The 71,494-nt window shown below is 43.7% G+C and overlaps 3 protein-coding genes across 3 annotated transcripts; all 3 read right to left on the bottom strand.

Moving 5' to 3' along the window:
- Window positions 1-5,645: 5,645 nt before the first annotated feature.
- On the bottom strand, window positions 5,646-10,692 carry LOC127300830 (ABC transporter A family member 7). Its single transcript, XM_051331013.2, has 18 exons — window positions 10,597-10,692; window positions 10,144-10,516; window positions 9,947-10,056; window positions 9,712-9,853; window positions 9,443-9,562; window positions 9,192-9,316; window positions 8,887-9,045; window positions 8,648-8,810; window positions 8,378-8,503; window positions 8,213-8,296; window positions 7,760-8,115; window positions 7,479-7,679; window positions 7,060-7,169; window positions 6,879-6,963; window positions 6,574-6,702; window positions 6,365-6,470; window positions 6,187-6,275; window positions 5,646-6,052 (listed from the first exon to the last, which is right to left on the bottom strand). The coding sequence occupies exons 1-18, from the start codon at window positions 10,690-10,692 to the stop codon at window positions 5,753-5,755; spliced, it is 2,874 nt and encodes a 957-aa protein (XP_051186973.1). The 3' UTR covers window positions 5,646-5,752.
- A 1,670-nt stretch (window positions 10,693-12,362) lies between these two features.
- Window positions 12,363-17,583, bottom strand: LOC139829662 (ABC transporter A family member 7-like). The gene is made up of 18 exons (XM_051331008.2): window positions 17,410-17,583; window positions 16,921-17,305; window positions 16,763-16,845; window positions 16,500-16,644; window positions 15,761-15,886; window positions 15,560-15,684; window positions 15,312-15,470; window positions 15,071-15,233; window positions 14,856-14,981; window positions 14,684-14,767; window positions 14,241-14,605; window positions 13,935-14,135; window positions 13,731-13,840; window positions 13,568-13,652; window positions 13,275-13,403; window positions 13,086-13,191; window positions 12,920-13,008; window positions 12,363-12,819 (listed from the first exon to the last, which is right to left on the bottom strand). The coding sequence occupies exons 1-18, from the start codon at window positions 17,491-17,493 to the stop codon at window positions 12,520-12,522; spliced, it is 2,865 nt and encodes a 954-aa protein (XP_051186968.1). The 5' UTR covers window positions 17,494-17,583; the 3' UTR covers window positions 12,363-12,519.
- Window positions 17,584-49,857: 32,274 nt separating this feature from the next.
- On the bottom strand, window positions 49,858-55,102 carry LOC127300829 (ABC transporter A family member 7). The gene is made up of 18 exons (XM_051331011.2): window positions 54,935-55,102; window positions 54,433-54,817; window positions 54,269-54,351; window positions 54,019-54,163; window positions 53,314-53,436; window positions 53,113-53,237; window positions 52,864-53,022; window positions 52,623-52,785; window positions 52,415-52,540; window positions 52,244-52,327; window positions 51,803-52,167; window positions 51,496-51,696; window positions 51,296-51,405; window positions 51,117-51,201; window positions 50,823-50,951; window positions 50,632-50,737; window positions 50,466-50,554; window positions 49,858-50,365 (listed from the first exon to the last, which is right to left on the bottom strand). Exons 1-18 carry the CDS (start codon window positions 55,016-55,018, stop codon window positions 50,066-50,068), a joined length of 2,862 nt encoding a protein of 953 aa, XP_051186971.1. The 5' UTR covers window positions 55,019-55,102; the 3' UTR covers window positions 49,858-50,065.
- Window positions 55,103-71,494: the final 16,392 nt, after the last annotated feature.

Below are 71,494 nucleotides of genomic sequence, written 5' to 3'. Positions count from 1 at the left end.
TTCATCATGATGACAGAAAACACACCTTGAACTTCCGTGCCAATTCCGCTTAACAAGATTATCTTTAGTAAGAATAACTCCTCGACGAAGGTACCATCCAATTTTTTTTAATTTTTAATGGTATCTTCATCTTCCAAATTTTCTTATTATTATCAACTGGTGTATCAGAATGAAGGATCGCATTGTATAACGATTTGACTGAGAAAGTACCATCTACATGAAGATTCCATCTAAATTCATCCGGTTCAGGCGATAGTTGAATATCTCCCAGCCGGTGAATTAGATCATTCCATGCCAATAGCCTTTGTCCAAGCAAAACCCGTCTGAACGTCACGTTCGGGGGTGAGGTAGCCATTACAGTGGCAATGGTATCACCTTTGCGACGAACAATACTATACAAAGCAGGATACTGTTCACATAAGGGAGCATTGTCTAACCAAACATCTTCCCAGAAACGTATCTGTTCTCCATTCTTAATCGAGAAAGTACCATGGCGAAAGAAAACATTCTTTGTTGCCATGAGACCAGCCCAGAAATGAGAATCCCCAGGTTTCCAAACCAATTGGGATAACGTCTTCGAGCCAATATACTTTCTCCGAAGGATAGTTTGCCATATCCCATCCTCGGTAAGAAGCTTAAAAAGCCATTTACCAGCAGAGCTGAATTCTTAACCTCTAGGTCGTGAACTCCAAGTCCGCCTTGATCTTTGGGACTACAAACTATACTCCATTTCACCAATCGGTATTTCTTCTTCTCGCTATCCCCTTGCCAAAAGAATCTGGATCGATAATAATCGAGTTTATGCAGAATTCCTTTCGGCAGAAGAAAGAATGATAACATATACAGTACCATATTTGTGAGTACCGAATTAATAAGTACCAGTCTTCCTCCCAGGGACAGCAATTTACCTTTCCAACTACTAAGGCAAGACAATTTTCCATTCAGCCATCGTAAGTCTCCGATAATGAATCGGAATACCCAAATAGCGAATAGGAAATTGGTCTTGCCCACAACCAAACAACTCTATATATAGAGTCATTTCATTTTGGGCATCACCGAAACAAAAAAATTCACTTTTATGGAAATTGATTTTCAATCCCGACAACTGCTCGAAAGCTGCCAAAATTAATTTCAGATTGCGAGCTTTTTCGAGATCATGATCCATAAAAAGAAATTGTATCATCGCCGTATTGAAGGATAGATAAACCCCCATCAACCAGATGTGGGATCACACCTTCAATTTGACCATCAGACTTGGCTCGCTCTATGAGTATCGCCAACATATCCGCTACAATGTTAAACAACATCGGTGATAGCGGATCCCCTTGGCGTAACCCTTTTCGTGTTTGAAAATAGTGGCCGGTGTCATCATTAACCCGAATTGCCACACTACCTCCATACACAAAACTATAAATTAGAGCCCGCCACTCTGGAGAAAAACCTTTCATCCTGAGTGTCTGTTGTAAGAAAGACCACTTTACTTTATCATACGCCTTTTCAAAATCTAATTTTAAAATAACCCCATTTAATTTCTTAGTATGCATCTCATGAACCGTCTCATGTAAAACCGCCACCCCATCAAGGATGTTCCTTCCTTGCATGAACGCGGTTTGTGATGGCTGGACGACATGATCCGCAACCGTATTAAGTCTAATGGTGGCCACTTTCGTGAAAATCTTGAAACTGACGTTTAAAAGGCAAATAGATCTATATTGTTGGATCCTTTCTGCCTCATTAACCTTCGGTAACAAAATTACTTTACCAAAATTTAGACGAAATAATTCTAGTTGTCCTGTGTGTAAAGCACTGAACAAATCTAGAAGGTCCGATTTGATTGTGTCCCAGAAAGTTTGATAAACAAGCGGGTATATTATCTATGGGCGTATGGCATATGAATGACGACGTGGGTATATTATCCCACATACAAGCGGGAGTACCGTATCCCGTTCAACAAAATATGACAAAAGCCTAAGCCAGAGGCCTGATCTACCGCGTCGTCACTCCTCACCAAACACTAAAGGTCTTTTCGTAGCAGCATGAAACGATCATTGAAATCATCCAGCTTTGATGAAAAGGACGGCCACAGAGACCCCATCATCATCATCATCATCATCAGCTAGCGGAACGATGTCTTCCGTGAAAGGGAGGAAAACCAAATAAGGTAGAGAGCTGCAGGCCTAGATCCACGGTGGCCGGTGAGCGAACTTGCCCGAAATGGCTGCAAGCGGCATCGATGCGTGATCTATCTCCTGCGCGTCCCCAGTTTCGCAGAAGCTTCCTTGGGTTCCATGGGCGGTGGAAGTTTTTCCTGAAGCAGAGGGGCAGGGCGAAACCTCCACGATCACCTGTATCGCGAGCGACCGCGTCAGGAAGGAGTCGGTTCCGTTTCAGTTTTGATGGAACTCGACCGAGTAGGCCGCGTTTCTACCAGAATAGAGTAGCGTGGTGAGCTCGGGACCCTTTGTTATGGTCACGGAATCCAAACATACTACGTGAACCGGTGCCGTGTCGCAACGACCTCGGCCAAGTTTATTAGTGGTGGTGCTATCGATCTTTTCCTTCCCTTTCCTTTTCTCTGCGACTTGCGAGATGACTACTAGTAACGCGGTAGATCGACGTGATTGACAAGACAATCCATTTCTACGTTGACCCAAGCTACAAACAGTGTAGGTGTCGAACATTGCATATGCATTCATATGGCGGAGGTGTCGAACAATGCATATATGCATCTTATACTATATCTTTGGCACATGAGTACCAGTGCTCCCGATTTTTTAAAATCATATTTTTTAGATTTCAAAAAATTGAAATTAAATACCTATATACATATAAATATTTCAAAGGTACGGTAGAAATTTTGGAGAAAAATATGTTATATTTTCAGCTATACAAAAAGACAAATTTCTGACAAATATCTATAGTATAGTATACGTAGGCACAAACTTTTTTTTTTCTGTAGCTCAAAATACAATGCAATTTCTACATAAACCTTGCACGAATATTCAGGACATGTGTATGTATTCATAGAATAAATATGATGATTTTTTTAAAACACATATGTATAGTTTTTAAATATTTTGAAAACTGGGAGCGCTAGTGCTCATGTGCACCAAATCTGCTTCCAACTTTTGACATTAAGCTTCTTATTTTATTTTTTTTTTGTAGAAAGGAAAAGAATCTAAGACGCGTTTTGACCCAAGTTTTTTCATTTCCATGTTGGTCACTATATGCATTTATATGGTGGAGGTGTCCAACAGTGCATATGCATCTATACTATAGTTCAGACCTTTTTCCCCGAAAATTGTACCTACCCATTAATAATCACAAACAATGTACAAATAGCTCCCACATGTACTAGCTAGGACCATCTAGCGATGACCACAAACACTAGCACGAGTCGAAGGCACGCCGACGTCTTGCTCCTCCATCACCAGACCCAGACAAAGCTTGTCGTAGTAGAATTTGATGTAGTAGATATACTAGAAGTTGTCATGATAAGGCCCCAAAGAACTAGGGCACCAGAGCAGCAACCATCCCCAATAATGACAACCGTAAATCGGAAGAGGCTGACATAAAACCACACGAATGAACACAAGCACTGATCAGACACCGACCGGATCCTAGAAGATCCGTCGGACACAAGACTCCATGCACCCTCCGCCAGCGCTAGATGCATCACCACCGAAGCGAGGATGGGATGGGGATGACCTTATTCTGACCTTAGGGCGTAGTAGCCGCATCACCATCCCGAAAAAGACACTGAAAAACAACCTAAAAGGAACGGAAACTTCCCACCGGTGAGGGGCCATGGTCCACCACAACTTGAGGCCCCAAGGCCACTGGAGGTGGAGCGGACCAGCAACATCTCCAGCGAGGAGAAGGGAACCATAGATGGGTTTTGTGACCGCGGCCTCCTCATCGCCTCTACTGCATTGTATAGTTCAGACTTTTGAAATTAACCTTCTCATAGAAAGATTTTTATTTCGCAAAAAGGGAAACAATTGAAGCTTCTTTTATTTCCAACGGCTATTTCTGTTCACTTGTATGCGACCAATCTTTTTTTTAAGACAAGTATGCGACCAATCAAATAGTGGCACAACTTAACAACCCAATACTGATGCCCCTAAAATTAACTTCCCCTAAAATTAACCGCGTCAAGGATACTACTTATTTTTCTCTTTAATTTACCGTAGCCTCCTAATTCAATGTGACTTCTATGTTGACCTAATGTGTGTAGGACCGATGTCATACTGCCGCACACCGCACCATCAAGAATGACCTAATTATCATGTTTGCCTTAGCGAGACCGTTCACTTGATACTCCCTGAGCGCAAAATATGTATTCTTTTGAAATGAAATTCTACTCCATGATGGATCATCACCAATTTAGTGTTGTAGATATTTGTAAGTTTTCAATATTGATTGTTAAATTTATAATGGGTTAGATGCCATATACTGTAACTAGGCGCCATGAGTGGGCAAAACATAGTGTTCTACTCCTTCGTTCCTATAAATAAAGCATACATTCAACCGAGAATATATCCGAATTCAATAGAGAAATAGATCAGTGGAAGAAAGTTTTGTCTTTGCCAAGAAACATTTCACAGGAATCATGTTTCACTATCTTAGCATGGTTGAATATCTGGAAACAAATGAGTGGTTTGATCTTTGAGCACAAGAAACCATCCTTTATTGGGTGGAAGGTTGGGTTTGTCCATAATATCACCTTACTTAAGCATAGGGTGAAGAGCGCCGTGGAATATCTTTGTCATCACAGATTGATAATCTCTTGTAAATTCCTCATTTTCTTTTCTTTTCTTTTCTTGCTCATGTACATAGTGTGTATTTTTTGTGAAAAGTAATAAAGGGCTATGAAGCTTCAAAAAAAAAAAAAGATTGATTGTATAGTGCATATAGACATTCTTAGAATCGTATGGCAAAACACTTTCTAATGATATCAATTGTATATCAAAGTTTCTTATGCTCGCGGCTTAATTATTGGTCTAGATTTCTTTTGAAAAACATGTGCACCTTATCTATGTGAGAGCTAAACTGGGTCATGGCCTGCACCCTTGAGGAGGACATTTTATTAGGCTTGGTATAGCCTAATCCACTATCAGGCCAATCTGTTGAGCCCTCCCAACATTTTTTTTTCCGCCAATGTCTTACTTTACCCTTAGTATATAATTTTTTTGACACAAGAATCGCGAAGATACATTTTATCCCCGGTATACATAATAACTATCTATGGTGAGGGTCTAATACCGTGTAAATTTTTGGAGGGCAACCAAAATATTTGTCCATTCAAATTTAGGAGGAGTTCATCAAATATTTGATTAAGTTTCAGTTTGTTCAAATTAATAAGGATTTTCCAAAATTTGGGTCCATTTCACAGAGACTGATTATTTTTTGCAATACAAAATTTGGGTCAGCGAATACACAATTGTACCGTAGCCCAGTGACCTAGATGAACATTGTGCCGTATTTAATGACCATATGTGTCGTATTCCTAAGGTCGATGACCGTACCGATTTCGCTCTCAAGTTCCGGTGCCATGGATGGATGCATTTTACTCAAATTCAAACGTTCCTTGCGGTAGCAGAATTCAGCTCAATCATCTTAGTTTATTTCCAATCCAATACAATAAGCGAATCTGTACACTTCTGAAATCTCCATCCTAGTAAAAAAAGATGCAGAATTCACCATTTAGTTCAAATCTCAATCTAAATCTATGCCGGCGCCGGTGCCGGCGCTAGGAGAGGACGTCGAAGGCGCGGGCGTCCTTGGCGACCCTGATAAAGACGTCCTCCAGCGTGGTGTCGGTCACTCCCCACCCCTGCACGGGGAACCTGCTCCTCGCCGCCGCCACCGCGCCAAACACGCCCTCCAACCTCACCTCCCGCTTCCGCAGCTCAAACTTCTGCGTCCCCGACATGCCGTAGATCTTGGTGGCGCTAGGGGACAGCTCGGTGATCAGTCGCGCTACCTCCTCCTCGTGCTCCACCGCCGTCGTGATCGTCAGGACCCGGGTGCCGCCATATCTTGCCTTCAACTGCAACATTATTCAGATTTTGCATTGCCGATATATGAGTCACATCTTCTGACTGCATTACTAGTCCGAACCTTTCCAGGTGGGAACTTTACTCTACCAGCATTGTTGTTAATTCTAGTGACTAGTGTACATACCTCATTGGGTGTTCCAAGACAGTGGAAGTTTCCACTGACGAAGATTCCGACGCGATCGCATAGCTCTTCGGCCTCTTCCATCGAATGCGCTGGAATATCACAGGTATAATAATTTAGGTTTTTTATATGCAGATTCTTTTAGCATCCTCTTGATGATGTTTAGTGCGGAATCGCCTACTTGTGAGAATGATGGTGCATTCCTTCTTTGCTCGCTTGATAACGTTCCACAGATCATTCCTGGATGTCGTGTCCAATCCGGTGCTCGGTTCATCCATGTAGACCACCTGATTCATCACAACCAAAACCAGGCCAGTTATTGCATGCTGAATTATCTCCAAGATCAGTTCTATGGAAGGGAATGGCGAAGTCATCATGGGAATTACTTACTTTGGGATTGCCTATGAGGGAGATGGCTACACTGAGCCTTCTTTTCATGCCACCGCTGTACTTGTTCACAGATTTGTCGCTGAAACCGCAGTCGAAAAGGTTTACGCTCTTCAGGGATTTGTCGACTGCCTGGATCAAGAGACATCTGATGATGAAATTAAATGAATTTCTAGTCATGGATAAAACAACAGTTGTACATTTAGTCGTATCAGATAGCTTGCAACAAGTCTCTCTGTAAAGTTGATATTGCAAAGTGGTGAATCGATTACTAAAGGAAGAGTATTTACTAGTTGGTTTTAAAATACCTTCACTAGAGCAGCACCTGTGAGGTTCTTCATTCGGCCATAGAACAGTAGATGCTCTCTTCCTGTCAGAGTCCCCCAAAGCAAACTGCATATATTGTACAAGAAAGTTTGGTTGGCTTCGCAACACTGACTAAAACCACCTTCAGAAGAAAAGTGCTAGACTGGTCATTCGTGATCTTACTCGTGCTGCGGACATACACCGATGTTTTCGTATATTTCAGTCATATCTTTTCTCAAATCCATTCCATGTATGTAAGCAGTACCATAACTTGGCCTCACAAGCCCAATCATCTGCATGTATAATAGCCATAACCAGTGTCAAATGTTTTTGTTCTTCCACACGATTGTATTGACAGAAAATTGAAGTACTAATGATTCATGAGATAACACAAAGAAGTACTTTCATGAAATTCGGAGCTTTGCTTCATTGTATCAAAAAAGAATCAGTGAGAAGTTGAACTGTTAATAGCCTCTAGCTATGATCATGAGATATCAGTGAGAAGTTGAAGTGCTAATACTAGCATCTAACACATGATCACTCTGTCTAAATTTAAGTTAGTATGACAAGAGAAGGATCTCAGACATTTAACTGTCACTCACCATGTTGATGAAGGAGGTCTTCCCTGCCCCATTGGGACCAAGCATTCCAAAACACTGCCCTTTGCGTAAAGCAAGTGATAACCCTCTGACAGCAGGCTTGTCAGGGTTCCCGTTCTTTCCACGATACACTTTCTTCAGATTGTGGCAGATGATCATACTCCTAGTGTCCATTTCCATTAGTAATTGTTTCACCAATTTGCGCTGAAAGTCAAATTTTGAAGAATAATTCAGAATTTTCTGCCTACAGAATCATTCAGATATATCCTATATGCTTGACAAACCTCAAGGAAAACATCATGCTTGATCATATCAGCGAAGATTTTCGTAGAACTCAGCTGCTTCGCTTTATCTGGTCTCCGTGTTGGCGATGAGTGCTTCGTTGACAGAATTCCGAAGAGAAATAGAGGATGCCATGCAGGTCTATGATCCAACAAAAATGCCAAAGGCAGCATAAGTATCCATTCTACAGACATCAGAACCAAAACTTCTTTCATCCCATTGACCGGGTCGTTCAAGTCCCCCCATTGCATTCCAGGCTTCCCCTTCTGGCTACCTGAAGCTGCATACTCTGCTAACTCATAAAATCCTCGGTAGAGGGAGAACCCAGGAACAAGCTCCATTACTACAAGCCAAAGCCCTAAACAAGTAAAACAATATACTTGTCACTGAGAATGGAACGAAATCAGTCGCATAATTGCAAAGTTTCGGAGAACATACTGCAGTAGAATCCTTACTTGGGAAAGTAGCATCCTCAATGAACAACTTCAGAAGCGCTTCTCCGAGAAGGCTAGAGCCAAAGACGTAAATGTAACTAATTACTGTAAAACATAAACGTTTTATCCAGATTAGGATATCGGCGAGCCACATATTTGTGGAAATAGAAGGATTGATTTACTGACCACTAGCAGTATTGACAGATGAGAAGAAAGACGCAAGAAGAATGGCAAAAACGATCTGCAGATTGATGTAGATGAAAAAGAACAAAAACTGTATGCCGTAACTATTTGATCTGAATATCTCAAGACCTGCAAAACAAGTAAGAGTTCTCTGCATTTAGAAGCTTATTTGCACACACTGTATTTTGATAATCTCTGGGTCGATTGACACACACAACCATTATTTGCACCCATTGAAACTTTAAGTTCGGTAAATTGGAGTTAACATACTACCTATAAATGATCCGAAAAGCACAAAGAGTATCATGTAAGCTGCTGAAAGGGCCAAGAAGTAGAAATAAGATATCAGCCAATATGGTCCATCCTTTAGTCCATGCATTTTCATCATCAGTCTTAGCTTCTGCTGCTTCTCGTAAACAAGACATGTCAATATTACCTGGAAAAACAATTTAAAAGAGTTCAGTGAAGACTAACATATAAATTTGATACGCAGGCAAGGAGAGTCAACTCACTGGAAGAAGGAGCTGAACTGTCCATGTGAAGAACAGTGCCGCAAGAAGAGTGGTAAGGTCCAGCCTGATTCTGATTGCAGCTTTGGGCATCTCTTTCAAAAATTCAAGGCGCATTTCTGCGCTCACTCCTTGACGGACCTTTAGATATGCAGTGGATGCCTAGAGTACACATGCATGTTAATACCATCAAAAAAGCATGAATATGATTTGTCACTTCAAATACATGTTTTTTTTTTTGGGCTTAGGCCATTTCCTCATTCCCAAAGTAAGTTATATACTGAAAATTAGCAGGCAAGTGTAAATACCATATTAACCAACCGTGCAACGCGCAAAACTGTCATGGAATGGTGTCCATTATCCCTGCTGAAAGTGGAGTTGTACGAAACGTCTACTTGGAAGCGGCTCTTGCTTGTATCAAGAAAGTCATAACCTGCACAGTTGTATTGCAAAGTAAGAATTAATTTTGCAAATAGAAGAAGTATAGCTGAGCAAAAAGATAAATAAATCAGAATTCAGATGAGTTTTTTTTTTAAAAAAGAAAGTCAGATGAGGCTACCAGCGAGGAATTCATTTGATCTTCTCCTCTTATTTGCACCCTTATAACCCTTGAAGAAATGGCGGTTTATCACGGATGAATTCTGGCACCACAAAGGAAAACCTTGAACACACTCCACGTCTGTTCCATTTCACAAATAAGATGTATATATGAGGTCATTAATTGCACAAAGAATCTGCATCAAGCGAGACAGCAAAAAACACCGCGTGCTGCAACATCATGTGCGACATTGTACAGCAAACTAAGCACAGAAGAACAGTTGATCTTACCAACATCGATGGGCACTCCGTCGGAACTTGTTGATACGTTGCGTGGAGGCCAGGAACACTTGGACTGGATGACATACAAGGTCTCGTTGGGGACAAGGCCGGGCTCCACGAAGAGCACATGAGCGGGCAATGTGCTTGAACCCTGGAATTGAGGATGCACGTACATGTAAAGATACAAGCTAAGAGCGCAAAACTAGTGGCTAAAACATTAAACGTCATGGATCAAACAACTCACAGGGACAACTTTGGAGAGCTCATCACGACACTCTGAAGAATTCATAGCTCCAGACGACATGTGGAGATAGTCTGAAGCAGTGATCTCCGGGAACAGCCCCCTTCCAAGGCCTGCGAAAATGTTGGTTGGGTGAGGTCAAGCAGCTACACGGCAGAAAGCATAGTGAGTTATTCGCTGGTGGTGGAGTGTATATATACTTTGGGAGAGGCCGCGGTTTTGGCCGGTGAGGAGCACGGCGACTGGGCCGCACGGCGCCGACGTGTTTGCGCTGCTGCACGGCGCGGTCGGGAGGCCGCGCAGGGAGGCTGGGACGGCGGGCACCTGCACGAGCGCCGGCCACCTGGGCGGCGCGGGCACCTCGCAGCTGATCGCCTGCGCGGGCGTGGAGTACTGGACGCCGCACTCCGTCCTCTGGCAGGCGCCCGTGGGGCCGGCGAGGACGCAGGCGCAGCCGCACTGGAACGGGGGCCTGCCGAGCTCGCGGTCGACCATGGTCTGGATGGCGACGAGCAGCACGCAGAGGAGCACCGGGAAGACTGCGATCCCGGCGTTGGTCTTGCAGTTCCTCCTCTGCAGCATGCATTTCCAGCGTTCTTGAGCAAGAGAGTGAAAGGCGTGTTGGTTCGTTCCGATCAAGAGAGAATGGTCACCTGGAAGGAGAGGTTCTTGAGGAGGAGGGCGTGGACCTGCCTGCAGAACCTGGCGAGGCCACGCATGCGGCCACCCGACGTCGTCGCAGGCACCATGGCTTGCCTTCTTAGACAGACAGAGATCGATCGAGATTATTAACGCCGGAGTGAGAAGGAAGCAAACCAAAGATCTCCCAGCATTTCGCAGCACTTCTTCCTGTGATATCTACTTATATTGCAGATGGAGGCCGGACAAGGGCCTAGGTCGGTGTGGCACTGGCACCTCGTCGGGCGCGCAGGAAGTCCGGCGTGACCATTACGCGTGCTGCTCCCTAGATCCACGGAGGAGTGTGCTCCTCGTAGAGCTTGGATCCATGGATCCTGCACGCGCTTCTGGCTAACTTGCGACGAACTCAACGCTGCACGCCGCCCACCTTAACTCCGGCCGGGTGTTACGCTCGCGTCGCACATACACCGGAGCAGTAACCGAAGAGCGAGGCCGTTACGCAAGGAGGATGCAAGCTAGCTCTCAACATGTCTCCCTAGGGACACATGTCGTCTATATATGCCGGCCGGAACTATATAATACTAGCATCCAACTTTGAAAAGCTCAGTTGGGAGTTATCTAGTGTCTGAACATGAACTGTCGCTCGTTCTGAGATAGTGTCAACTAGACAGTGAACAACGGCCGGATCAACGTACGGAAAGCATCGCGTTCACCGTCGCTTTTGGCATGGAAAAAGGCTCGGAATAGATGGAGTGACAGTGGCCTGCGCGCTCCAATAGAGAACTGATCCTGGAGTGCTGATTTGTGATGATAGCTGATATACTTCTCCTCACGAGTGACGTCGCTCTACTCGTCATCCCTGAATGAACGACAGAATGTGGCTTAGCGCGCACAACATACATGGTTGGTTTCTTTGCTGTCTGAAAAACATTAACAACACAAGGCGGTCCCTTGGAGTTGCCCCAGCGTTGCGCCATGTACCTTGTCGTGGATGAAATGAAAGGGATAAGACTACGTAGCATGGTCAAACTCCTCCTCGGTGTTTTCGATCGGACTCGTGCCAAGGATCAAGCATCGAAATAGAAGCTACAAATATTTAGAGCAGCACCTTTTATTAGAAAATCAGAGTTTTAGACGTTGAAGGAACATGAAAGCACTTTGCTGTGTTCTACTGCAACGTGAGCCTAATCCACCCTGACCGAAGAAGTGACTGTTATGTTGGATCTCCAAGGAAAAATTCAGACCTCAAAATTTGAGATGCTTGTCTCTCAAGCAAACCAAGTGATTTGATTTCTAATCCCCATACATATATGATTAAGGCAGCTTATTCTTTGCTAACGGCAGCAATATAATTTCTTTGTGCATTACAAGGCACTAAAATCAAACCTGTCAAGCCTAGGGGCATCTCAAATCAAAAATAAATATAGTACACGGTCCGGACTTCAGCTGACCAAGAGATCTTGAAAAATGTCAACAGATACTGTAAATGTACAGAAAATGAGGCCTATTCCAAGAGAACGGTATTGCAGTTTCTTATTCTGCAATAGCATGACATCGTCTGCCCCATTAAAATGAACATCTGCTACCGAGGCAACATGATCAGCACATAAGTTTTTCAAAAAGAAGAATGGTATCCCTCTCAACCAAAAGCACTAGTGAAAAACACCCAATGATAAAAACATGACTATTTCAGTTCAAACGGTTATTGAGTTTAGGGTAAAAAAGTATTTCCTTTTTTGCTAAATTTTGAAATATGAACATCGTACATTCTATTTGCCAAGTTTACAAGTTAAATTTGAGTTACTCAGCTTTACAATACTAAATTTACACCTCAACAGCCATACTAAGCAAAAATACAGCGAAGTTCAAACAGGCATCATACACCATACATTAATTAACAAAGGAAAAAATAATCACCTATAAATCGGATATACTAGTTACGCGTTCTCATTGAATGCTTGTGCTCCCTTGGCAACCTTAATGAAGACATCCTCCAAGGTGGTGTCAGCGAGGCCCCAAGCATGTATGCTAAAACGGTTTTTTGCATTCTCAACTTCACGGAAAACGTCTGCTATCTTCACCTCCTGCTTTGGCAGCTCAAATTTCTGTGTTCCAGATATGTGATATATCCTGTTTGCACTTGGAGACAAACGGCGAACCAGCTGTTCAACCTCCTGTTCATGTTCCGAAGATGTTGTCATTGTGAACACGTAGGTTCCCCCATATCTTCCTTTCAGCTGCAGAACATTGCAGCGGAAATAATTGTAAGTGTTAGTAAAGTATGACAGCTACACAAAATGTAGTTATGTGCTTCATAGCGGTAAATAGGTAAGTTACCTCTTTTGCGTTTCCAATGCATTGGAAACCACCATCAACAAAAATACCGAGCCTATCACATAGTACCTCTGCCTCTTCCATTGAATGTGCTGTCAAAATACATACACGACGAATCAAAATGGAACTATCGAAGCAATAAAGACAGACTTTTAGAAAAGTTAAATACTTGTAAGAATAATGGCACGGTTCTTCTTTGCTTCCTTCACAACACTCCACAGGTTATTTCTTGATGCTGGATCTAGTCCAGTGCTTGGCTCGTCCATGAAAACAACCTAAATTATATATATGCAATTTTCAGTTGCAGGCTCCATTATATGTTGTGCAGCTGAGAACATAACAGGAACAAGATTAGTACTTTGGGGTCCCCAATTAAGGAGATCGCAACACTGAGCCTCCGTTTCATGCCCCCACTGTACTTCCCCACTTGCTTATCGCCGACACCGCCATTGAATAGGTTAACACTCTTCAGAGAGTCATCAGTTGCCTGACAGCACAACATATGTTTACAGTTCAAATATTGATGCATCATTCATATTATGATCAGAACCGTTACTGCATCACAGAACCATGAACATACAGAACCGCATTTCAGAATGCAATAAACAATAATATACATTGTTGCACAAATACAAAATTGCAGAATTGTACCTTCAGTAACTCAGCGCCTTTAAGATTCTTCAGTCTCCCATAAAACAAGAGATGCTCTCTTCCCGTCAATGTCTCCCAAAGTAAGCTAAATATCAAAAAGCATTAGCATCTCTGCAACGTACTGTGCCTGGAGAGGTATACAAACTTTGGATGAAGTCCTTACTCGTGTTGTGGGCAAACACCCATATTTGTATAGATATCTTTCATGTCAGTCCGTATATCCATTCCATGTACATAAGCAGTGCCAGATGTAGGTTGAATGAGCCCAATCATCTGCAGCGGGAAAATGGAAAATATATCAGTAACGACTAAATATATTGGCTACCTTTGCCAAAAAATGAACACACTATGTCTTGTCATTGTATACCATACTAATGAAGGATGTTTTCCCAGCCCCATTCGGGCCGAGCATTCCGAAACATTGGCCTTTTGGGAGGGCAAGAGATAACCCACGAACTGCAAGCTTGTCAGGGTTTCCATCTTTTCCATGGTAAACTTTCTTTATGTTATCACATAGAATAGCATGGTTTGCAGTGGGTTCCAGCAAAAGCTGCTCAACCACCTCTCTCTGAGCATAATAAGAAATGAATTATCAATAAAATGCATATATTGCAGAGCCTTCCCCTATAAAATGAACAGGCATCTTTAAGAAATACGCAAGGGATTAACCTACTTCTTGAGTAGCGTCGGGGTTCTCCATTTCAAGTATTACTTTAGATCCTATCCGCCCAAAGCTATGCCTCCGGAAAGATACAGCTCGTTTTTTAAAGCATTTCAACGAGCTTAGAAATCTTTTCCGGAGTCCACCACCCAATGATGAAACTTGATCCAAATAAAATGCCAATGGGAGTAGTATTGCCCATTCAACAACCATGATAATCAATACAGTACGCATTCCATTCTCCGAGTCACTCAAATTAGCCCACTTCATACCGTCAGTGCCCATTGCAGTTCCAGAGAATGCATATTGACCAAACTCGTATAACCCTCGGTAAAGTGAAAATCCAGGGATGATCTCCAAGACTACTATCCAACCCTCTGTGTATGGGGGAAAAATATCTTGTCATGCTTATGATGTAAAGAGAGTTGTCAAGCATAAATAAGAAAGAAACTTACTCGGGAAACCTTTATCCTGAATAAAGAAACGCAGAAGAAATGCCCCTAGTAAACCAGAACCAAATACATAGATGTAACCAACCACTGCAGCAGCATAATTCCAGATTAGTTAATCATAGAATATTATATGCACTGCCTTTTTTACTTTAGATATTAATTTTTTTAGACGAACCTGTGGCGATTTTGACAGAAGAAAAGAAGGACGCAGTAAAAAAAGCGAGTGCAATCTGCAGATTTATGTAGATGAAGTAGAAAACAATCTGAATGCTGTAGTCATTTGCTGTAAAGAAACGCAGACCTGTACAGGTAAAACCATTTTAAGGAGAGTAAATTGATGATAAAAAGTTGAAAACATGCAACTTCTTCATGATATTTCGAAATAATTACCTATCAAGGATCCAAATACGATGAATACAATCATATAGACAGCTGATAGAGCAAAGAAGTACGAATAAGTTATCATCCAGTACGGACGCTCCTTCAGACCATGCATCTTCATCATAATTTTCAGCTTCTGTTGCTTCTCATACACAAGATATGTTAGTATAACCTGCAAAAAGAATTGCACCAACTCATCATTTTATCCATTTGTGTTAACTTACTTACGAAAGTTGTGCCTCATACTCACTGGAAAGAGTAGTTCAACGATCCATGTGAAGAATAGTGCACCAAGAAGAGAAGACAGGTCAAATTTTAATTTTGTCCCAAGTTTGGGCATATCTTTAACAAATTCAAGCAGCATTTCCACTCCACTTCCTCTGAGAATTTTGATGTATGCGTTGGAAGCCTATATGAAAGGTAGTACACCTTGTTATAATAGTTGAAATACCAATGAAAATCACATAACAAAGTTGATCAGTAGTTCAATTCACATACCATGTTCACCAAGCGTGGCACTCGTAATAATCCAATTTCAGAAAATGCAGTATCATTGCTATAGGTAGAGTTGTACCAAATACTAATGCCAAGACTATTCATATTTGTGTTCAAGAAGTCGTAACCTGTGAAGAAAGGTGTTTTATACAGAGTATAAAAAGAATCAATGCTAACACTTCACGGAACTAGACCAGCAAGTACCTGCAGAAAATTCATTCGACTTGTCTGCTCCACCTGTTCTATCTTGTCTATAACCCTTAAATAGTTCATCATTGATAACTGATGCACTTTCACGCCATAACGACAAACCTTGAATGCAGTCTACATCTGGATGTTTTCAAAGAGCATTAGAAATTGAATTATTAGCAGGCGAGGAATACAAAGAAGTATGATTTTTTTTTGTCATATTGCTTGCTCTCTAAAACCAAATACTCTCCTATATCCAGATAAGAAGGTGTCAAAGATTTCTGTAACAAAAGGAAAACTACTTGCTAACATGTCTTAACTTAGTTCCTGGTATCTAAAAGCGATGGTTTAAATTCCAGCCGCCTGCCCACCCAGCTATATCAGCTTAGAGCCCTTTATGATATTTGAGGAGACCTGGTCTGTTCCTTCTTTTATAAATGTAAGCAGATGAATACAACAGTTAAACAACAAAGCTAATATTCCCTCCGTCCACAAAATGATGTCTTAACTTTGTCTAAATTTACATGTATCTACACACTAAAACACGTCTAGATACATGCATATTTTGATAAAGCTGAGACATTCTTTTGTGGACGGATTATATATGCTGTCAAGTGCTACTCTCGATTCAATTAAATCTTACAAGCATGATTACTAATCCTCTCCTTTGTTGAGCTCACGAAGTAGTAATCCATGTATGCAGCATGTCTTCGGTTAAAAATGAGAAATGTTAAGAAAGGAAAATGCTACTTACTGAGTTGAAGGGTTACTGGCCCAGCGTTGACTGGAATTGTTTGCGACAAATTGGACCTGCACTGATTTTGGACGATATATAAAGTATTTCCTGGTGTAAACGCTGGCTCTAAAAGCTGTCTAGCCGATGTCGGCGTGTCAGAGCCCTGAGACAAAGAGATCCAGCAAGAAGCTTCAGACATTTAACAAAAAACAAAAAAGCATCATATACGGCACAACTGTATAATCTAGGTGTGCAATCAGGCAGGCCCCAAAGAAACTTACAGGAACAATCCTGGAGAGTGCATTTAGGTAGTTGGTGAGATTCAAAGAGGAAGACAGAGCAGGGAACAGTTGAGCCGAAAGACCTGGCATCGAGAAGCATGAAACCTGAGTTACGAAGGAGAAATGGGCATATACATCCAAGATGAGAGATAACATACTTTCAGCGAGGGACCGATTGCTTCCGGTGATGAGGAAGACGGCGGGGCAAGACCCGTTGTCCCGGCACGTGGGTTCAGGCAAACCGTCGAGCGGCTGGGAGGCGGCCCTGACGGCCCGGAACTGAGGCTCCGGCACCTGCACCACGGCCGGCCAGCGCGGCGGGTTGGGGATGGGGCAGGTGGCGACCTGGTCGAGCGTGGAGTGCTGGATGCCGCACTCCGTCTTCCTGCAGGTCCCGTCGGCGGCCTGGTCGACGCAGGCGCAGCCGCAGCGGTACTTGGGCTTGTCGATCTCGCGGTCGATGAGGCCCTGCAGCGTGATGAGCAGCACGCAGAGGAGGATGGGGAAGAGGGTGATGCACACGTTCGTCTTCAGGTTCCTCTTCTGCAGCACGGCAGCACGGCAGACGAGGCAGCAAAGTCAAATGTCAATGCGCTTAATTACCAGGAAGTGTATCATCATCAGAGAAACAGAGCAAGAATGGCGACCTGGAAGCAGAGGTTCTTGCGGAGGAGGGCGTTGGCCTGCGTCGCGAAGCCGGCGGGCCCCCTCGAGCCGGCCGACGGGTCCATTGCCGGATTTGGAGAGGAGAAGAGGAGGCCGAAGTGCCGAGTCGCTGCTCTTTGGTGGTCTTCTCCGACTTTTTATAGCCTTCGGCGGCCTCCCTCTGTCTCTGTTGGCTCCCGCCAATTCTGCCTCACGCCGTCACCGTGTGGTCCTGCCGGCGGGGTGGGTGGCTCAGCTGCAGCGGGTCGGGGTGCAATTCTTTGGGATTACTAGGGGGTATATGTCATTACCGCTGGCTTCTTTTTTGAGATCCCAAAGTCAGTCACAACTCTCTCTCAAAAAAAAAGTCAGTCACAACTCACAAGTAAGGGCCCACTTGATTCCCTCAAAAAGTGGACCCACTTGATCCGTATAAATAATAATTGAGAAAATATTTTCTTGTACTCGGGATATTTGCTCCGGATCCCACCTCATCTGATCTGCTCATAATCCTATGTTTGTTTCATTGTAGCGAAAAATCCTCTCGCATTTTTTTATATAAAATTTAGTTCAGTATTGTAGCATCGCGCAATATTTTTTCGGCATTTAAAAAAGCATCAAAGCATTTCAAAAACACCAACTTAGCAAAACAAATATGAGTATGCAGCAAATCGTCAACGACCCTAACTGACACGGGGCTTGACTCCTTGGGTGGCTAGATGTTCACGGATTTGAGGGGAAAAGAGGAAGAACGTGAAAAACACAACGAAGAACAAAAGATACTTACTCGCTCCACATCTGGTGCAAATCGGTGTGCTCTCAGCGATCTAGTTCTATCTCATATCATTCCTGTCACTAGAGGGTATGAATACTACTAGGTACGAAGGGATGAGGTTACAAGGCTTAATAAGGACAAAAACAACACATAGGATTCCGGCGTGAGGGAGTCGACGTGATCGGATGGGCCGGCAGTGACCTGTTTGTGGACTAACCCTGATCGGAATGGTTCTGTTTTGTCTTCCGATAAGCAGTGGTGGAACGAGAACTTCAATCTTGTATATTCAAAGTGAAGTTGTACAGTATAATATATGTACTTTTATAGGCTTTTTAAATAATTCTTTGTATGATTACCACTTGCACTGCCAAAAAACTTTGTAGTCAATTGTATTTTTATATGTGGCTCCGCCACCGCTGTAAGGCCCGGTTCGGGAGTCTGTTGTGACCCGCCGAGTTGGTGCCAACGGCAGTCAGGGTCGGCGAGGCATTCGGTGCGGATCAGTGTAAGGGCCGGTTGCTGCCGACCCATTCAACATCCAGGGCCAGTGAACCTGGCTTGACGCCGGTGTATCGGACTATGCGTGTTCTTCTCTTCTTTTGTCTTCTCTTCCATGCTTCGACGATATCGGACTTGAGCATGCCCTTGTTGGTGATGCACATGATGTGGCGACGGTCGAAGGTCCGGCTGCATCACTAACCCAGTAGCATCGGCGACCACCGGATGGCCGCAACACCAAGCACCGTTGGTAAATGATGAGGACATCTCTATGATAGATACAACCAATACTCCTACAACCAAATCTCAGGTACATTCGTTACTAGGAATCCTTCCTGATATATATGAGAATATGATGCTGCCTAAATCAAATGTATTTATATTATTTAGGAATGGATCTAGCATGGACGCCAAGCATTGGATTAGGAACGTGCATGGAGATGGCAGCGGACACCGCAAGGATTCAGGATGGCGTTGCAAGCGAGGATTTCAGAACATTGAAGCCACCATAGTGAAGCAACGATGCTTGGATGAATTATACAAGTTACTCCATCATAAAATTCGTCCAAAGAGTTATTTGTGGTGCTGCGTCACCTTATTTAATCGGCCAGGCCCATGTATTTTCGGATTAGGTATTATAGGGGATTTTAAGAGGCCATATAAGTGGAGGAAGGCCCATTTAGGGGTGTTTTTGGCCAACCCTAGCTGGTTGGACGAAAATCCCTTCACTTCCCCCATATATATCCCTCTGTAGCCGTCATTAGAACTTGGATTTTGATTAGACTAAAAGTTAGCCATTGCTGCAACTCTCGTGTACTTTTTTTGAGGCCAACGCCCAGAACAAGACCGACTATTCGGAATCCCACCTCTTCAATAAAGCTTTTATCTATATCCGCAATAATTCTGATTGCATTATTAGTTCTTACTTGTTCTCGATTTCAGGTAGGAATTAAGACCCTCGCTGGTCAGGCTGATCGTGCATCCGCAAGATCAGTAACTCCCGGAGATTGTCCTAGCGATTGCATTGGCGCACGAGCTTTGCACGTGTAGTCGGATCGTCAAGCACGAACTCCACCAACAAATCGACGCTATCATACTCTCATCGAAAGATCGGCCATCTTAGCCCTATCAAGTGGTATCAGATTTCAGGTTGCTCGGTGAGATTTACAGTTTTCCTAGTGTAGATTTGTTTTTACCTATAACCCAGAAAAAGCCCCACAAAAAGAAGTTAGATTAGATCATCCGTCCCATAGCTCCTGCCAAGCCATTGCATGATCTTTTCAGTTTTTGCTTTTTGAGTCTTCGTCTGCAATCGTCGTGTCGCGTGCTGGTCTTAGCGTCTAGAGTCGTTAGAGTTTCGAGTTCTGGTCATAGTAGTCACGTCGCCGCCGCACCATCTCCGCTTGCAGTCCTCGCCATATCACCGCCACCATACACTTCCGCCACATCTGCCATCAACTCCTTGTTGTTCCCCTTTTCTTCCCATCATAGTAGGGTCTTTCTTGATCTTCGTTTCAGAGTTTTTTCGGGTTTTAGATCCGTTTTCTTGGTCAATTTCGTGTTTTCCGTCGGAATCCAGATAGCAGTCTAGCTGAAAAAAAAATCGATTTTTTTTTTCTGGTCGCCCGACCATAGAGACCTCTATGGTCTAGCGCCAAGGTAAAAAAAAAATCGAAAAAAAAAAAATTTCTGGTCGCCCGACCATAGAGACCTCTGTGGTCTAGCGCCAAGGTAGATTCCAAAAAAAAAAAGAATCGAAAAAAAAAATCTGGGCGCCCTACCATAGAGACCTCTAGGGTCTAGCGCCAAGTTGAGGTCCAAAAAAAAAAAAACTGGGCGCCTTACAGTCCGTGTCTCTATCCTTCAGCGCCAGTTTCGCTGCCCCTTGCATCTTGTGCCGCGTCGTGATCTCGTTGGTGATTTAGGCTCGCGTCTCTAATACGATCTAGCCTAGGACCAGCACAGTACCTTCGTTGAGCGTTTACTCAATTTGCATCGCTGATTTGATTACTGTGCCACCATATCACTATAGTTTGCCTTCCCAGAGCTCCACAGATATCTCCACGTGCACTATGTAGACACCTGGTAATCGCTTTGGCAATCTTTGGAGAAGCTGATCTTTGCTGGTTGCCATATCGCCTTCCTCCTGTTTGGTAAGAACTTGTAAGAGCTTTGTATTTTGCTTGACGAATTGCGCGTGAACCACCATATTCCATAGTTTGTAGGCATATACATTTGTGCTTTTTGGGTACTAACCATGACAGGAATTGAGGACCAAGCCATCGACCCGAGTACCATGACGATTACGGAGCTGCATGTGCAACCATTTACAAGAGATCATGATTAGGTTATATCTTTACCAGTTTATGAGGGTAGATATAATACAAATGCTTATTTTGATTGGGAGTTTGAGGTTGACAATATTTTTGGATGCCATGATTTTAATGAACATGAGAAAGTAAGAATTGCCGCCCAAACTTTTGTTGATCTTGCTTCCGTTTGGTGGGACTAGAATTATAAAGAAAATGTTGATAATACACCTACTACTTGGGTAGATTTCAAATCTGTTTTGAGACGTAGATTTGTGCCTCTTTATCATCAACGTGAAATGCTCCGAAAACTTGAACGATTAGAACAAGGTAGTAACACCGTACATGTTTACTATCAGGAATTTAAATTTTACATGTACCGTTGTGATATAAATGAATTTGAGGAAAGTACTAGAAACATATTTTTCAACGGCTTAAACCCTGATATTAAGGTTATGTTTAGGTATATTCCTCGTTCTACTATTGGTATATATATTCGCGCTTGTGCTTTTGAGAAACACATACAGGAAAACACGGTGGACCATTTCAACTCCTTCAAGTCATGCACACTAGCACCGGTTGTTTCTTCCAACGTTCCACGCATGAATATTGTAGTGCGAGTCGCCCAGCCACAGACTTGTGACATGTTGCTGCGAACATCTTCTACGTTGGTGTCATAAGGTAAAAATGAAGGTACTGATTTTATCCCTCCACATGAGATTGATGAATGCAATGTTGATATTAATATACAATGTGTTGAGTTCGCTGATGATTTGGCCACACCGCCTATATTAGAGGATCATACTACTGATTTGCAAGTACCATGTGATCATACCACTGAAATTATCATTGATATGACTAGCAATCTTTTGGTTGACTCTAGTTATGACAAACCTACAGATTTGTGTGTACCATGTGCTGTTTTTCATTCCTCTATTGATATGAGTGTACCAACGGAGAATTTTGTTTCCAATGATGACCATGTGTTAGGAACTTGTGTAAATGATATACGAACTATGTTGAGTGCACCTACTGTACAAGTTAATTCTTCCATATCTATGAGTGCACAAACTGAAATTCTTGCTCCTGATAATGAACCTTGTGACTTGAAAGATGACTCTAGTATGGATCATATAAAATTGGTTATGAATAATGAAGTGTTGGCTAAGATTTCTCATGCTAATTCTTTGTTTTCTGTTGTGATGGATCCACCTATATCCTTGTCACATGCTAGACATAAAATTGATGAACTTCCTTGTTTAAAGAGTGTCTACGCCCCTGATGTTACTTTTCATTTGGTTGGGGAGTATGTCAACACCAATATTTTTATGGTACATAGGATTTGCATCATGTGTGATGATTCTTATAGTTCCAATAAAACTGAATTTGTGTATATGCTTTCTCATTTTGATATGACCTCCAATGTTGGTATTCATTCTATGCCAAATAACTTGCTGCAAAATTGTTTAATTCAACATGACGTGGCTAGTAAATTTGAGACCTTACGTTTTGGGTTACCAACTTTGGGATGGTTTAATGATGAGCATTATAATTTGAAAGGAGTTAATATGTGCTTCACTTATATCTGCAAATTGAGTTGTGATAAATGTTTAATGGGGACTAATAAGCTTCTACGCTACTACAATACTGGAATATGTACAAACTTAAATGGGAAACATGAGAGATCTGTTAAAACGGATGACATATACATATACCATGCATATACCTTGTCTCTTTTGTTAGCATGTTTACAGAATAAACATCGCCGAGGACGGCTTTTCTTTCAAGAAAGGGAGGATGATGAGGACATGATTACCTGCGATTTGAAGGCATATCTTGGTGAACAAGATGAGACTACGTCGAGGACGACTTCAATTCAAGTAGGAGAGGATGATGAGGACATCTCTATGATAGATACAACCAATACTCCTACAACCACATCTCAGGTGCATTCGTTACTAGGAATCCTTCCTGATATATATGAGAATATGATGCTGCCTAAATCAAATGTATTTATATTATTTAGGAATGGATCTAGCATGGACGCCAAGCATTGGATTAGGAACGTGCATGGAGATGGCAGCAGACCTGCAAGGATTCAGGATGGCGTTGCAAGCGAGGATTTCAGAACATTGAAGCCACCATAGTGAAGCAACGATGCTTGGATGAATTATACAAGTTACTTCATCATAAAATTCGTCCAAAGAGTTATTTGTGGTGCTGCGTCACCTTATTTAATGGGCCAGGCCCATGTATTTTCGGATTAGGTATTATAGGGGATTTTAAGAGGCCATATAAGTGGAGGAAGGCCCATTTAGGGGTGTTTTTGGCCAACCCTAGCTGGTTGGACGAAAATCCCTTCACTTTCCCCATATATATCCCTCTGTAGCCGTCATTAGAACTTGGATTTTGATTAGACTAAAAGTTAGCCATTGCTGCAACTCTCGTGTACTTCTTTTGAGGCCAACGCCCAGAACAAGACCGACTATTCGGAATCCCACCTCTTCAATAAAGCTTTCATCTATATCCGCAATAATTCTGATTGCATTATTAGTTCTTACTTGTTCTCGATTTCAGGTAGGAATTAAGACCCTCGCTGGTCAGGCTGATCGTGCATCGGCAAGATCAGTAACTTCCGGAGATTGTCCTAGCGATTGCATTGGCGCACGAGCTTTGCACGTGTAGTCGGATCGTCAAGCACGAACTCCACCAACAAATCGACGCTATCATACTCTCATCGAAAGATCGGTCATCTTAGCCCTATCAGTAAACCCCTCCGCCACCGTTGGTAGCAGCGCTGCACAACAATTGCAGCATCACCGCCCCACGGCTGGCAGCATTGGCGACAACTGTTGGTAGCATCACCACTCGCTGCTGGTAGCCGTCGCTGCCCTTGCAACACCATATATACTTTGTTCATAATGTTGTAGCACACCATAATCTCTCCCAGCCCCTTGCCCACGCCGTCTCAGGGGAGGCTGGGGGGGAACCTAATGTGGTGACCCTGCATACCACTGCATGTTGTAGTATGCCAGTCGTTGATATAACATTCACGAAGTACCAATCCGCAAATATTACATCCCTCAGAGTAGTACAACAGAACATAGCAGGTCCATAACTCATTCACTTATTATTACAAGCAACATGTACATATCATCTCGGAGCTCCTCTTGGGTCCTAAGAGGGATACACCTGTGTTCGCGGCGAACCCAACTTAACTTACAACATAGAAGTCTAACTAGGTTATACATTTTATTCTCTTCGAGCAGTTAAGTACTAAGAGTTCGTACTGCTCGGATACTACTACTACTCGAGAGGTCTAAGCTTGTTCTCCTCCGGAACACTCCCCGGTTCCATAGACTATGAGGTAGTCTACTCCTTCGATGCCTCCTGAGAGGTCTGGTTCTTCATAGCCGATGACTTCGGCTCCTTCAGGGTCATCATTGTCCTCCTCCAATTGATTCAGACAGTCTAAGAAGGGGATTTAAGAGTGGTATGAGTACGAGCGTACTCAACAAGTTCATTATAGGAAAGAGGTGTTTAATGCACTAGCTACGGTATTAGACCAGAAAGTCTAATACCAATGCAGGTTTTCATAATCATTTCTTCAAAAGGTTGCTTTTATTCAAAAGAACTATGTCCGTCAGTCTTCACCGGTTTACTAGAACTTCATGGAGTTCCTTTCCGGCAGCGTTCACAGTTCCAAATCCCGGAACAAGGAGTGACTGGTCACGATTCGTTACACTCTGCAGAGGTGTGTTGCTTTACCCATAAGAGATCTTAACCTTGGTGCCAACCGGGCAGCTTTCCCGTTCACACTTCCAATGGTGTGAGGCCCGGTATAAGGTCATAGTCAATCATATTCCTCCGCTACCTCGCACACCCACCCTTTGCTGCATCCCCGACCCTGGGTCCTCGTCGGTCCCATTATTCCCGTATTAGGGTGGACCCCGACCACGACGACAGTCTGGGATCGAACCAAACTCCTTCGCCGGCAGATGCAACCCCTCATAGACCGCAATACCGTGGGGACTTAGATGGCTTCCCCAACCTACCGCTTGCACTTCGGCGACAAGTGTGCTACGGACAAAGCCGTGGGGACTTAATTGGCTTCCCCAGTCTACCGCTTGCCCCGACAGATGACAAGTGTGCTACGGTAAAGCGCGTCCGTTGATGTATAAGAGGTGGAAATACGATTGACTATTCCGTCCCACTCCAGATCTTATGGTTAACACGGTTATTACGGCACAAGAATCACTGGACGACATTTGTTGTTTAATCCTAGATGGATATAAACCCTTGCAATGGAACCTCCACCATATCAACACAATCTATGGTTCCATTGCCCACCACATAGTCATATTCATAGTTATGAAAATAGTGGTTTTGGTTTTTATGCAATAGTGATAAACATGATACTTTGCAAGTAATTTAGTAAAAATACTCAAATGGCATGAGCAAGTGATGAACTTGCCTGAACACTGCAAAGTGTTGCAGTTGGATGGTGTGGACTGACCCTTGTCCTCTGTTGCTGAAAAATAGCATCATTGTCCGATAAGGGCAATGGTTAAAGAAGCATTGATGCATGATTCCAATATTAGGGTTTGTCCCCCCCTTCCGATGTCTTTATCATTTTATGAGAGGTTAATACTAAGAATGATTTAAGGATACTCTATTTAGGGCAAAATACAACCTTGAAATGTTGTCAAGGTGTTTTTAGAGTCCAAAAGAATTTATGGACTTATTTTTATTATTGAAAATAAAGTGTGTGATTTAAATGATTATTTAAATCATCAAATTTGAACTTATTCTTGTTTAATTTCACAGTTTCAGTTTCATATTTTATTATGGTAGAGAATTTTATGCTGAGAATTTTTCATATTTTTAATTATTTTTTTAGAGTTAGATTCTATTTTATAAAATTCTTTGAAATATTCATTTAAATGGTTATTTTGGAAATGACCAAAGTACCCCTCGGGTCCACCTGTCAGGCGACCGAGCTGGTTAGGTTGGACCAGCCCACTGGGCTCGGTTCAACCGACCCAGTCGCGTCGTCTCACCTGCGTCGCCCTAATCCTAATCCTCTCTCAGCTCCTGCGACGCCGAAATCGCCTCCGCCGTCGCCGCTTTATTCCGGCCGTCTCCGGCCCTCGCCGGCGACGAGATGGTGCAGATCTGGACCGCCTCTCGACGGTGCACCAGATCCTCCGTGTCAATCTGGAATTCGTCGCCTCCTTGGCTCGCCCCCAACGCGTTCGCCCGCACGGCTGTGGGGTTCCGCGGCGATCTGGAGCAAGTGCTGCTCCCGCTCTTCCTCGACCTCCTCCGCGGCGGCTAGGGTTATGGGATCCGTGCGATCCCGCCGATCCTGGCGCTCCAGGTGCTGTGGCACCGCCGTGGCTTCGCCACCGTGGTGCGCGTGGTGCCGCCGTGGCTTCGCCACCGTGGTGCGCGTGGTGCCGTGGTGCTGCCATGGCCTGGCTTGGCCTGGCGCCGCCCTGTTTCGGCGTGTGCCGCCGTGGCCGCCATGGCTGCGCCGTTCTACTCGACTCCTGGTAAGTGCGCCTCTTTTTCTTCTCCCTCCTATGCCTGATCTTCTTCCCCCTCTAGCTCTACTGTTGTGCTTTGCTTGCCTGCGCAAGAGTTGTGGTGCTCTTCTGCAGCGCCATGTTTGCATGCTCCTGATGTGCTATGCTGTTGTGCCATGCGTGTGCTACTGCTGTGTGTAGCCCTGCCATGCCTCTGTGCAAGAATTTCTAGTCTAAGCAATTGCTGGCTAGCATTTCTTGTCTAATTCCACACCTATGCCTCTGTTCTTGTTAATAAGCTTGCCAGATGCTCAAGTGTATTCATTTCAATTGCCATGGCTTGATTACAGTGTGTAATTCTTGCAATTTTGTAAGTGCCAGAGCAATTGTGGCTAATTCTTGTGCTCAATTTATGATTATGCTCAATTGGGTACCACTGGGGCTTATCTGGGTTATACAGTGATGAATTTATATGTGCTATTTCATTGACTGGTTCCTGCTCTGCTGCTCAGTGATGCTCTAGCATGCACTGGCATGCTCTAGCAAGCTTCTGAGGATCACATGATCATCAGTTGCTTGTAAATGTTGCTGTTTCATAACTGTGCCTCACTATTGCTCTTTCTGTGTTGTATGTGCATCACACAGGCTTGGCCTGGTGTGTGCTGGTGCTTGCTTAAGCATCAGTTGATGCTTGCAATGATCCAGTGGATCATCTGCAAGGCTCTGGTGAATCTATTGCTTAGGTATTTCATTTATCTGTGTTGACTTGCTTGGCTAAGTGGATAAAAGATGTGAACTGCTTGCAGTTATGATCATCTTTTTAACTGTGACAGATTAGATGGATGCCAACCCTTGGTTGTGTACCCTAGTCCATTATTTGAACCCTTCTGGTGATGATAATTGTGCAAGGCTTGTGATTTGGGGCTGTTTTAGTGGTTGAGGTGGCCTCAACAGCAGTTCTTGCTGTTCAGGAAGCTCCCACCCCTGTTGACTGGCTGTGGCTTGATGAATGCATCACTGGACAATCCTTTGTTGGATTTCCAGTGAGCTTTACTATTGACAAACAAAATAGGCACAGGTTGCCTAGCTGTCTGATGGTAGTACTAGCTGTAGGTGCTAGGTAATTTGGGCTAGGCTAGCTGTGAATCCATCATTTGCTGGATTTCCTTAGTTGTGCCACTGATATGACATAACTAGTGTTCCCTTGGATGATTTCCTATTGGCCTCTCCCTTTTTGGCTTGCACCAAATGGCTAGTAGCCAAGTGATGATACAAATAGGGTTTCTACCCTCTTTTGCTTCTGTGACATATGCACATGCTTAATTATGAGCAAAACCATGGTTTGCTCATGTTTATCTGGTATACCTCACTCCAGCTCCAAAAGATTTGGTGTTGGTGTAGAGGTTTGCTTCTGATTGATGACTTAAGCTTGCCCTGCTCCTCCTGGCTAGCTTGTGCTTGTTCTACACCATCTTGTGTTTGTTCACAGATGACAGTTCTTGGTGAAAACTGTCCCTGGATGATTTTTGGTGGTTTGCTGTTCTTCCGGTTCTAAGTGTTCATGCTATCTGGTGACTTACCCTGCTGCTTGTCGATGAATGAGCTAGGGTTTTCTGTGGAAAAGGTTTTATACCTCCCTGGCTTTGCTCTCCTGGTCGACAACAAGGCCTGGCCAGACTTGGTGACACACTGACCTGTGTGTGTGTGCTGTGCTGCATGCACACTGCCTTGTGAGCAGTCTAGCTGTGTGTGTGTGTGCAAGTGCTTGGTATCTGGCTTGTGCTGGGCCTTGAGTGGATCAGCTCGGCAGAGCTGTGATCATATCCCTTCATTTGCCATTTTTCTACTAACCTGCCAAGTGGCAATGCCACTTGGCATAACTTGTGATTTGCTATGTTGTATGCAGGGATAAAGATGATGATCAAATGGACATGAAGATCATCGAGCTCAATCTTAAATGAAGATTAGCTTGTAGTTTTAGGATAGAATATAACATTGTACTTTTCTTTTATTTTCTTTTTCTATTTTGCCAATTCTTGTAATGTGTTGTAATATTCTTCTATTTCAATTGTGAATATTGTAAAGACAATGTATATTGTGTGTTAATCAATAAAGCTCAAGGTTTTCTCTAATGAGCTTTACTTATTATTTGTATTGTTCATAATGTGTATTATTTATAATTTACTTAATGAATTACCTCATAATTGAATTATGGTTATTTATTTATTGTTTGAATCTGAAATTCAAATTCCACTTAGGTTTGAATTCAATCATGCAACTTAAGTAATAATGCAATACTCTCCTCTCTTCTCAAAACCCCTAATTTAGTTGAATAAGAACAAGTTTGTCGCACTCTCGGAACCCTAACCCTGTAAGGTGTCGAGAGAGAAACTTGTTCCCCTTCGATGCAGTTTTGTTTTAAAAGCGCGAAATTTCCCCGGAATTTACGATGCAATGCACATCCCTTTCTAAAATCTACCCCTCGATTGTCTCTAAACCTGGGACATTACAACCTTTCCCCCTTAAAGAAAACTTCGTCCCGAAGTTGTGGTTGTAATACTTGAAGAGTTCGGGGTATGTTTTCATCAGGTCTTCTTCCTTTTCCCAGGTGGCTTCCCTCTCGGGGTGATGCTTCCATTGTATCTTGCAGTATTTTATTGCTCGATTCCTGAGTTGTTTCCAGTTCTCCTCGAGAATCTTTGCTGGCTTCTCGATGTAAGTCAAATCTGGCTGTAACTCGAGCTCATCATGTGATACTGGCTCATCTGGGGTCTTTAAGCATTTCCTGAGTTGCGACACATGGAATACATTGTGAACTTGAGCTAACCTTCCCGGTAGGTCCAATTCAAAGGCTAACCCTCGGTTCTGACTCAGTATCTTGAAAGGTCCGATGTATCTAGGGCTTAACTTTCCCTTTACTCCAAATCTCTGAAGACCTTTCATCGGGCTTACCTTCAGGTATACCATGTCTCCAACTTGTGGCTCCCATGTCCTTCTCTTCTGATCGGCATAGCTCTTCTGTCGACTTTGGGCTATCTTCAACCTATCTCTTATAATGTCAATGATCCGTTGCTTTTCCTTGACATAATCAGGATTGATCTCCTTGCTTGATCCCTCTTCATACCAACATATCGGTGATCTACACTTCCGTCCATACAGAGCTTCAAACGGTGCCATCTTGATGCTGCTTTGATAACTATTATTGTATGAAAACTCTGCTAGTGGCAAGTGCTCCTCCCATGATCCTCCGAAGTCTATGGCACAAGCCCTAAGCATATCCTCTAGGATCTGGTTAGTTCACTCTGTTTGTCCACCTATCTGAGGATGATAGGCGGTGCTATAATCTAACTTGGATCCTAAAGCTTCGTGTAGTTGCTTCCAAAATGCCGATGTGAACACGGATCCTCGATCTGACACGATCTTCTTGGGCATTCCATGTTTACTCACGATCTCTTTGATATAAAGATCGATGAGTTTCTCCCCTTTATCCTGCTGGTTTACTGCTAAGAAGTGTGCACTCTTCGTCAACCGGTCCACGATTACCCATATCATGTCCTTCTTTTTATTAGTCATGGGTAGTCCGGTGATGAAATCCATTCCTATCTCCTCCCATTTCCATTCTGGGATTGGTAAAGGTTGTAACTTTCCTGCCGGACTTTAATGTTCAGCTTTCACTCTTTGGCAGGTATGGCATTCCGCCACATATTGTGCTATCTCTCTCTTCATGTTATTCCACCAGAATAATTCCTTGAGATCCATGTACATCTTTGTACTTCCTGGATGTATGGAGTATGGTGTTTGATGTGCTTCTCGGAGTATGACTTCCTTGATCTCATCAATATCTGGAACGCAAATCCTTTTCTGGAACCATAATGATCCCATGTCTCCTCGGTGAAATTCTGATGGTCTTCCCTCATCAAGCCTTCTCATCTCCTCCACAATAAATGGATCGTCCAACTGACCCATGATTATTTCATTCTTTAAGTTAACACTTAGTTCATCGGCTACTTGTAAAGCCGAAAGTCCTTCATGAGCTTCTTTCTCCCAAAGTTGTATCTGGGCTTGGCTTATTTCTTTCTTCAACTCCGGTGATAACTCTTGTTCCACTCCTCCAGTGCTCTTCCTACTCAAGGCATCTGCTACATCATTAGCTTTTCCTGGAGTATAATTGATGGTCAGGTCATAATCCTTGATTAACTCCAGCCATCTTTTCTGTCTCATGTTGAGTTCCTTCTGAGTAAAGAAGTACTTGAGACTCTTATGATCCGTATAGAGCTCACACTTAGCTCCATAGAGAAAATGTCTCCAAGTTTTTAGTGCAAATACAACTGCTGCTAACTCAAGATCATGTGTTGGATAGTTTACTTCATGAGGTCTGAGTTGCTTCGATCCATAGGATATTACTTTCCGATCTTGCATGAGTACACATCCCAATCCATGTTTGGATGCGTCGCAGTACACGGTGTAATCCTTGCCAACTTCCGGAACTGCTAACACCGGTGCTGTGGTGAGTTTCTCTTTCAGAGTCTGGAAACTTTTCTCACACTCATCAGACCACACGAATGGTGTGTTCTTCCTTAACAGCTTGGTCATTGGCCCTGCTATCTTAGAGAATCCTTCGATGAATCTCCGGTAGTATCCTGCCATTCCCAAGAATCCTCGGATTTCTTTGACAGTCTTGGGTGCTTCCCATTCTAAAACTGCTGCTACTTTGCTTGGGTTTACTGCTATCCCATCCTTGCTAATGACATGACCAAGAAATTCTACTTGATCTAGCCAAAACTCACACTTGCTGAATTTGGCATAGAGTTGATGTTCTCTTAGTGTTTGCAACACTATCCTAAGATGTTCAGCATGTTCAGCTTTATCTTTGGAAAAGATATCATCGATGAATACGATGACAAACTTGTCTAGACATGGCATGAAGATCTTATTCATGAGATTCATGAATATTGCTGGGGCATTGGTTAATCCAAAAGGTACTACTAGGTATTCATGATGTCCGTACCTCGAGACAAAGGCTGTTTTCGGAACGTCTTCCTTCTTGATCTTTATCTGATGATAACCGGATCTTAGATCAATTTTAGAAAAGACTCCCGCGCCTCTAACTTGATCAAATATATCTTATATTCTAGGAAGTGGGTACTTGTTCTTGATAGTAACATTATTCAGATTCCTGTAGTCTCCGCACATCCTTCTACCTCCATCTCTTTTATCCACAAGATAACAGGTGATCCCCATGGTGAGATACTCTCCTGTATGAATCCTTTCTGTTCTAAGTCATCCAATTGCTCTTTAAGTTCTTTCAACTCCTTAGGCCCCATCTTGTATGGTGCTTTAGCAATCGGAGCTGTTCCTGGAATTAGGTCGATAGTAAATTCTATCTCCCTATCTGGTGGCATTCCAGGTAATTCCTTAGGAAAAACATCTTGGAATTCATTGACAATTGGAATGTCCTCGAGTTTCACCTCCTTCATACTGTTTAACTGTAGCTCTACTTCAATCTGTGTATGCTTATCCCCTTGGTAGATCATTCTACTTCCATCGGGACTTTTCAAAGACACTGTCTTTTTCACACAGTCTATTAATGCTCCATTTGACTCTAACCAATTCATACCTAGAATGACATCAATGTCCTTCATTGGTAGAATGAACAGGTCTGCGTCAAACGCGCACTTATTGATCATAATGATCTGTCCTTGTTTGACGTGGGTTATTACTATCGTCCCCCCCCCCCCCCGCCCCGCAGAAAGTATGGTTATGGGTTTATCTAACTTAGTGCAACTAACCCCATGTTTGATGATGAATTGCTGAGAAATGAATGATGTAGTTGCACCAGTATCAAAAAGTACTTTGCCAGGATTACTGAGTATCTGAAGCGTACCTATCACTGCCTGATCGGAGTTCACCACCTCCTCCAAGCTGGTGCAGTTTAACTTGCCGAAGGGTTTCTTGTTCTTCCAATTCCCTCCGGTGTTTCCTCCTCGGCTTCCTCCTCCTCCTGACTGACCTCCATTCTTATTCCTAGGGCAATCCTTCATCATGTGCCCTTCCTCACGACAACCAAAACAGACAATCCTTGGCTTCCTGCAATCCCTGGAAAGGTGGCCTGTTCTTCCACAGCTTCGGCATAATACCAGGTTTGCAGGCTGGGATCCTTGATTCCTCTTCTGGTTGTTGTTGTTGTTGTTGTTGTACCTTGGTTTGAAACTCAAGCCTGTATTAGGCTTGTTGATGACAAACCTCTTAGGCTCGAATTTAGCCTTCTTCCTCTTCTCCTCTTCTCCTCTTGCAGTTGCTTGAAGTCATCTTCAAGAGTGATGGCTGCATCCACCAACTCTTGGAACTCAGTTGCTCTCATCATCCTGAGCTGAACCTTGAACTTGGGACTTAATCCCCGCAAGAACCTCTTCTTCTTCTTGTCCTCGGTGTTGACCTCCTCAACAGCATACCGAGACAACTTCAAGAATTCCCTGACATAAGTCAGGATGGCTTGTCTTTCTGCTCGAGACTCTCAAATTCTCGACGCTTCAGTTCCACTATGCTTTCAGGGACATTGGATTCCCTGAACTTTCTCTTGAACTCTTCCCAAGTAAACACTTTCTCAGCCGGATAAACGGCTACTATGTTATCCCACCAAGATGCGGCGGGTCCACACAACAAGTGTGTTGCGTACCTGACTTTCTCCAGGTCGTTGCATCCAACCGTGTTGAGCTTACGCTCCGTGTCCATCAACCAATCCTCCGCGTCCATAGGTTCGGGCGCGTATGCAAAGGATATGGGCTTGGTGTTCTGGAAGTCTGACAGAGTGACTCCCAGATTCTCAGGTCTTTCCACCTTGTTCTGTTGCAGCAGATCGTGGAAGAACTTATTCTGCTGCTCCATAGTGATCCTCTGTCTTTCCTCCATCATCTGCATGTACTGGAGGAAGTTTTGCTGCGTCATCGGTGGTGGTGGTGGAAACTGGTTTCTAGCTGCTTCATCCGCCTCCTCTTTCTGCTTTGCCTCGCGCTCGAGGCACTGTTCTTCGCTCTCCTCACCCGGCGCTCCCGACATATCCCCCTAGTTCTGCAATACAAAGTGGTACTCATATTTACTCCATGCGCAAGTTTTCTGAGCTCAACTTTGTGCACAGAACTAGTCACGCAATGGAAATCAAGAAGCAAATCCAAATCATACAAAATATATACCGTGTATATACATACTTAAGTGGTCTTATTACAATACTCAGTGACGTTGTGAGTATGCAAACTCACTTATTGAAGTATATGTACAAATTTATACAAATATTACATACTACAATACATGTGGTACAACTGTATTGTAGTGTCGCCTCCCATGGTGGTCTCTAGTCGTGCTTCACTCCCGGTACATCCCAGGTGTCGAGGGTGCTCCTCAGCAATGCTAAGATTGATTGTGTGTCCCGATAGCCCCTCTCCTGGCCTTTATATAGGTGGCTAGGTCTCGAGAGGTCTAATCGAGTACGAGTAGGTTTACAGTAGATCTATCTCTAATCTTTCCTTGTTCGGCTCCTTCGGTGTCTTCTTCTTCAACTAATCTTTCGCCGCACCGTCCTAGTGGCCCATCTTGCCATCGGGTACCTTCATGGGCCTCCAGCTGGACCGTATAGGGTAGAGCAACATTGGTTACCCGAAGGGTAATGCCCACGTCAGTAGCCTCCAAGTATCTAGCCGAATATAGTTCGGGTAGAGACTGAAGCATGTCTTCTTCCGAAGTACTTCTCCTCGATCATTCTTGCTTTCCTTCTATCTTCTATCGGGCGCGCGTCAGCACTCCCGATGGGAGTAGCCCCTGAGTCTAGATACGGATGCTTGCAATCCGTGTGTAGACTCAAGTTGTACCACTCGAACATTTTCTTCTGCCGAAGTCTTTCCTGCAAGTCTTTATAGGCCATCCGATATATTGTCTTTATGCAAGGGATAACGAATAACGTGCCCAACTTTTGTTGGTTAACCGCCGATGGCAAAACAACGTTACCCTACACAGAATCAAGTCCCCGGGCATGATCCTGGAGTGCGAAAAAAGTTCTGTCGGGTGCGTGTTCAGCGCTCCCGATGGGAGTAGCCCCCGAGTCTGGGCACGGGCGCTTGCGTCCGGGTGCAGACTCGAGTCAAGTTTTTCCTTCGAGTCCTCATTCTGTCGGGTGCGCGTCCAGCGCTCCCGATGGGAGTAGCCCTCGAGTCTAAGTGCAGATGCTTTGCAATCTGTTCATAGACTTAAATTGACCACCCGACAGCTTCTTATCTCTTCGTATGTAATCATTCCTCATGACGTCATCGATGACGTTTTCCTGACACCTCGATTCTGATTGACAAGACGCGACCCGCCGGCCCTTTTTTCAAGCAATTCCTGCTCCTTTTCCACGGTAAACGAGGCACCTCCTCGATTTCTGCGACCATTAACTGGAGAAAAGGCCCACTAGCAGTACGAGGTCTTCCTTAAGTTTCCCAAAAGATAGAAATCCCTAATCTTCACCTTCATTCATCCCTTCGTTGTTCTTCTTCTTCTCCCCTTTGCAACTGCTTGCGCCGCCACCACTGCTTTCCAGTTTTTCCCAAATCTCGCGATGGTGAAGAAGAAGAACCCTAGCGCCGCCGCCAGCTCCACGAGCGGAGGCGCCGCCGCCAAATCTTCCTCGATTCTTCCGAAGGAGGGCGCCCCAAACGCTCCTCCCCCAACTCCGGCGCCGCCGGCGCCACCAGGCTCAGTAGCCAGGACCGGAGATTGGGTAGCATCGACCGTCACCAGGCGTGACGAGAAGAGATCCCGAAGCCTGGGATTGATCTCCTCCGATGAGGGGAATGTGATCTTTCCAGGTGCGATTTCTCGACCTAATCCCCCTGCCGGCTTTACCGTGATGTTTTTATCGTTCTTATATCGGGGTCTTTCGCTTCCCGTTCACGAGTTCCTCCTCCATCTCTTGCGAACTTACGAAATCCAACTATGGCAACTCACTCCCAACTCAGTCCTCCACGTTGCTGTGTTTATCACCCTTTGCGAAGCATTTCTGGGCATTGAGCCTCATTTTGGGTTGTGGAAAAAGATCTTCTATGTGAAGAGATACAACAGTAGTAACGGATCCTTTGTCACCGGAGGAGTGGGATTTGTAGCTCGTTCGGATGTCAACTACTTCAATTACCCAATGAGAGAGTCCGTGCAAGGGTGGAGATTGAAGTGGTTTTACGCCAAGGACTGCTTGTCACCCGAATCTCAGCTTCCTCGCTTTGTCGATGTCCTTGAAGCCAAGCCTAAGAGTTCCTGGAAGAGTATTCTTTCTCCCGACGAAAAAGTAGCCGCCGATGAATTATTCGCCAAATTTCTTCGGATCAAGGAAGCTGACGGCCAAACTATGGTCGGCACAGAGGTAGCGGCAGTGTTTCTGAAACGTCGAGTCCAACCAGTTATGGCTAGAATTCGCCCAATGTGGTTGTATTCGGGTCCGAAAGATGAGACCAGAATTAACGCTACCGAACTGTCGAAAAAAGAACTGCTCGATGAAGTCCGTCGCCTCACTTTCTTCAGCCAAGAAGACTTGATCCCATTGATGTCTCCGTATACTCCCTTTGATGTCGATCATCCACCACCAAAGGTAACTTCCCTTCTCAAATTCTTATTATGCTACTATTTTCCTAGTCAACATAATTACTGTTGTTCTCATCTGTTTTTTCTTCGACAGACCCTCGTAGCCTCCGGGGACTTGCATAACTCGCCAAATGATATTTCCGAGGGAAGAGGCTCTTCAGAACCTGTTGATTTTCACACTGTCGAGCATACAAGCCCAACAAGTGATCACGATGACCCGATAGATTCTGAAACTGCTCATACCAATCTCCCTCCATCAGCCGATGACACTTGCGACACAGAGGGATCAGTGCGCGATGATGACGCTGATCATGATGCCTTTATTAATGCAGCTGCGGAGGAGACCAGGGCTCCGCCTACGAAAAGATCAATCGGCGGCTTTGCCAATGAAGATGATCTTCTTGACATGTAAGTGTTTTCCTCCTTTTTACTATATTCAGCTCCTTGGTCTTCTCGCATTTTTCTCATAACTTTGGTCGATCAAATCCTTCTTGTAGTGACGAAGCTTTCACTGAGCCTCCACCTAAGAGGATCAGATCTGAAGCTGTTTCGCCGGCCGCCGCAGCTTCCGAAGCTTCAGCTCCTAAAGCGGCTCCCGCGGCGCAAGCATCGACTGCTTCCTCCCTTTCCAAAGGGAAAGATGCTCCTGCTGCTACCACAACTCCTCCCTCTGTAAGTCCTTCTCGAATATAACAGGAATCTTTTGGAATGTGTCTTGCCTAATGATCTTTGTAAAACATTCCCTTTCTTCAAGGATCTACGAGGTGTGATATCCTCTTTAGAAGCATTCGCCTCTCAATTTACCTCTCTGGAGGCGGACAAAGTTTGACTGCAGGAGGAAGCTAAGTCTTCCTCTTCAAAGTTAGATGGTGCCATCAAAAAGGCTGCCATAGCTCGCCAGGAGGTCGACTCCCGAAAAGAAGAGCTGAGCAAGCTGAAAGAGAGGCTGAAGGATGAGGAAGCTCGGGCAACAGAAAAGGATGAACTCCTTCGTCAATCTGCCTTGGCCCTACTTGGTAAGCTTTTTCATACATCTCTTGTAGATTATTACTTTTTATGGATCCGTTTCTTCATCAATGATTTCCTCCAATTGAATTTCTTGCAGAAGCCGCCAGCATCCCTGCTACTGCCTTGGACAAAGTTCCGAGCAATTCTCCGGCAAATGTTGTGTCGATGGTTCTCGCCACCCACCAGCTTACCCGGGAGCTTCTTGATAAGGGAAAGGGTGCTCTGGCGCGGATGCATTCGATGATATTCCCCAAGGTCAAGCAGGAGAAGACTCTGGGGTAGCTGATTGATGCCTTCGCAGTCGACACCAAGGAAGTTATTGAGGTATTCAAGCGTACCTCGCGTACCTATGGTGCCCTCCTTGCCTTCCAACTTATGATGGGTTACGGCTTTAAGGCTGACATCGAAGAAATGACTAAGGAGCTGCCGAAAGAAAAAGATGGGCGATTTGTTGACTTAAGCGCCTTTACAGTGTCTGCCCGAACTTGTGCTCGCCAGCTCCTTGAACTAGTTTCGTCAGGAAAGACATCGGCTGGCCCCAGCCTGTCGACTCAGACTCAGGCTCCTTGACTGTTGTAACAATTTTGTCCTTGGGCTAGTACGCAACATTTATTCTGTTGCGAGAACTTAAGTTTGTAATGAACACTGTGCTGGCAATGTTGCCAGCACACTTTTGTCATAATATCTTCACTTGTACTTCTCCTGATAGAAATTACTTGTACTTCTCCCGATGGGAGTTACGTTGGATGCTTAATTTGACCATATCCATCATCCTTTTAACGTTGTTGCCTGCAGGTTTTCCCGGTGCCCTCGTTTGTTGATGACTCTTTGGGCGTTCTTCCCGAAGGTGATCAGGTCCAACGGATGAAGGATCGGATCACCCAGATGGAAAAGGACCTGCGCAGCACTTATGCCTTAGCTGCGATTGTCAACAAGAAGAGCGAGATTGCAGCCGACGTGGAGCGGTACGCTCTTACTGAGCTACATAAAGCTACCAAGAGCTTGAACTGTGAGTTCGTTGATCTCTGCGCCCTTTTGTCGGTAGCATCTTATCTGATCCTTTGTTTATTTCTGTGCCAGTCATAGCTCTGAACCGTGCGGAAGAGAACAAACGGATTCACGAGCGTGTGAATGCATTGACCCAGCTGTCCTCAGCCGAAGAGATTTTCTGGCGGGAGCACTCGAAGGCTTCGGCTGTCGCGCAATTTCAGGATCGGGTTCAGCAGGTCCACCACTTTTTTGACAAGTGCTACAAGGCTATGAGGATGGTTTGGAAGACAATGTTCCCTTTGAACGCAGTTCCCCCGACGCTCCTTGCTTTGATGTCTGAATTTGGTAATGCCAAGAAGATCCGAGACTTGGTGCGTGCGCAAGTTTTTGCAGGGGCCAGGTTTACACTTGCCCTTGTACTTGTCCGTTATCCTTCGGCAGGTTTACTGTCGATTGCCAACACGACTGGAGACTTGGAGGCACTGTATCCGAAGGTATTGTTGCCTGCCAACATAATTGTTGACAGACTCGAGGAGGGCTCAAAGGTACCTGAAGAAAGAGGAACTCCGCAAGGGTGATTTCAGGGATTTAATGTTTGTTTTGTAAATAGATAATTTGGCTACTTCATCCAAGTATTTGGATTATGTAATGATGCCTTCTCATTCGGTAGATACATGCATATGTACTTTTACCATGTTATTGCCGTTGGCAAGTTTTGACTTGAGCGAATCTGAGTTGCTCGTTTAAATGTATGTATGTTGGTTGGTTAGCAAATCTTTTGAGTGATCAGCTCGTGTTGCAGGTTTTGCTAAACCTGTTGTATGCACAACTTTGCTTTCAACCGTTTTATGTTTCGACAGGCACTCCCGAATATTTCGGGTGTAGTGGTTCTGCCGATGAGCCCGTTGTTCCTTGATATTTCCATAAGTAAAATATCGAACGTGGGTTGTGTTTATATGTATTTCCAAACTCTTGCTATTTACGGCACTCGTAGAGGCATCTATAGCGGAGGGAAAGGTGAACGTCTTTTAGCACTCGTAGAGGCTTTTCGAAGCGCGATCTTCTGCCTCGTACTATGTTTGCATAGTGATGGGGCTTAGAAGTTTGTAGTTACTGCAACGCTTAACAAGGAATCGAAGCTTAAGTTCTTATTAATAAGGTAAGCACGAGGCTAGAGGGCGAAAAAAGGAGGGCCCTGTTTAAAATAAAGGCTAGTAAATTGCTTAAGCAAGGAAGGGGTTCTTCTCTTCTTCTGGCTTCTTCACCACGTTAGTGGTTGCTGCAGCGTTGCTGGTTTCATCAGGGGTTTGGGCAGTGGTTGTCAGTGTCTTGCTGTATCCTAAGCCTTCTGTGCCATCAACTGCCGAACCTTTTGCTGCCGAGGCTTCTGCTGCCGAAGCTTCCGCTGCCGAAGCTTTAAGGGCAAGAACGGCTGGCTTCTTCTTGGTTTCCCTGATATCTTTTTCCTCCTTGATTTCACGTAATGACAGCTTGGGTAAGGGGTCGATGATTTCTTGCTGTGACCCGAACTTTGCAGCAATCCTCTGAAAGTCGCGATCACAATTGTCCGAGCGTGAAAAACTTCCATAGACTGTGATGTTTGTCCCGTTATTCCCAGGCATTTTCAGCTTGAGGTATGCATAATGCGGCACAGCCATGAACTTGGCATACGCTGGTCTCCCGAGTATAGCGTGATACTGTGACTCCCAGTTCACCACTTCAAACTCGATCTTTTCCTTCCTGAAATTGTCGGCTCTGCCGAAGATAACATTCAGGTAGACTTTGCCAAGAGAGTAGCCCGGTGCGGTTGGAAGGATCCCATGGAAGCAGGTGTCTGTTTCTTCCAGCATCCTCATAGTGATCCCCATACTTCTGATTGTGTCGACGAATATCAGATTTAGCCCGCTTCCACCGTCCATGAAGACTTTACTCATCTTGAACCCCCCGATTTGTGCTTCGACTACCAAGGCAGCGTGTCCTGGTTTTGGTATGGTCGTCGGGTGATCTGCTCGACTGAACGTAATGTTCTGAGAAGACCACTCGACATATTCAGGGATGTTTGCCATGATGCTTTCTGCCAAGTTGATCTCTCGGGTGAGCTTTTTCATCTCCCTTTTCGAAACACCTGTCCTGTGGATCATGCTCATCTGCCCACGTGGTGGTGGGAATGCCTCGTTGGGTTGATGAGGTTGAGCCTGCTGGACTTGATGCTGCGGTGGAGGTGGGGGTGGCGGTGGTAGCTGTTGCTGGCCTGACTGCTGGATGAGTTTGTGCATGTCTAGGAACTGCCAACAGTCCCTGAGCAGGTGACTCGACTTCGTTTTGCCATCCTTTGAATCGACATACGAATGTAGGTAACAGGGGGCGTTGATCTACTCAGCGTAGGGTAATTCAGGAGTCCTCTGCTGTCGTGGTTTATAGCTGCCACGGTTCCCAGAGTTGTTCCGATTACCGTCGTGTTGATCATCTCGATCGTCCTGTCGATCGGAATATCCTGCGGCTACCAGATTGTTATCATCATAGTTGCGGTTCTTCCTTCTTTTGTGACGATCCCTTCGGCCGCCTGAGTCGTGCTTCAGCTGGTCATCGTCTTCGTCGTCACTGCGCTGTCGTGGCCTTCGTACATTGTCCTCGCCATCAGCCCAACTGTTGGCGATTTCCATTAACTTGGTTATAGTTTTTGGCTTTTTGCGCCCAAGTTCTTCTATGTAGCTCTCCCGCTGAACGCCATCGCTGAAAGCGTCGATTGCTCTGTCGACAGATACGTCTTCGGCAGCGTTCAGGAGTTTTGTGAATCTCCCGATGTATGAACGCATCGACTCCTTCTGCTTCTGTCGGCAATTCCGCAACTCTTCGATCCCAACGGGCCTCTTGTATGTTGCCTGGAAATTGGCAACGAAGGCGTCTACTAGGTCGTCCCATGATTTAACGGAACCTTTCGGCAGCCCCCTTAGCCAGGCTCGCGCTGAATCCTTCAAATAGAGCTGTAAGCATTGCATTGCTGCTATCTGGTTTCCTTTGTGCAGGATCACAGTCTGCAGGTAGTCGTCTATCCAGGATCTTGGTTCTTGCTGCCCATCGTACTTGGCAGCGTCGGTAGGGGTAGGCTTGAACTTTTTGGGCGGCATCGTTTCACGGATTTTGTAACTTAGACAGTCGGCTCCCCTGAGCTCGCCGTCGTACTCCTGATCTTCATCCGAAGAATCACTATCGTTGTCCTTCCTAGCGGCGCGTCGTCGCCTTGCTTTGTCGATCTTGCTCTGGGTAATTTCGTCCCATGCATCTCTCGCATGATGTTTCGACCCACTGCCTTGTACAGTGGTCTTTTCCTTTTGCGGGACTAGGTTGTTCCCCAATATCGCGAGACTCTCCAGGGCACCTCGATGAGCTTGAGCCATGGATCCTTCGGGGCGCTGGTTGATGAGGTATGCGGCGAGGTTGGCCGTTGCTCCTGCAACGGTTTTCGGCCGTGGCATGCCGGCGGTATCCATAGTCATAAAGGATTTAGTCAGATTCGACGTTATTTCTCTGGCGTCATCTTCCGAAAGACTGGATAGTCTCGACCGGTGCTTGCCTGTTCCCTGAGTGTTTCGGGAGGCACTCCCTTGCGAGCCCCTTCGCCGTTCACTGGATCGATCTGCCGCAGATAGGCGTCTCTCGAGGGTGGCTTGCTCTTTCGACAGGTGCTCCCGGTTTTTCTCTAGTATAGAGCGATAAGCGTTGAGGATTCCAACCGAAGTTCCTGCGGGGAGCGGTGTGTTGTTGAGTACTGCTGCCCTTGCTGCTGCCCACTCCTCATCCGCAATGGTGTAATCGCTTCTCGCGATTCTTGGCAACCTTTTCAAAACTTGCCCTTCTACTGGAACGGGGAGTATGGTCCTCGTCTCCTCTGCGCCTTGTGTTTCCCGTGTTATTGGCGACATAAACCTGATGGTGTGCCGTTCTTCGGGTGGTTCCCTGGATGATGCTGTTGATACTGTCCTCTCCCGATGAATACTGGGCGTTGCAGATGAACGGCGTGTCGCTCGATCCCAGCCCGTGCCTGGTGTCGCAGTTCAGGCAGTAGTACAAAGTTAATTCCGAAGATGTGGGATCGTCAAACCCTACCGACATGGAGGACGCCGAGCGGGGAGTCGAGGGTACAGGTGAGCACGTCGATCCTGTCAGACCAGCCGATAGGTCGTGTGACGATGACGCGCTTGAACTCGTTGATCCGGAAGTGGGGGATTCCAGCAATCGAAGGATTCCTTCTGCGTTGACGTTGTAGTGGACGCTGCCGAAGGTCATCTCCATGTTTCCTTGTAGATCTGAAAAGTTCGAGCGGGAGGAATCGCTGTGTGGAGTAAACTCGTAGGAGCCGAATCGAATCGGGCTTCCCAGGATTGGTGATGATGGTGTCAATGAAGTTGCTGATGAAGTCGCTGGCGAAGCCGCTGGTGTCATGATTGGATCTGCCGATGACCGATCTTGTGCCGACAGGCTTCCCACAGACGGCGCCAATTGTCGAGGGTGCTCCTCGGCAATGCCCTCCGATAGGGGCTTAGGGTTGATGGAATCCTGTAAGCTGACACGAGACATCAGTACACAGATAAGCGGGGAGAGCGATTTACCCAGGTTCGGGGCCCTCGATGCGGTAAAACCGTTACGTCATGCCTGTCTATTCTTTGATTATGATGAAAACAGGTTACAATGGGGTGCCGAATAGTTCGGCTGTGATCTCGTCGAGATGCTAGTTGCTAGGGTAACCTAGTTCTAAACTTCTGCTGGCTAATATTGCTAAGATTGATTGTGTGTCCCGATAGCCCCTCTCCTGGCCTTTATATAGGTGGCCAGGTATCGAGAGGTCTAATCGAGTACGAGTAGGTTTACAGTAGATCTATCTCTAATCTTTCCTTGTTCGGCTCCTTCGGTGTCTTCTTCTTCAAGTAATCTTCCGCCGCACCGTCCTAGTGGCCCATCTTGCCATCGGGTACCTTCATGGGCCTCCAGCTGGACCGTATAGGGTAGAGCAACATTGGTTACCCGAAGGGTAATGCCCACGTCACCAGGCTTCCATCCGGTCGAACATGTAGTCCTCCTGACAAAACCTGGAACATAGGGTCTTCCCGTCGGCTGGTAGTCGGAATCAGAGGATGATCCCAGGGAGAAATTTGTGTTCATGAACTGGTCATTCAGTGCATCATAATCCACCCATCGGGTGTACTCCCCTGTGACTCCACCATAGGTATTTCCAACATTCGTATTCGAGTCGATCTGTATCGGATACCCTCCCTCGTCTTCCCCATTATAAGGATAACTCTGGTTCTGGGTTGTGGCGTCCTCATTCATCTCAGGATTATATCTAACTGAATCACTATGGGTTCCAGTATCTGATCCCCAACGCCAACCTGTGGATTTTTCTATAGGAGTCTCGGAACGCTGATTGTTTCCGGATTCCTCTCCACCCTCATATCCTCCATGAGAACTATTAGGAAAGTACCCTAGTGTAATGGGTGTGGTTTGTTGTTCGGGATGGTCAATACTAATGTAATCACCAGCTGAATAAACTGGTGTGTGAACCTCATTCCCCATTGGTCTCCTCCTTGGGCGCAGTAAACTCTTCCAGCATTGTATCAATCGCTCCCGACAAATGTCGGTTCAATTGAAAGAACAATGACAGTAGGTTGCGACTATTATCCATATACTTAGCGGCTTCTGCTGGTTTGCGTTTTGCATACTTGAAGTGGTTAAGCATAGGATCATCTTCCTCCTCCATATGAGGAATATGTGTGAATTCGGAACCAATAAGCTCTTTCGTCTTATGTTCCCGCATATCAGTGATTGCTCTCATGATAGCTATGTGGTAGGCTGTTTGGATAGTTCTAGCCTCACCTGCTAGCATCACTACACTCATTCCTAGGGCTTCTGGAAGTCTTAGTCCTACCCTACACTTTGCCAATACTGGACCGTCATAGTACCAGTATTTCATCACTTGGATTTGGGGATCGCACCCAAATTCAAGTAACATGGCACGCAGAATGTCTGCAAATCCTCCGTCGTATTCACTCAAGTTTGACGGCTTCACTTTCACGTTACGTCCCGGGCGTGAACTTGCCATAGCTAGCTGTAGAATAGAAAGAATATAATATTAGTAATGATGCATCATAATAGAGATAATAAAGAATTATCGCACTAAAAGATATGATGGTTTTATTCTCAAGTGAATAGATACCATATTTTTAGAGAATTCTTTACTAATCCTATTTGACTCCTAACGTTTTCGTCCCATTTACTAGGTTCCAACCTAAGGTCAAAGCTTTTGCTCTGATACCAACTGTGGTGACCACACGCATACTTGCATGTTGTAGTATGCCAGTCGTTGATATAACATTCACGAAGTACCAATCCGCAAATATTACATCCCTCGGAGTAGTACAACAGAACATAGCAGGTCCATAACTCATTCACTTATTATTACAAGCAACATGTACATATCATCTCGGAGCTCCTCTTGGGTCCTAAGAGGGATACTCCTGGGTTCGCGGTGAACCCAACTTAACTTACAACATAGAAGTCTAACTAGGTTATACATTTTATTCTCTTCGAGCAGTTAAGTACTAAGAGTTCGTACTGCTCGGATACTACTACTACTCGAGAGGTCTAAGCTTGTTCTCCTCCGGAACCCTCCCCGGTTCCATAGACTATGAGGTAGTCTACTCCTTCGATGCCTCCTGAGAGGTCTGGTTCTTCATAGCCGATGACTTCGGCTCCTTCAGGGTCGTCATTGTCCTCCTCCAATCGATTCAGATAGTCTAAGAAGGGGATTTAAGAATGGTATGAGTACGAGCGTACTCAACAAGTTCATTATAGGAAAGAGGTGTTTAATGCACTAGCTACGGTATTAGACCAGAAAGTCTAATACCAATGCAGGTTTTCATAATCATTTCTTCAAAAGGTTGCTTTTATTCAAAAGAACTATGTCCGTCAGTCTTCACCGGTTTACTAGAACTTCATGGAGTTCCTTTCCGACAGCGTTCACAGTTCCAAATCCCGGAACAAGGAGTGACTGGTCACGATTCTTTACACTCTGCATAGGTGTGTTGCTTTACCCATAAGAGATCTTAACCTTGGTGCCAACCGGGCAGCTTTCCCGTTCACACTTCCAATGGTGTGAGGCCCGGTATAAGGTCATAGCCAATCATATTCCTCCGCTACCTCGCACACCCACCCTTTGCTGCATCCCCGACCCTGGGTCCTCGTCGGTCCCATTATTCCCGTATTAGGGTGGACCCCGACCACGACGACAGTCTGGGATCGAACCAAACTCCTTCGCCGGCAGATGCAACCCCTCATAGACCGCAATACCATGGGGACTTAGATGGCTTCCCCAACCTACCGCTTGCACTTCGGCGACAAGTGTGCTACGGACAAAGCCGTGGGGACTTAATTGGCTTCCCCAGCCTACCGCTTGCCCCGACAGATGACAAGTGTGCTACTGTAAAGCGCGTCCGTTGATGTACAAGAGGTGAAAATACGATTGACTATTCCGTCCCACTCCAGATCTTATGGTTAACACGGTTATTACGGCACAAGAATCACTGGACGACATTTGTTGTTTAATCCTAGATGGATATAAACCCATGCAATGGAACCTCCACCATATCAACACAATCCATGGTTCCATTGCCCACCACATAGTCATATTCATAGTTATGAAAATAGTGGTTTTGGTTTTTATGCAATAGTGATAAACATAGTACTTTGCAAGTAATTTAGTAAAAATACTCAAATGGCATGAGCAAGTGATGAACTTGCCTGAACACTGGAAAGTGTTGCAGTTGGATGGTGTGGACTGACCCTTGTCCTCTGTTGCTGAAAAATAGCATCATTGTCCGATAAGGGCAATGGTTAAAGAAGCATTGATGCATGATTCCAATTTTAGGGTTTGTCCCCCTTCCGATGTCTTTATCATTTTATGAGAGGTTAATACTAAGAATGATTTAAGGATACTCTATTTAGGGCAAAATACAACCTTGAAATGTTGTCAAGGTGTTTTTAGAGTCCAAAAGAATTTATGGACTTATTTTTATTATTGAAAATAAAGTGTGTGATTTAAATGATTATTTAAATCATCAAATTTGAACTTATTCTTGTTTAATTTCAAAGTTTCAGTTTCATATTTTATTATGGTAGAGAATTTTATGCTGAGCATTTTTCATATTTTTAATTATTTTTTTAGAGTTAGATTCTATTTTATAAAATTCTTTGAAATATTCATTTAAATGGTTATTTTGGAAATGACCAAAGTACCCCTCGGGTCCACCTGTCAGGCAACCGAGCTGGTTAGGTTGGACCAGCCCACTGGGCTCGGTCCAACCGACCCAGTCGTGTCGTCTCACCTGCGTCGCCCTAACCCTAATCCTCTCTCAGCTCATGCGACGCCGAAATCGCCTCCGCCGTCGCCGCTTTATTCCGGCCGTCTCCGGCCCTCGCCGGCGACGAGATGGTGCGGATCTGGACCGCCTCTCAACGGCGCACCAGATCCTCCGTGTCAATCTAGCATTCGTCGCCTCCTTGGCTCGCCCCCAACGCGTTCGCCCGCACGGCTGTGGGGTTCCGCGGCGATCTGGAGCAAGTGCTGCTCCCGCTCTTCCTCGACCTCCTCCGCGGTGGCTAGGGTTACGGGATCCATGCGATCCCGCCGATCCTGGCGCTCCAGGTGCTGTGGCGCCGCCGTGGCTTCGCCACCGTGGTCCGCGTGGTGCCGTGGTGCTGTCATGGCCTGGCTTGGCCTGGTGCCGCCGTGTTCCGGCGTTTGCCGCCGTGGCCGCCATGGCTGCGCCGTTCTACTCGACTCCTGGTAAGTGCGCCTCTTTTTCTTCTCCCTCCTATGCCTGATCTTCTTCCCCCTCTAGCTCTACTGCTGTGCTTTGCTTGCCTGCGCAAGAGCTGTGGTGCTCTTCTGCATCGCCATGTTTGCATGCTCCTGCTGTGCTATGATGTTGTGCCATGCGTGTGCTACTGCTGTGTGTAGCCCTGCCATGCCTCTGTGCAAGAATTTCTATTCTAAGCAATTGCTGGCTAGCATTTCTTGTCTAATTCCATCCCTATGCCTCTGTTCTTGTTAATAAGCTTGCCAGATGCTCAAGTGTATTCATTTCAATTGCCATGGCTTGATTACAGTGTGTAATTCTTGCAATTTTGTAAGTGCCAGAGCAATTGTGGCTAATTCTTGTGCTCAATTTATGATTATGCTCAATTGGGTATCACTGGGGCTTATCTGGGTTATACAGTGATGAATTTATATGTGCTATTTCATTGACTGGTTCCTGCTCTACTGCTCAGTGATGCTCTAGCATGCACTGGCATGCTCTAGCAAGCTTCTGAGGATCACATGATCATCAGTTGCTTGTAAATGTTGCTGTTTCATAACTGTGCCTCACTATTGCTCTTTCTGTGTTGTATGTGCATCACACAGGCTTGGCCTGGTGTGTGCTGGTGCTTGCTTAAGCATCAGTTGATGCTTGCAATGATCCAGTGGATCATCTGCAAGGCTCTGGTGAATCTATTGCTTAGGTATTTCATTTATCTGTGTTGACTTGCTTGGCTAAGTGGATAAATGATGTGAACTGCTTGCAGTTATGATCATCTTTTTAACCGTGACAGATTAGATGGATGCCAACCCTTAGTTGTGTACCCTAGTCCATTATTTGAACCCTTCTGGTGATGATAACTGTGCAAGGCTTGTGATTTGGGGCTGTTTTAGTGGTTGAGGTGGCCTCAACAGCAGTTCTTGCTGTTCAGGAAACTCCCACCCCTGTTGACTGGCTGTGGCTTGATGAATGCATCACTGGACAATCCTTAGTTGGATTTCCAGTGAACTTTACTGTTGACAAACAAAATAGGCACAGGTTGCCTAGCTGTCTGATGGTAGTACTAGCTGTAGGTGCTAGGTAATTTGGGCTAGGCTAGCTGTGAATCCATCCTTTGCTGGATTTCCTTAGTTGTGCCACTGATATGACATAACTAGTGTTCCCTTGGATGATTTCCTATTGGCCTCTCCCTTTTTGGCTTGCACCAAATGGCTAGTAGCCAAGTGATGATACAAATAGGGTTTCTACCCTCTTTTGCTTCTGTGACATATGCACATGCTTAATTATGAGCAAAACCATGGTTTGCTCATGTTTATCTGGTATACCTCACTCCAGCTCCAAGAGATTTGGTGTTGGTGTAGAGGTTTGCTTCTGATTGATGACTTAAGCTTGCCCTGCTCCTCCTGGCTAGCTTGTGCTTGTTCTACACCATCTTGTGTTTGTTCACAGATGACAGTTCTTGCTGAAAACTGTCCCTGGATGATTTCTGGTGGTTTGTTGTTCTTCCGGTTCTAAGTGTTCATGCTATCTGGTGACTTACCATGCTGTTTGTCGATGAATGAGCTAGGGTTTTCTGTGGAAAAGGTTTTATACCTCCCTGGCTTTGCTCTCCTGGTCGACAGCAAGGCCTGGCCACACTTGGTGACACACTGACCTGTGTGTGTGTGCTGTGCTGCATGCACACTGCCTTGTGAGCAGTCTAGCTGTGTGTGTGCAAGTGCTTGGTATCTGGCTTGTGCTGGACCTTGAGTGGATCAGCTCGGCAGAGCTGTGATCATATCCCTTCATTTGCCATTTTTCTACTAACCTGCCAAGTGGCAATGCCACTTGGCATAACTTGTGATTTGCTATGTTGTATGCAGGGATAAAGATGATGATCAAATGGACATGAAGATCATCGAGCTCAATCTTAAATGAAGATTAGCTTGTAGTTTTAGGATAGAATATAACATTGTACTTTTCTTTTATTTTCTTTTTCTATTTTGCCAATTCTTGTAATGTGTTGTAATATTCTTCTATTTCAATTGTGAATATTGTAAAGACAATGTATATTGTGTGTTAATCAATAAAGCTCAAGGTTTTCTCTAATGAGCTTTACTTATTATTTGTATTGTTCATAATGTGTATTATTTATAATTTACTTAATGAATTACCTCATAATTGAATTATGGTTATTTATTTATTGTTTGAATCTGAAATTCAAATTCCACTTAGGTTTGAATTCAATCATGCTACTTAAGTAATAATGCAATACTCTCCTCTCTTCTCAAAACCCCTAATTTAGTTGAATAAGAACAAGTTTGTCGCACTCTCGAAACCCTAACCCTGTAAGGTGTCGAGAGAGAAACGTGTTCCCCTTCGATGCAGTTTTGTTTTAAAAGCGCGAAATATCCCCGGAATTTACGATACAATGCACATCCCTTTCTAAAATCTACCCCTCGATTGTCTCTAAACCTGGGACATTACACCTAACCCCGCCGCACCCACAACCCAGGCTCCACTCCCCTTTGCCGCCACCGGATGACTCCGCCAGGCTAAGCCCGCACGGATCGAGGATGGCAACGGCGAGGCCTCTTTCGCACCCTGCTCTCACGGCTCTGCTCTGGTGGGGCAAAAAAATGAGGCCTGCCTCTACCTATTCCAAGAGAACAACATTAAAGTTCTTTATTCTGTAGTAACATGACGTGTGCTGTCCAATTGAAATGAACATCTGCTATCCAGAGGGAGCATGGTTAGCGCAGAAATTCTCTCTGTTTTGCAGTCAAAATGAAGCATGACATCCACGTCAATCAAAAGCACTTGTGAAACACCCGATGATGAAAATGTTACTATTCCAATTGAAACGCTTATAAAGTTAGTCCGCAAAAAATAAATGGTTATAAAGTTAGGGTCAAAAAGTGTTTCTCGTTTCTAAATTAATGCAGATGAACATGATACATTGTATTTGCCAAATTTACAAGTTTGAGTTATATAGCTTTACAATACTAAATTTACACCTCAAGTGCCATACTAAGCGACGAGATAACAACGTTCAAACAGGCATCATACATTTCTTCACAAAGGAAAAGAACCTACGAATCGGATATACTCCCTAGTTACACGTTCTCATTGAATGCTTGTGCTCCCTTAGCAACCTTGATGAAGACATCCTCCAAGGTGGTGTCAGCGAGGCCCCAAGCGTGTATGCTAAAACGGGATTTTGCATGCTCAACTTCATGGAAAACGTCGGCTATCTTCACCTCCTGCTTTGGTAGCTCAAATTTCTGTGTTCCAGATATGTGATATATCCTGTTTGCACTTGGCGACAAACGCCGAACAAGCTGTTCAACCTCCTGTTCATGTTCCGAAGATGTTGTCATTGTGAACACGTAGGTTCCCCCATATCTTCCTTTCAGCTGTAGAGCATTGCAGCGGAAATTATTGCAAGTGTTAGTAAAGTATGACAGCTACACAAAATGTAGTTATGTGGTTCATAGAGGTAAGTAGGTAAGTTACCTCTTTTGCGTCTCCAATGCATTGGAAACCACCATCAACAAAAATACCGAGCCTATCACATAATACTTCTGCCTCCTCCATTGAATGTGCTGTCAAAAAACATACACGATGAATCAAAATGGAACTATCGAAGCAATAAAGACAGATTGTTAGGAAAGTTAAATACTTGTAAGAATAATGGCACGGTTCTTCTTTGCTTCCTTCACAACACTCCACAGGTTATTTCTTGATGCTGGATCTAGTCCAGTGCTTGGCTCGTCCATGAAAACAACCTAAAATATATATGTATGCAATTTTCAGTTGCAGGCTCCATTATATGTTGTGCAGCTGAGAACATAACAGGAACAAGATTAGTACTTTGGGGTCCCCAATTAAGGAGATCGCAACACTAAGCCTCCGTTTCATGCCCCCACTGTACTTGCCCACTTGCTTATCGCCGACACCGCCATTGAATAGGTTAACACTCTTAAGAGAGTCATCAGTTGCCTGACAGCACAACATATGTTTCAGTTCAAATATTGATGAACTCATGCATGTTATGATCTGAACTGTTACTGCATGACAGAACCATGAACATACAACATTGTGTTTTAGAATGAGCTGAATAATAACACAAACTGGTGCAGACATACAAACATTGCAGAACTGTACCTTCAGTAACTCAGCGCCTTTAAGATTCTTCAGTCTTCCATAAAACAACAGATGCTCTCTTCCGGTCAATGTCTCCCAAAGTAAGCTATATTTCAAAAGGTATTAGCATTTATGCAACCTAGTGTGCCTCGAGAGGTACACAAAATATTCTGTTAGATTGATTTGGATAAAGGTCTTACTCGTGTTGAGGGCAAACACCCATAGTTGTGTAGATATCATTCATATCAGTCCGTATATCCATTCCATGTACATAAGCAGTGCCAGATGTAGGTGGAATGAGCCCAATCATCTGTGGAGGAAAAATGGGAAATATATCAGGAACGACATGATATATTGGCTACCTTTCTCAAAAAAATAACACAGTGTCCTGTTACTGTACCATACTGATGAAGGATGTTTTCCCAGCCCCATTCGGCCCAAGCATTCCGAAACATTGGCCTTTTGGGAGGGCAAGAGATAACCCACGAACTGCAAGCTTGTCAGGGTTCCCATCTTTTCCATGGTAAACCTTGTTAATGTTATCACATATAATAGCATGGTTTGCCGTGGGTTCCAGCAGAAGCTGCTCAACCACCTCTCTCTGAGCATAACAAGAAATGAATTATCAATAGAATGCAAATATTGCAGAGCCTCCCCATATAAAAATGAATAGCTATGTTTGAGAAACATGCAAGGGATTGACCTACTTCTTGTGTAGCATCGGGGTTCTCCATTTCAAGTATTACTTTAGATCCTATTCGCCCAAAGCTATGCCTCCGGAATGATACAGCTCGTTTTTTAAAGCATTTCAGCAAGCTTAGCAACCTTTTCCAGAGTCCAAAACCCAATGATGAAACTTGACCCAAATAAAATGCCAATGGGAGAAGTATTGCCCATTCTACAACCATGATAATCAATACAGTACGCATTCCATTCTCCGAGTCACTCAAATTAGCCCACTTCATACCGTTGGTTCCCATTGTAGTTCCAGAGAATGCATAAGAACCAAACTCGTATAACCCTCGATAAAGTGAAAATCCAGGGATGATCTCCATAACTACTATCCAACCCTCTTTGTATGGAAAAAAAAGCTTGTCATGCTTATGATGTAAAGAGAGTTTTCAAGCATAAATAAGATAGAAACTTACGTGGGAAACCTTTATCTTCAACAAAAAAACGCAGAAGAAATTCCCCTAGTAAACCAGAACCAAATACATAGATGTAACCAACCACTGCAGCAGCATAATTTCAGATTAGTTAATCACAGAATATTATAAGCACTTCTTTTTTACATTAGATATTAATTTTTTAGCACAAACCTGTGGCTATTTTTACAGAAGAAAAGAAGGACGCAGTAAAAAAAGCGAGTGCAATCTGCAAATTTATGTAGATGAAGAAGAAAACAATCTGAATGCTGTAGTCATTTTCTGTAAAGAAACGCAGACCTGTACAGGATAAAACCATTTTTAGTAGAGTAAATTAACGATAAAAACATGCATCTTCTTGATGATATTTCATAATAATTACCTATCAAGGAGCCAAAAATGATGAATACAATCATATAGACAGCTGATAGAGCAAAGAAGTACGAATAAGTTATGATCCAGTACGGGCCATCCTTCAAACCATGCATCTTCATCATAATTTTCAGCTTCTGTTGCTTCTCGTACACAAGATACGATAGTATAACCTGCAAAAAGAATTGTACCAAATCATCATTTTATCCATCTTTGTCAACTTACTTACAAAAGTTGTGCCTCATACTCACTGGAAAGAGTAATTCAACGATCCATGTGAAGAATAGTGCACCAAGAAGAGAAGACAAGTCAAATTTTGATCTTGTTCCAACTTTGGGCATATCTTTAACAAATTCAAGCAGCATTTCCACTCCACTTCCTCTGAGAAATTTGATGTATGCATTGGAAGCCTAAATGAAAAATAGTACAACTTGTAATAATGTTGAAATACAAATGAAAATCACCTAACATGAAGTTGCGCAGTAGTTCAAAGCACATACCATGTTAACCAAGCGTGGCACTCGTACTAATGCAATTGCAGTATATGCAGTATCATTGTTGTAGGTAGAGTTGAACCAAATACTGATGTCAAGACTATTCCTATTCGTGTTCAAGAAGTCGTAACCTGTGAAGAAAACCATTTTATACAGAGCATAAAAAGGGTAAGTGCTAACACTTCACTGAACTAGATCAGTAGGTACCTGCAGAAAATTCATTCGACTTGTCTACACCTGCCCTTTGTTGTCTATAACCCTTGAATAGTTCATCATTGACAACTGACGCGCTTTCACGCCACAACGACAAACCTTGAATGCAGTCCACATCTGGAAGTTTTAGCATCGGAAATTGAATCATTAGCAGGCCCTTCGATATCCAAATATGGAAGTGTCAAAGAATTCAGTAACAAAAGGAAAATTACTTGCTAACATGTCTTAATTTACACCCTGGTATTTTAAAGCAATAGTTTAAATTCCAGCCGCCTACGCACCCAGCTATATGAGTTTAGAGCACTTTATGATATTCAGGGAGATCTGGTCAGGTGGTCTGTTGGTTCTTTTATAAACGTTAGCAGATGCATACAACAGAAAAACATCAAAGTTAAATCTAAATATCAATAAAGACGAAAAACACTAATATTACCACTTTACAAGGTCCGATGTTATAAATGCAGTCAAGTGCTACTCTCGAGTCTCGACTCAGTTAAAGCTTACAAGCATAATTCGCAAAAAAAAAAAAAGCTTACAAGCATGACTCCATGAGTAGTAATCATTTTCTTTGTTGACATCACGAAGTAGTAATTCATAGTTGTATGCTTGCTTCGTTTGCGATAAATGTATTTCTTTCCTTGTATGCAGTATGTCTTGATTGAAAAACGAGGATTTTAAACAAAGGAAAACGCTACTTACTGAGTTGAAGGGGTATCGGCCCAGCGTTGACTGGAATCGTTTGCGATAAATTGGACCGGCACTGATTTTGGACGACATACAAAGTATTCCCTGGAGTAAACGCTGGCTCTAAAAGCTGCCTATACGATGTCGGTGTGTCAGAGCCCTGAGACAAAGCGATCCAGCAAAAAAGCTTCAGACATGTATCAAAAAAGACATCATACCACAACTGTATGGTCTAGGTGCGCAATTAGGCCAGGAAGAAACTCACGGGAACAATCTTGGAGAGTGCACCTAGATAGTCGGTGAGATTCAAAGAGGAAGACAGAGCAGGGAACAGTTGAGCCGAAAGACCTGCCATCGAAAAGCATAAAACCTGAATTACGAAGGACAAATGAGTACATATATGCTAGTGCACCATGAAGGATAGCATACTTTCAGCGAACGAGCGGTTGCTTCCGGTGATGAGGAACGCGGCGGGGCAAGAGCCGTTGTCCCGGCAGGTGGGTTCAGGCAAACCATCGAACTGCTGGGAGGCGGTCCTGACGGCCCGGAACTCAGGCTCCGGCACCTGCACCACGGCCGGCCAGCGCGGCGGGTTGGGGATGGGGCAGCTGGCGACCTGGTCCAGCGTGGAGTGCTGGATGCCGCACTCCGTCTTCCTGCAGCTCCCGTCCGCGGCCGTGTCGACGCAGGTGCAGCCGCAGCGGTACTTGGGCTTGTCGATCTCGCGGTCGATGGCGCCCTGCAGCGCGACCAGCAGCACGCAGAGGAGGATCGGGAAGAGGGTGATGCACACGTTCGTCTTCAGGTTCCTCTTCTGCAGCACCCCAGCACAGCACAGGAAACAAGGCAAGTATGCAACCAAGTCAGATCGTCAATAAGTTAATTCGTATCTCCAAGAACGGTATCAGAGGAGCAGAGCACGCCGGGCGACCTGGAAGCAGAGGTTCTTGCGGAGGAGGGCGTTGGCCTGCGTCGCGAAGCCGGCGGGGCCCCTGGAGCCGGCCGACGGGTCCATTGCCGGATTTGGAGAGGAGAAGAGGAGGCCGAACTGCCGAGTCGCTGCTCTTTGGTCGTCTTCTCCGACTTTTTATAGCCTTCGGCGTCCCTCTGTCTCTGTCGGCTCCCGCCAAATTCTGCCTCACGCCGTCACCGTGTGGTCCTGCCGGCGGGGTGGGTGGCTCAGCTGCAGCGGGTCGGGGTGCAATTCTGTGGGAGTACTAGGGGGTATATGTCATTACCGCGGGGCCCCTCGAGCCGGTCGACGGGTCCATTGCTGGATTTGGAGGAGAAGAGGAAGCTGTGAACTGCCAAGTCACCACTCTTCTCCGAATTTTATAGCCTTCGCCCTACTTTGTCGTTCCCGCCAATTCTGCCTCACGCCGTGGCCGCGGGGTGTGTGGCACTTCAGCGGGTCGGGTGCAATGATCTAGTGGGTTTAGTAGGTTTAGACCGTGGCGGATCTAAAATTTTCATTAAGCCTAGATGTATTGTAAGCCCGACAAAATTTTTTTAAAATAGGCTACGCCATCGGCCGGAAGCTTGGGGGCCCTCGGGCTTAGTGATGGTTGGGTCCACCTATGGGTTTAGAGCAACTCAACCACATTTCGGATAAATCATATCTAGATATCTCAGATCGGTATCTCTAGTAGTAGGTGTTTTTCAGGCAATGTACATTGGGATTTGTGACATATAACTCAAATAAGATAAGTTTGAATTTTGCAAATATTGTGCAACACAATTGGAAATAAAACAACAGTTTCACGACCAGACAAAGTTTTCGATGATCAAATGGAGGTCCTCCAACTCCGTGTAGTTCGCACTTCTAATTGGCTCCCCTTTCGGCTCTCCAATCTCCTCCAACTCCGGTTCCACCTCATCATTCCCCTCGACCCCCTCTACCACACTCTCTCCAACATCTATACCGGAATGGTAATCGTCAAGTGGTTTGATACCAACGTTCACCTCATTCTCCGCTAACATGTTCACATACAAAGCAGGAAACATATGCAACTTGAAGCTACACAATTAAATTACCGAAGAAAGAAGAAATGTAACCAATTCACGATAATTTAGGAAAAAAGGGGAGAAGTTTTACCTCCCTACCATTGGAATTAATATGTTGGAGGCGTACCTGTCCATACCAGTGGCCGGAGCCGTCGGCGCAACTGGAGGTCGATGATGCGCTTGTCCTCGTGGTTGTACCTTCTTCTGTATCGTGGTCCGAACGCCATGGATATGGTCTACCCCTGGAAGCTGCCTCTTTCGCACCATTGTTGGTCGCCACCGTCATCGCGGGGCTTTCCCCGGTGCTCAGAAATTTTACCTCTCTTAAAACCCTTGTTGCTTCTTTATTTGGTAAAAATAATTCAAAAGGTCAGGCTCAATGCTGAGAAGCCTTCACAAAGAGCCACAAAGCTGCTTAGCACAAGCATGTTGTTAGGTGGTAGGTAGTGGAGTTGCAGAACATAATGGTTTAAGGCGGCAGAGAAGAATTTTGAAGGCGGAAAGTAAAAGCCACGTTATAAATATGACTTGGTCAATACCCTTTCTCCGTCTTGAGGTTTAGGACGAGGCTCATCGCTTACCACCCACCAAGAGCTTTCCACCTAAGGGTGAATGAATTCCTACTTTTCTGGATCTTGAAGATCACTCAAAGAGTTTGCAAGCAAGCCACAAACCTTTCTCCTTGCGCGGGCCATCCTCTTCTTGTTGCTCGAATACCATCAGAGCAACCCATTTTAGTTTTATTTATATTTATTTTAGGAACCCTTCGAGATATCATAGCAGCATGTATCAATTCAACTAAGGCGGTTTCACCTCAAGTGCATCGCCAATACTGTCAAGGATTTCATAGCATTCCAGGAGATACTATTGAGGATACACGAAATAGATATATGTATGATGTGGCCTTATATTGGTAGAAAAGGTGGGCCCACATAAGGAGTGTCAGTAAAGCCCACCAGGAGGCCCATCCGCCAAGGATCAAGTTGGAGGCCAAGCCGACTAGAATCCCAAGATGGAGTCCTCTTAAGGTGTTCAAGACAATTCTAGTTAACGCGTCCAAGCCAGATACTTGGAGTACACGACTTGGCATGTGCGTCAACTTAGGACTATGTGATGTATTTAATGTGGACTTTCTGTAAACCCTAGGCTCAACGCATTATATGAGCCAACCCTCGGGTAGCCTTAGAGAACGGACAAGCACATCATTGTAACTCTACACACTTGTTGCCATATAGTGAATTATAGCAAGAGTAGAGATCCCCACCGTCATGGATCTCGAACCTTGATAAACCAAGTGCATCACCGTCCCATACACCATATCATCACCTCTCTCTCTTCCATCTCCATGAGGTGCCCTCTATGGCATACTCGTCGACAATTTCACGACATGGTGCTCAACATACCGTTGTTGAACGATAACAAAATAGGAATATATATATATATATATATATATATATATATATATATATATACCAGCACTATTCTGCAACCGGTTGCAGAATAATATTCTGAGCACCGACTTGAACTTCTCTGGACACAAGGTTGAACTTCCTGGATAAGAGGGTTGACCTTTCTGTCAGAACTTACCTGAACTTCCCATTTTCTTGAAAGCAAATGATTATACTACGAGTTTCTCAACCATTTGACGGAAATGTGCAAATGATATACCGTTGGATAGATAATGAAAAACCGCAACTTTTTCATGTTCACACTTTTCACAGATTTTGCACGGTTTAAATTTAATTTTGGAAATACGAAAACGCTTCTATATGGCCAGAAAACGAACTTTTAGTTCAATTTTCGAATCGCTTATCGGAAATGAACAAATGATATACCGTTGGATAGATAATTAAATTGCACAACTTTTTCATGTTTTACGTTTTTTCAAAATCCTCACAGTTTTTGAACAATTTTGAAAATACCGAAATTCGGACGTACTCAAAAACGAGCGGACACTAATTTGGATGAATTTTTTCAACCGTTTGTCGGAATGATGCAAATGATATGGCGTTGGAAAGCTATGGACTAGGCGCAACTTTCTTATTCCAATTGTTTTCTCTAATTCCTTACAGTTTAAGAGAATATCTCGAATTACTGTCCGCCCGTTTTATGTGACGGGCACCGAATGGTTTTCCCCGCGATTTCCATGCGGTATATTTAAACAATGCAAATGATATACGGTTGGAAAGGTGTTAAAATGGCGCATATTTTTCATAGCTACCATTTTTGCCAAATCTGAACGGTTTAAAAGTAATTTTAGAAGTTTTGAAATCATGTTTCCGGTATACTTTGCGAGATAATGATTTGAATTTGATGGATTAGATCCATTTATTTGTTGTAAAATGTTGTAGCTAATGAAATTAGACATATACTCTACCATATATAGCTTTTGGTGACAATGATTGAAGTGGTTGGTGATCAAATCGACTAGATTTGCACAATAGATTTCCGCCCCGTAAAAACAGAGCGCTAAACTTCCCTTGACATGAACTTGTACTTATCAGGCAATGCGGTTGTACTTCTCGGTGCGGTTTCATGAAAGTGTTCAGTAATATAGCTATAATTCCTGTATTTTCTTTGGACACCTTGTAGTTACTGTAATTACCGCTTGTACTTCATGTAGTCTACGCTTGTACTTCTCGAAATCACTGCTTGTACTTCCTCGCGGATGATGTAATCAGTTTGTTTTTTCGACATTTGGATTTTGCTAGTTTTGTTATACTTCCTATACTAAGTGCGTGTACTGCTTATGTCGAATGGTTGTACTTCTTGTATTCAAGTATTTGAGCCTCCTCACGGGGTTGTGGTATTATTTTGTTTTTTCTATATTTAGATTTTGTCGGTTTTCTTGTACTTTCTAGGTTAGTTCCGGAAAACGCATAAAAACATTATAAAGTGTGAGCAAAACATGTAGGTATTGTCATAAAATAAGCATGGAACATCAGAAATTATAGATACGTTGGAGACGTATCAGCATCCCCAAGCTTAGTTCCTACTCGCCCTCGAGTAGGTAAACGATAAAAAGAATAATTTCTGTAGTGACATGCTACTTACATAACCTTGATCATACTATTGTAAAGCATATGAGATGAATGAAGTGACTCAAGGCAATGATCTATAGTTGCTAACAAATAGATAACACATAGCAAAACTTTTCATGAATAGTACTTTCAAGACAATCATCAAAAAGTCTTGCATAAGAGTTAACTCATAAAGCAATACATTCAAAGTAAAGGCATTGAAGCAACATAGAGAAAGATGTAAGTTTCAACAGTTGCTTTGAACTTTCAACATGCATATCTCATGGATAATTGTCAACACAAAGTAATATGATGAAGGCAAATAAGCAAGTATGTAAGAATCAATGCACAGTTCACACAAGTGTTTTCTTCTAAGATGGAAGGAAGTAGGTAAACTGACTCAACATAAAGTAAAAGAAAGGCCCTTCGCAGAGGGAAGCAGGGATTAAATCATGTGCTAGAGCTTTTTAAGTTTTGAAATCATATAGAGAGTATAAAAGTAAAGTTTTGAGAGGTGTTTGTTGTTGTCAACGAATGGTAATGGGTACTCTAACTACCTTATCAACCAGACTTTCAAGAGCGGCTCCCATGAAGGACGTTATCTCTACCAGCAAGGTAGATCATCCCTCTTCTCTTTTGTTTACACATGTACTTTAGTTTCATTATTTATGGATGACACTCCTCCCAACCTTTTTCTTACACAAGCCATGGCTAACCAAATCCTCGGGTGCCTTCCAACATTCACATACCATGAAGGAGTGTCTATTTGCAAAATTAAGTTGCTTACTGATAGATCAGGGCAAATCATGTGAAGAGAATTATTAATGCAAGTTAATTAATTGGGGCTGGGAACCCCGTTGCCAGCTCTTTTTGCAAAATTATTGGATAAGCGGATATGCCACTAGTCCATTGTGAAAGTCTGTCCGAAGTAAATGACAAGATCGAAAGATAAAACACCACATACTTCCTCATGAGCTATGAAACATTGACACAAATAAGAGATAATAGCTTTTGAATTGTTTAAAGGTAGCACATGAAGTATTTGCTTGGAATGGCAGGAAATACCACATAGTAGGTAGATATGGTGGACACAAATGGCATAGGTTTTGGCTCAAGGTTTTGGATGCACGAGAAGTATTCCTCTCAGTACAAGGTTTTGGCTAGAAAGGTTGTTTGAAGCAAACACAAGTATGAACCGGTACAGCAAAATTTACATAAGAACATATTGCAAGCATTATAAAACTCTACACTGTCTTCTTTGTTGCTCAAACACTTTTACCAGAAAATATCTAGACCTTAGAGAGACCAATCACGCAAACCAATTTCAACGAGCTCTACGTTAGTTCTCCACTAATAGGTTTAAACTACATGATGCAAGAGCTCAAACATGATTTACTTGAGAGCTCAAAACAATTGCCAAGTATCAAATTATCCAAGACAATATGAGGCATTTTCTATTTCCAACCAAATAACAATGAGTGCAATAGCCTCCAACTTTTGTCATTGAACATTAAAAGTAAGAGCGAAGAACACGAGTGTTCATATGAAAAAGCGGAGCGTGTCTCTCTCCCAAACAAGGATTGCTAGGATCCAAATTTATTCAAACATAAACAAAAATAAAAACAAACAGACGCTCCAAGCAAAGCACATAAGATGTGACCGAATAAAAATATAGTTTCAATAGAAGAAACCTGATAAGTTGATGAAGAAGGGGATGCCTTGGGCATCCCCAAGCTTAAACGCTTGAGTCTTCTTGAAATATGCAGGGATGAACCACGGGGGCATCCCCAAGCTTAGACTTTTCACTCTTCTTGATCATATATCATCCTCCTCTCTTGACCCCTGAAAACTTCCTTCACACCAAACTTCTCATGAACTTCATTAGAGGGGTTAGTACTCAAAAAACTTTAATCCACTTTGGTCCTGTAGTGACACATTGCAAGAACTCAATAAAACATTAGCTACAGCTCTCCACGTCTAGAAAGCCTTACTTAAAGTCCACAAGAGACAATGCAAAAAAACAGAGACAGAATCTGTCAAAACAGAACAGCCAGTAAACACGGATTTGTAAGAGGTACTTCCGTTGCTCAAATCAGAAAAATCAAAACTAATGAAAGTTGCGTACATATCTGAGGAACACGCATGTAAATTGGCAGATTTTCTGAGTTACCTACAGAGAGCCCTGCCCAAATTCGTGACAGATAGAAATCTGTTTCTGCGCAGAAATCCAAATCTAGTATCAACCTTCTATTAGAGACTTCACTTGGCACAACAATGCAATAAAATAAAGATAAGGAGAGGTTGCTACAGTAGTAACAACTTCCAAGACACAACAAAACAGTAGCAAAATAAAGATATGGGTTATCTTCCAAGAAGTGCTTTCTTTATAGCCGTTAAGATGGGCTCAACAATTTTAAGGATGCTCACATAAGGATGAGAGTTGAAGCAAAAGGAGCATCAAGAAGCAAATTCAAAACACATTTAAGTCTAACCCACTTCCTATGCATAGGAATCTTGTACATAAATAAATTCATGAAGAACAAAGTGACAAGCATAGAAAGATAAAACAAGAGTAACTTCACAAGTTTCAGCATATAGAGAGGTGTTTTAGTACTATGAAAATTTCTACAACCATATTTTCCTCTCTCATAATAATTTTCAGTAGCATCATGGATAAACTCAACAATATAACTATCACATGCAGCATGCTTTTCATGATCCACAAACACATAATTTTTATCAAGCTCAAAAATAATAGGATTAAAACTTTCAAATCCACTTTTATCAATAATATAACAAGATGATTGATCAATCTCAAAAGATATGGGACTCATAGATAAAGTCAAGAACTCTCCAATCCCATTTTCATTAGTAGTACAATTAATATTATCAAGTAACATAGGACCATCACCTAGAGCATTATCATAAACATTTGCTAAGCAAAACTCTTTAGTACCATGCATTTCGATACCAGGCACAAACAAAGCATTATCATAAGATTTATCAAAGTAGCATGGATTATCATAGATAACAGTAGCATAATTATTCTCACAAGTTTTACTCATAGGGAATATTGTAAGAGAATCGACAGGAACTGCACACTCATCCTCATTTGGTAAGCATGGAGGACAATCAAATAGTGTAAGAGATAAATAGTTACTCTCATTAGAAGGTTGGCATGGGTAGCTAATCCATTCTTCCTCCTTTTGTTCATCACTCTCCTCTTCTTTTTCATCCAATGAGCTTTCTGGTTCATCAATTTCTTCTTCCACAGGTTCTTGCAAATTGTGAGTACATTCTTGTGCATTAATGAGTCTCTCTTTATAATCAATGATATAAGGATTATCACTATAACTTTCTATGCAAAAATTAAGGATAGAAGAGACATAATCTTTAAGGTCCTTACAAACAACACAAGTTTCATAATTTTTAGTCATGAAGGATTCTATCTCAGAAGCTCCCATAAATAAGAAAAATTGTTCTACCTCTTCGAACCCAAAATGAATATAGCTATTCCAATTATAGTTCTTAATTAAAACTTCCTCACTAAAGCCACATTGAAATTTAAGATGTTTAGTATCCTGTTTAGAGCAACAGTTTATATCATGGCGTTTAAGCAAGATTTTAGCAATTGTATTCAATTTTTCTATCACAGCACTCATAACTTTTCCCGTTCTTAATTCTCTATAATTATTATATAATTCAATAAGCTCCAAATAGGTTGTAGGTTTTCCCATAGCAAAAGTTTTTAAGTTTTCGGTTTTTCAAATTTTTATGGATTTTCGGGTATATAGGGAAAATAAAACAAAACAAAAAGAAACTAGACAAAAGTAAACTAGGCAAAATAATACTAGACAGAAATAAACTAAGCACAAATAAACTAGACAAAAACAAAATAAAATAAAACAGAGAGAGAGGTGGAGTGTACTCCCCAGGTGAACTTATGAGTAGAGCTATGCCTCCCCGGCAACGGCGCTAGAAAATAGTCTTGATAACCCACAAGTATAGGGGATCGCAACAGTCTTCGAGGGAAGTAAAACCCAAATTTATTGATTCGACACAAGGGGAGGTAAAGAATACTTATAAGCCTTAACAACTGAGTTGTCAATTCAGCTGCACCTGGAAAAGCACTAATAACAGGGGTGATGTGAAAGCAGCAGTAATATGAGAGCAATGACACCAGAAAATAGTTGATACTACTTCCAATGACATGTAGAACGAGTATATGATGATGAGAGATGGACCGGGGTTCCCAGCTATCTACACTAGTGGTAACTCTCCAATAACAAGTGTTGGGTGAACAAATTACAGTTGGGCAATTGATAGGATTGAAATAGCATTAAGACAGAACATCAAGATTATTAATCATGTAGGCATGTTTTCCATATATAGTCATACGTGCTCGCAATGAGAAACTTGCATAACATCTTTTGTCCTACCAGCCGGTGGCAGCCGGGCCTCTAGGGAATCTACTGGAAATTAAGGTACTCCTTTTAATAGAGCACCGGAGCAAAGCATTAACACTCCTTGAAAACATGTGATCCTCATACCTAAGCCTTCCCCTCCAGTTATCCCAGTTGTTGTCACTTTGGGGTCTCGGGTTCCGGACATAGACATGTGCAAACAACTTGTAGATACAATCTAAGCAATAAGTATAGAGCTTAAATCTAAGATCATGCCACTCGGGCCCTAGTGACAAGCATTAAACACAACAAGATTGCAGCAACAATAACTTCACAAACTTTATAGATAGACTAATCATAATGTAACAATCCATCGGATCCCAACAAACACAACACCGATTACATCAGATGAATCTCAATCATGTAAGGCAGCTCATGAGATCATTGTATTGAAGTACATGGGCGAGATAGTACCAACTAGCTACAGCTAGAACCCGTAGTCCATGGGGGAACTACTCACGGAGCATGGTGGAGGCGGTGGCGTTGATGGAGATGGCTTCCGGGGGCACTTCCCCGTCCCGGCGGCGTGCAGGAACAGAGATTCTGTCCCCCGAATTAGAGTTTCGCGATGGCGGCGGCGCCCCTGGAGTCTTTCTGGAGTTTCGTCAATTGGTATCGAAGTTTTAGGTCACCAGGGCTTAAATAGGCGAAGAGGCGGAGTCGGAAGGGCCACGGGGCCCCATCACAGTAGGGGGCGCGCCCCCCCCTAGGCCGCGCCGCCACCATGTGTGGGGCCCTCAGGGCTCCCCTCTGGTCCCACTCTAGCTCTCTGGAAGCTTCCGGGAAAAATAAGGTTCTGGGCGTTGATTTCGTCCAATTCCGAGAATATTGCCCGAACAGCCTTTCTGGAACCAAAAACAACAGAAAACAGGAACTGGCACTGTGGCATCTTGTTAATAGGTTAGTTCCGGAAAACGCATAAAAACATTATAAAGTGTGAGCAAAACATGTAGGTATTGTCATAAAACAAGCATGGAACATCAGAAATTATAGATACGTTGGAGACGTATCAGCCCACGACCCTAGGAGGCCTAGCATGGGCCGAGGGGATGCTCCCTAGCCTAGTGGACCAGGGGCACATGCCCCCCCAAGGCCCAGCCGGCCAAACCACTAGGGTTTCCCTAAAACCCTAGGGGGGATCAACTTGGGGGGGGGGGAAGAATTCCCTCTTCCCCCCACTTGGCCGCCGGCCCTAGCCCTAGATGGGCAAGGGGGCCACCCCAACCGACCTTCCCCCCTATATAAAGAGGGAAGGGGGCAGGGGTGCAGCCACCCCTTCAACCCAAGCTCTGGCCGCCCCCTTCCTCCACCATATTTCTGTTCCGGCTTGGCGAAGCCCTGCAGCTTTTCTCCTCCACCACCACCACCACGCCGTCGTGCTGCTGGGATTCCGAGGAGATCTACCACACATCCGTTGCCCGCTGGAACGGGGAGAGGACGGGTGATGCGTGCAATTAACACACGTCCGTTGGGAACCCCAAGAGGAAGGTGTGATGCAGACAGTAGCAAGTTTTCCCTCAGAAAGAAACCAAGGTTTATCGAACCAGGAGGAGCCAAGAAGCACGTTGAAGGTTGATGGCGGCGGGATGTAGTGTGGCGCAACACCAGGGATTCCGGCGCCAACGTGGAACCTGCACAACACAACCAAAGTACTTTGCCCCAACGAAACAGTGAGGTTGTCAATCTCACCGGCTTGCTGTAACAAAGGATTAACCGTATTGTGTGGAAGATGATTGTTTGCAAAAAACAGTAAAGAACAAGTATTGCAGTAGATTTTATGCGATGTAAAGAATAGGACCGGGGTCCACAGTTCACTAGAGGTGTCTCTCCCATAAGATAAATAGCATGTTGGGTGAACAAATTACAGTCGGGCAATTGACAAATAGAGAGGGCATGACAATGCACATACATGATATGATAAGTATAGTGAGATTTAATTGGGCATTACGACAAAGTACATAGACCGCTATCCAGCATGCATCTATGCCTAAAAAGTCCACCTTCAGGTTATCATCCGAACCCCTTCCAGTATTAAGTTGCAAACAACAGACAATTGCATTAAGTATGGTGCGTAATGTAATCAATAACTACATCCTTGGACATAGTATCAATGTTTTATCCCTAGTGGCAACAGCACATCCACAACCTTAGAACTTTCTGTCACTGTCCCAGATTTAATGGAGGCATGAACCAACTATCGAGCATAAATACTCCCTCTTGGAGTTAAGAGCAAAAACTTGGCCAGAGCCTCTACTAATAATGGAGAGCATGCAAGATCATAAACAACACATAGGTAATAGATTGATAATCACCATAACATAGTATTCTCTATCCATCGGATCCCGACAAACACAACATATAGCATTACAGATAGATGATCTTGATCATGTTAGGCAGCTCACAAGATCCAACAATGAAGCACATAAGGAGAAGACGACCATCTAGCTACTGCTGTGGACCCATAGTCCAGGGGTGAACTACTCACTCATCACTCCGGAGGCGATCATGGCGGTGAAGAGTCCTCCGGGAGATGATTCCCCTCTCCGGCAGGGTGCCGGAGGCGATCTCCTGAATCCCCCGAGATGGGATTGGCGGCGGCGGCGTCTCTGGAAGGTTTTTCGTATCGTGGCTCTCGGTACTGGAGTTTTCGCGACGGAGGCTTTAAGTAGGCGGAAGGGCAATGCAGGGGGCCACACGAGGGCCCCACACGCTAGGCCGGCGCGGCCAGGGCTTGGGCTGCGCCGCCCTATTGTGTCGGCGCCTCGTGGCCCCACTTCCTTTCCCTCTCGGTCTTCTGGAAGCTTCGTGTAAAAATAGGCCCCTGGGCGTTGATTTCGTCCAATTCCGAGAATATTTCCTTACTAGGATTTCTGAAACCAAAAACAGCAGTAAAACAAAAGCGGCTCTTCGGCATCTTGTTAATAGGTTAGTGCCGGAAAATACATAAATACGACATATAATGTGTATAAAACATGTAGATATCATCAATAATGTAGCATGGAACATAAGAAATTATCGATACGTCGGAGACGTATCAGCATATCCAAGCTTAGTTCCTGCTCGTCCCGAGCAGGTAAACGATAACAAAGATAATTTCTGGAGTGACATGCCATCATAACCTTGATCATACTATTGTAAGCATATGTAATGAATGCAGCGATCAAAAACAATGGTAATGACATGAGTAAACAAATGAATCATAAAGCAAAGACTTTTCATGAATAGTACTTCAAGACAAGCATCAATAAGTCTTGCATAAGAGTTAACTCATAAAGCAATAAATCAAAGTAAAGGTATTGAAGCAACACAAAGGAAGATTAAGTTTCAGCGGTTGCTTTCAACTTATAACATGTATATCTCATGGATAGTGTCAATGTAAAGTAATATAACAAGTGCAATATGCAAGTATGTAGGAATCAATGCACAGTTCACACAAGTGTTTGCTTCTTGAGGTGGAGAGAAATAGGTGAACTGACTCAACATAAAAGTAAAAGAAAGGTCCTTCAAAGAGGAAAACATCGATTGCTATATTTGTGCTAGAGCTTTTATTTTGAAAACATGAAACAATTTTGTCAACGGTAGTAATAAAGCATATGTATCATGTAAATTATATCTTACAAGTTGCAAGCCTCATGCATAGTGTACTAATAGCGCTCGCACCTTGTCCTAATTAGCTTGGGTTAACACTGATCATCATTGCATAACATATGTTTCAACCAAGTGTCACAAAGGGGTACCTCTATGCCGCCTGTACAAGGGTCTAAGGAGAAAGTTCGCATTGGATTTCTCGCTTTTGATCATTCTTCAACTTAGACACCCATACCGGGATAACATAGACAACAGATAATGGACTCCTCTTTTAATGCTTAAGCATTCAACAACAGTTAATATTCTCATAAGAGATTGAGGTTTTATGTCCAAACTGAAACTTCCACCATGATTCATGGCTTTAGTTAGCGGCCCAATGTTCTTCTCTAACAGTATGCATACTCAAACCATTTGGTTGTGAAAACCGCCCTTACTTCAGACAAGACGAACATGCATAGCAACTCACATGATATTCAACAAAAAGTTGATGGCGTCCCCAGGAACATGGTTATCGCACAACAAGCAACTTAATAAGAGATAAAGTGCATAAGTACATATTCAATACCACAATAGTTTTTAAGGCTATTTTGTCCCATGAGCTATATATTGCAAAGGCGAATGATGGAAATTTAAAGGTAGCACTCAAGCAATTTACTTTGGAATGGCGGAGAAATACAATGTAGTAGGTAGGTATGGTGGACACAAATGGCATAGTGGTTGGCTCAAGGATTTTGGATGCATGAGAAGTATTCCCTCTCGATACAAGGTTTAGGCTAGCAAGGTTTATTTGAAACAAACACAAGGATGAACCGGTGCAGCAAAACTCACATAAAAGACATATTGTAAACATTATAAGACTCTACACCGTCTTCCTTGTTGTTCAAAACTCAATACTAGAAATTATCTAGACTTTAGAGAGACCAAATATGCAAACCAAATTTTAGCAAGCTCTATGTATTTCTTCATTAATGGGTGCAAAGTATATGATGCAAGAGCTTAAACATGAGCACAACAATTGCCAAGTATCAAATTATTCAAGACATTTTAGAATTACTACATGTAGCATTTCCCGATTCCAACCATATAACAATTTAACGAAGAAGATTCAACCTTCGCCATGAATACTATGAGTAAAGCCTAAGGACATATTTGTCCATATGCAACAGCGGAGCGTGTCTCTCTCCCACACAATGAATGCTAGGATCCATTTTATTCAAACAAAAACAAAAACAAAAACAAAAACAAACAGACGCTCCAAGCAAAGTACATAAGATGTGACTGAATAAAAATATAGTTTCAGGGGAGGAACCTGATGATGTTGTCGATGAAGAAGGGGATGCCTTGGGCATCCCCAAGCTTAGACGCTTGAGTCTTCTTAAAATATGCAGGGGTGAACCACCGGGGCATCCCCAAGCTTAGAGCTTTCACTCCTCTTGATCATAGTATATCATACTCCTCTCTTGACCCTTGAAAACTTCCTTCACACCAAACTTCAAGCAAACTCATTAGAGGGTTAGTGCATAATAAAAATCCACATGTTCAGAGGTGACACAATCATTCTTAACACTTCTGGACATTGCACAAAGCTACTGGACATTAATGGATCAAAGAAATTCATCCAACATAGCAAAAGAGGCAATGCGAAATAAAAGGCAGAATCTGTCAAAAACAGAACAGTCCGTAAAGACGAACCTGGAAGGGGCACTTAACTTGCTCAAACGGAAAAACTCAAAACTAATGAAAGTTGCGTACATATCTGAGGATCACGCACGTAAATTTGCAGATTTTTTTGATTTTTTTTACAGAGACTTCTGTGCGAATTTGTGACAGACAGCAATGTTGTTTCTGTGCAGCAATCCAAATCTAGCATCAACTTTACCATAGAGACTTTACTTGGCACAAAAACATGATAAGGAGAGGTTGCTACAGTAGTAAACAAATTCCAAGACTCAAATATAAAACAAAGTACTGTAGTAAAAACATGGGTTGTCTCCCATAAGCGCTTTTCTTTAACGCCTTTCAGCTAGGCGCAGAAAGTGTAAATCAAGTGTTATCAAGAGATGAAGCATCGGCATTACCTTGGGTGTTGGGAGTTGCCTCAACAATGCATGTTATCTTATCTATGTAAGTTTCAGAGGCTCCCTTTTCATTACTCTTAGGCTTGCTATTCTCATCAAACAAATTTTCAGGAACAAGCCAACCATAGTTATTTTCTAATGCCTCAAACATTCCTGCAAGCTTGCAAGGTATTGATGTCTTAATATCTCCTACATCATTAACATTATTAGTGTACTTTACTCTCTCCATGTCCATCTTTTCAAGGGTACTAATAAAATTGGTATAAGAGCCAAGCATATTGTATTTAATAAAGACCTTTCTAGCCTCTCTTGCTACACCACCAAATTCTTTAAGAAGGGTTTCTAAAACAAAATCTTTCTTTTCCCCTTCCTCCATATCACCAAGTGTGAGAAACATGTGTTGGATTATAGGATTGAGATTAACAAATTTAGTTTCCAACATGCGTACTAAAGAAGCAACAGCAATTTCATAAGTAGGAGCAAGTTCTACCAGGTGTCTATCTTCAAAATCTTCAGCGGTACTAACATGAGTGAAAAAATCTTCTATATTATCTCTTCCAATTATAGACCCTCGGCCTACCGGTATGTCTTTTAGAGTGTAGTTAGGAGGAAACATGATGAAATAAACAAAAGGTAAATAAAGTAAATGCAAGTAACTAATTTTTTTGTGTTTTTGATATAGAGAGCAAGACAATAAATAAAGTAAAGCTAGCAACTAATTTTTTTGTGTTTTGTTTAAGTGCAGCAAATAAAGTAGTAAATAAAATAAAGCAAGACAAAAACAAAGTAAAGAGATTGGGAAGTGGAGACTCCCCTTGCAGCGTGTCTTGATCTCCCCGGCAACGGCGCCAGAAATTTAGCTTGATGCGTGCAATTAACACACGTCCGTTGGGAACCCCAAGAGGAAGGTGTGATGCAGACAGTAGCAAGTTTTCCCTCAGAAAGAAACCAAGGTTTATCGAACCAGGAGGAGCCAAGAAGCACGTTGAAGGTTGATGGCGGCGGGATGTAGTGCGGCGCAACACTAGGGATTCCGGCGCCAACGTGGAACCTGCACAACACAACCAAAGTATTTTGCCCCAACGAAACAGTGAGGTTGTCAATCTCACCGGCTTGCTGTAACAAAGGATTAACCGTATTGTGTGGAAGATGATTGTTTGCAGAAAACAGTAAAGAACAAATATTGCAGTAGATTGTATGCGATGTAATGAATAGGACCGGGGTCCATAGTTCACTAGAGGTGTCTCTCCCATAAGATAAATAGCATGTTGGGTGAACAAATTACAGTCGGGCAATTGACAAATAGAGAGGGCATGACAATGCACATACATGATATGATAAGTATAGTGAGATTTAATTGGGCATTACGACAAAGTACATAGACCGCTATCCAAAGATGCATCTATGCCTAAAAAGTCCACCTTCGGGTTATCATCCGAACCCCTTCCGGTATTAAGTTGCAAACAACAGACAATTGCATTAAGTATGGTGCGTAATGTAATCAATAACTACATCCTTGGACATAGCATCAATGTTTTATCCCTAGTGGCAACAGCACATCCACAACCTTAGAACTTTCTGTCACTGTCCCAGATTTAATGGAGGCATGAACCCACTATCGAGCATAAATACTCCCTCTTGGAGTTAAGAGCAAAAACTTGGCCAGAGCCTCTACTAATAATGGAGAGCATGCAAGATCATAAACAACACATAGGTAATAGATTGATAATCACCATAACATAGTATTCTCTATCCATCGGATCCCGACAAACACAACATATAGCATTACAGATAGATGATCTTGATCATGTTAGGCAGCTCACAAGATCCAACAATGAAGCACATAAGGAGAAGACGACCATCTAGCTACTGCTATGGACCCATAGTCCAGGGGTGAACTACTCACTCATCACTCCGGAGGCGATCATGGCGGTGAAGAGTCCTCCGGGAGATGATTCCCCTCTCCGGCAGGGTGCCGGAGGCGATCTCCTGAATCCCCCGAGATGGGATTGGCGGCGGCGGCGTCTCTGGAAGGTTTTCCGTATCGTGGCTCTCGGTACTGGGGGTTTCACGATGGAGACTTTAAGTAGGCGGAAGGGCAACGCAGGGGGCCACACGAGGGCCCCGCACGCTACGCCGGCGCGGCCAGGGCTTGGGCCGCGCCGCCCTATTGTGTCGGCGCCTCGTGGCCCCACTTCCTTTCCCTCTCGGTCTTCTGGAAGCTTCGTGTAAAAATAGGCCCCTGGGCGTTGATTTCGTCCAATTCCGAGAATATTTCCTTACTAGGATTTCTGAAACCAAAAACAGTAGAAAACAGCAACTGGCTCTTCGGCATCTT

The sequence above is a fragment of the Lolium perenne genome, chromosome 7 (assembly GCF_019359855.2).
Source record: "Lolium perenne isolate Kyuss_39 chromosome 7, Kyuss_2.0, whole genome shotgun sequence".
Lineage (NCBI taxonomy): Eukaryota > Viridiplantae > Streptophyta > Magnoliopsida > Poales > Poaceae > Lolium > Lolium perenne.
The sequence above is the reverse complement of the archived record's forward strand: the minus strand, read 5'-3'. Positions and strand labels throughout refer to the sequence as shown.

Bases quoted from the DNA above. Each gene is read 5' to 3' on its own strand.
- LOC127300829 (XM_051331011.2), bottom strand. From the start codon at position 55,018: ATGGACCCGTCGGCCGGCTCCAGGGGCCCCGCCGGCTTCGCGACGCAG. The intron at 54,818-54,934 runs GTCGCCCGGCGT...GGGGTGCTGCAG, and splicing joins GCAAGAACCTCTGCTTCCAG to AAGAGGAACCTGAAGACGAA. The intron at 53,238-53,313 runs GTACCTACTGAT...TTTTCTTCACAG, and splicing joins GTCGAATGAATTTTCTGCAG to GTTACGACTTCTTGAACACG.
- LOC139829662 (XM_051331008.2), bottom strand. From the start codon at position 17,493: ATGGACCCGTCGGCCGGCTCGAGGGGGCCCGCCGGCTTCGCGACGCAG. The intron at 13,653-13,730 runs GTAAGGACTTCA...TTTGATATTTAG, and splicing joins GGTGTTTGCCCACAACACGA to CTTACTTTGGGAGACATTGA. The intron at 13,404-13,567 runs GTACAATTCTGC...TTGTGCTGTCAG, and splicing joins AAGGCGCTGAGTTACTGAAG to GCAACTGATGACTCTCTGAA.
- LOC127300830 (XM_051331013.2), bottom strand. From the start codon at position 10,692: ATGGTGCCTGCGACGACGTCGGGTGGCCGCATGCGTGGCCTCGCCAGG. The intron at 10,517-10,596 runs GTGACCATTCTC...TGCATGCTGCAG, and splicing joins TCAAGAACCTCTCCTTCCAG to AGGAGGAACTGCAAGACCAA. The intron at 8,811-8,886 runs GTGAGTTGACTC...TTGTTTTTCCAG, and splicing joins CAGTTCAGCTCCTTCTTCCA to GTAATATTGACATGTCTTGT.